This window comes from Gossypium hirsutum, chromosome D10 (assembly GCF_007990345.1).
Source record: "Gossypium hirsutum isolate 1008001.06 chromosome D10, Gossypium_hirsutum_v2.1, whole genome shotgun sequence".
NCBI lineage: Eukaryota > Viridiplantae > Streptophyta > Magnoliopsida > Malvales > Malvaceae > Gossypium > Gossypium hirsutum.
The window spans coordinates 13,387,590-13,448,537 of record NC_053446.1 but is presented as its reverse complement, the minus strand read 5'-3'; the positions used below and the strand labels follow the sequence as shown (position 1 = coordinate 13,448,537).

The 60,948-nt window shown below is 32.4% G+C and overlaps 4 protein-coding genes and 1 pseudogene across 11 annotated transcripts; 3 read left to right on the top strand and 2 right to left on the bottom strand.

Moving 5' to 3' along the window:
• The first annotated feature begins 7,249 nt into the window (after positions 1-7,249).
• LOC107914334 (uncharacterized) lies at positions 7,250-9,945 on the top strand. Its single transcript, XM_016843223.2, has 4 exons — positions 7,250-7,391; positions 7,487-7,601; positions 9,232-9,292; positions 9,372-9,945. Exons 1-4 carry the CDS (start codon positions 7,358-7,360, stop codon positions 9,837-9,839), a joined length of 678 nt encoding a protein of 225 aa, XP_016698712.1. The 5' UTR covers positions 7,250-7,357; the 3' UTR covers positions 9,840-9,945.
• A 1,160-nt stretch (positions 9,946-11,105) lies between these two features.
• On the top strand, positions 11,106-13,890 carry LOC107914332 (serine/arginine-rich splicing factor SR30). Of its 8 annotated transcripts, none has more exons than XR_001688787.2 (10): positions 11,106-11,243; positions 11,365-11,454; positions 11,743-11,808; positions 11,902-11,970; positions 12,056-12,161; positions 12,245-12,291; positions 12,530-12,587; positions 12,810-12,859; positions 12,968-13,041; positions 13,124-13,288. XR_001688787.2 is itself a non-coding variant. In XM_016843215.2 (10 exons), exons 2-10 carry the CDS (start codon positions 11,371-11,373, stop codon positions 13,274-13,276), a joined length of 690 nt encoding a protein of 229 aa, XP_016698704.1. In that variant the 5' UTR covers positions 11,106-11,243; positions 11,365-11,370; the 3' UTR covers positions 13,277-13,890. The 8 variants fall into 8 exon arrangements, 7 of the variants coding, with proteins under 7 accessions (XP_016698704.1, XP_016698707.1, XP_016698708.1 ...); XM_016843215.2 differs by having other exon boundaries at positions 12,985-13,041; positions 13,124-13,890; XM_016843218.2 differs by lacking the exon at positions 11,902-11,970 and having other exon boundaries at positions 12,985-13,041; positions 13,124-13,890.
• Positions 13,891-24,108: 10,218 nt separating this feature from the next.
• LOC121222418 (FRIGIDA-like protein 3) lies at positions 24,109-27,224 on the bottom strand (annotated as a pseudogene).
• A 2,593-nt stretch (positions 27,225-29,817) lies between these two features.
• LOC107915211 (zinc finger protein 7) lies at positions 29,818-31,123 on the bottom strand. The gene has a single exon (XM_016844375.2). The coding sequence runs from the start codon at positions 30,628-30,630 to the stop codon at positions 29,929-29,931; it is 702 nt and encodes a 233-aa protein (XP_016699864.1). The 5' UTR covers positions 30,631-31,123; the 3' UTR covers positions 29,818-29,928.
• A 20,017-nt stretch (positions 31,124-51,140) lies between these two features.
• Positions 51,141-52,022, top strand: LOC121222417 (uncharacterized). Its single transcript, XM_041103148.1, has one exon. The coding sequence runs from the start codon at positions 51,156-51,158 to the stop codon at positions 51,735-51,737; it is 582 nt and encodes a 193-aa protein (XP_040959082.1). The 5' UTR covers positions 51,141-51,155; the 3' UTR covers positions 51,738-52,022.
• The last annotated feature ends 8,926 nt before the right edge of the window (positions 52,023-60,948 follow it).

Below are 60,948 nucleotides of genomic sequence, written 5' to 3'. Positions count from 1 at the left end.
GCAACTGATAATGGTTTATTTTTTGAATTTCACCCCACATATTGTGCTATTAAGGACAACATAACACAGCAAATTCTGCTGATGGGGCATATTCGTAATCGGCTGTATCATTTTTCTCTACCAGAAGCATCTGCTCCAAATACTATAAATCCGTATGCTGCTCAGGTTGGAATTCAGAATAAGACTGATGATAGTGAGATTTTTTTGTTATGGCACAAACGTCTTGGCCATCCGTCCACTTCGGTTGTCAAGATTGTTCTTAATAACTGTCATATCAATTTGAATAAAGTTTCTATTGATAGTATTTGTACTGCTTGTAAAAAAGAAAAGTTTCATAAATTGTCATTTTCTGCTTCAACTACTGAGTATACTGATCCTTTTACTTTGGTTGTTTATGATCTCTAGGGACCTGCGACTATTGCTTGTGCTAACAATTTGTATTATGTGCCATTTATTGATATGTGTACTCGGTTCACTTGGGTTTATCTGATTCGACAAAAATCTCAGGCTGTGGATTATTTTGGCCAATTTTAGAAATTAGTTCAAACTCAGTTTGGTAAAGCTATAAAACAATTTCAGAGCGACTAGGGTGGCGAGTATCGGGCTTTTACTTCGGTTCTCGCTTTTCAAGGTATCATTCATCGCCTGACGTGTCTATATACTTCTGAACAAAATAGAGTCGCTGAGCGTACACATTGACACATTGTGGATATGGGGATTACTCTTCTGGCACAAGCGGGTCTTTCTATGGAGTTCTGGGCATATGCGTTTACTTGTGCAGTTCATCTGATTAATCGTCTTCCCATGCTGGTACTGAACGGATAAACCCCGTATAGAGCTCTTTATGGACATGATCACAAGTATGATCATTTACGTGTTTTTAGGTGTTGTTGTTATCCGTATTTGCGATCGTTTCAGATACATAAGTTAGAGTTTCGGTTTCGGCTCTGCACTTTCTTGGGATATAGTTTTCGTCACAAGGGATATCAGTGCTTCTTACCTGATGGTAAGCTTATAATTTCTCGTCATGTGGAATTTGATGAACAACAATTTCTCTCTCTGTCTTCTGTTATGTAGGGGTCTGGTTGTGTATCGGTCACTTTTCCCACATGTGTTCCTCTGGTCAAGACTGTCCCTTTTCAGTCTGAAGGTTTAGTGTCTGTATCTACTTCTTCAGGTTCATCGAACAGGTCTTCAGTTCCTCAGGATGGAATAGCTACTGCTCTGGCACCTATCAGTTTTAGCTCACCAAACGCTGATACTATTGGTTCGTCTTCTACTACACCAACTACTAATGATCAATTCACTACACCCACTATTACGGTTCCATCTGCTCCTACAGGACCAGAGATTTCACATCCTATTGAGGTTCTGCCTGCTTCTACAAGACCAGAGATTTCTTTGCCTATTACAAATGTTCATCCAATGATTACTCGATCAAAGGTTGGTGTGTTTAAACCAAGAGTCATAACTGTTGAGGCTGTGGAACCTTCTACGATTGAGGAGGCGTTTGCTAGCTCTGAGTGGCATGATGCAGCTCAAGCTGAGTATGATGCGCTTATTCGCAATGCTACATGGGATCTTGTTGCTCTACCACCGAGTTATAAGGTTATAGGGTGTAAATGGTTGTTTAAGGTCAAGCGAAATCCAGATGGGTCTGTTGATCGTCGTAAAGTGCGTTTAGTTGCAAAAGACTGCTCTCAAGTTCCAAGTTGTGATTTCCAGGAAACATTCAGTCCAGTGGTGAAACCTGCAACTATCAGGGTTATCTTGTCTATTGCGGTCTCTAGAGGTTGGTCACTTCGACAAGTTGATGTGAACAATGCTTTCTTAAATGGTGATATTGATAGTGAGGTATTCATGCAGCAACCCCCAGGTTATGTGCAGTTTAGTTCTGATGGGAAACCTCTGGTGTGTCGTCTAAAAAAAGCTTTATATGGTCTTCGTCAAGCTCCACAAGCGTGGTTTGAAAAGTTAAAGGAGTTTCTTGTGACAGTTGGCTTCGTTGGCTCAAAATTGGATGCTTCATTATTTGTTCGTGTACGACTTGATTCTACACTCTACATTCTTGTGTATGCAAATGATATTATCATTACTAGGGATGTGCCTACTTTTATTGACTGGTTTGTGAAGTTATTGAATGATGAGTTCTCGTTAAAAGATATGGGTGACCTTCATTATTTCCTTCGGGTTGAAGTGACTCGATCTTCCTCCGGTTGTCTTCATCTTTGTCAAAAGAAGTATGCCCGTGATATTCTTGAACGAAATTCTATGTCTACTGCTAAAAGTGTTCATACGCCAATGATTAGCTCATCAAATATGTCTAAGGGTGATGGCAATCCTCTGTCAGATCTGACTGAGTATAGGAGTCTTGCTGGAGCATTACAATATGTTGTTCTTACTAGGCCTGGTATTGCATATGCAGTAAACAGGATTTGCAGTTCATGCATAATCCTAACACTGTTCATTTGGTTGCTCTCAAGCGGATCTTGCTATACTTGTCTAGCACACTTGACCATGGGATTGTTTTTTGCCCATCTGGACGGCTGTCTCTAGTTGGGTATGCTGATGCCAACTAGGGATCGGACTTTGATGATTGACGATCCACGTTAAGGTATTGTGTATTTTTTGGGTCAAATCTAGTTTCGTGGTAATCCAAGAAATAGCAGGTGGTCTCTAGATCAACAGCTGAAGCTGAATGCAGAAGTCTTGTTGTGGTCACCAGCGATGTCATGTGGTTATTGTTGTTACTTCAGGAATTAAATGTTAAGTCTGATGATACGCCTAATATTTGGAGTGATAGTTCCAGTGCGATAGCTTTTGCTGCTAATCCTGTTCTACACTCCAAGTTTAAACACGTGGAGTTGGATCTATTTTTTGTTCATGAAAAGGTTGGTGAAGGATCGATTCTGGTTGGTGAAGTTCCTACGTCTGATCAAGTGGTTGATGTGCTTACTAAGCCACTCTTGGTTTCTTATTTCACTCGGTTTTGAAATCTTCTTCGGGTCTTACCCGTGGGGAAGATGGGTGAATGTTAAAGATATAATGAGTCGGTTAGGGAGGTAGTTAGAGTTAGCTAAAATTGTTAGCTAGATGTTAATAAGAGCAGTTATCTCAAAGTCTATATATATACTGTCTTGGTAGAGCATTTGGGAGTTAAGTAGTCTAAATTCATAATTGATAAAAGTGAAGTTTCATTTTTAGTTCCAGATTATTTTCATTCTTAGATTCACAATTTCATCTGTAATTCTTCATACATGTATTTCTTCACTTAGAGAACATCGGAAAGATACCACAAAAGGTTCTCCACCTCTCGTCCTTTGGATGTCATCAGCCGCTCAATCTCATGATCGAGTTAACTCATGTAGGACCATCCGTTGTTGATAGGAACGCTCCTTACATCAAGCCATCCGTTGCTATGGTTAGAATGAGTGCCACCACGTATGTCCCCCACGTCCTGTCTCAAAAACTATTAGGCTCCACCTAAGTATAACCAACCTTGTACTACTTCAAAGAGAATAACAGAATAGATCTCACCACATATGTTCCTCATGCACTCCATGATGGCAACTCCTTGGTAATAGTCTGTCATGTCACCACTACTAGACAAAAGGATATCTCCTATAAATATCCTCGAAGACAAAAGAAAAGGAGTCTTCTTCTCATTGGCATCCTTGAGCACATACTCTCCAGAGGCGATTCTAGGGGGGATTGGCATGGGCCCCGACCCCCCCTAAAATGAAAAATTACCATTTAGGCTTTCTAATTTTTTTTAAAATTTTAAATTAGTAAAGGTAAAATTGTACTTTGGCCCCCTTAAAATTATAAAAATTTGATTTAATCCTTTAAAAGTTATAAAGATATAGACTAAAAAATTAAAATTTTATTTGCCCCCTTAAAAAGTTATTCTAGCTTCGCCCCTAATGCTCTCTGCATTTAGCCTTCTCAACCTTCACAACAACCTTCCACTTCTTCTTGTCCTTCTTTAGTTCTAAATGAATTGTGTAATAGGCCCAATCTGTCGGGCCCGTTAGTGAAATAAACCAAATAAACAAATGAATAAAATAAAACCAAATTTAAAATTAAAAGTCCACAGTCCAGTTACAACCCATTACAATAAGCCCAACCTCTAAATACCAAACCCAATTTTCATAACCCGATTACAGTGGCCCAAAAGACCCAAGTCACCTAACCCTACCCAAGTATCACAAACCCAATACCCAGCCCAAGCACCGAAAACCCTAGCAGTAAAGGATCCCAGCGCCTCAGCAATCTCCCCTTCGCACGTGTGCCACTGCTACGTGACAAGCCTCATGCGCTTGCGCCCCTGCCTCCGTACCTCCACGTCGACCTCTGCCCTCGTACCTGCAAAATACACACGAAAACAAGCAGAGAAAGATAACAGAATAGGGGCAACAGAGGGGATTTGGGGGGAGCATTTTCTTTTATTTTATTTTCATTTCATTTTGAAATTCGGGCCATAGAAAGGCCATTCGAATACTGTAAAAAGGGACACGCATTGAATACACAAAAAAAATTTGAGAATACAAAAAATCAAAAGCAAAGAAAGGTGATTTTCTGAGTTTTTCTTTCTATTTTGTGCTGGTTACTTGAGTCTTCTCTTTATTTTCTTTTCCCATCTTTATGTTTATCAACTATTGTTTCAAAAAGGAATAGTAAGAAGAGGGGGAAGGAAGCGTACCTGGTAGCGCGATCCTGGCTCTCTTCGGCGTCATCGGAGCAGGGGCTAGGATCAATGGCTACTAGGGTACCTCTAACACCCAGAACGGCGCAGAGAACCTTAGTTCTCTTTAGGTTTTTCATGTTAATATATTTCTATGTTTTTTTTATCTTTTTCTTTTCTTTTCTGCTTAGGGTAATGTAGCTTTAACGTTGGTTAAGTGGGAAATCATGAAACGTCACCGTTTGGGCCGGATTCAATGGCCCTGAAACGGTGCCATTTAGGCCACGACCTGATGACCCGACCCAGACGCGGCTAGATCCGCGTGTTCTGGCGTAGGGAGGGATATTTGTGCGGCCAGCACTTCCCATTTTCTGGTGCTTTTGAATCAAGTGTTTTCTTTCTTTTTGATTTGGCCTCGTATTCTGTTTTCATTTCATTTTGGTCTAGCTTGCAACATCGCGTTTTGGAGGGTGGGGAATATTCCCCTTTCGGTCCCCTATGTCGTTCGCGCTTTGCGATTTGGACCCGTTCTTTTATTTGTTTTAGATTTCTCCCCTGCATTACTGCTTTAATGCCAATTTTGTCCTCTGTTTTATTGTTATTGCTAAAATCATTTAATTTATTATCTTTACTATTGTTATTATTATTATCTTAGCATACATAGTTACTTATTTTCACATATATATGCATGTACATTATTTTATTTCATTACATATTGTTATTTTAATTCTTTTTCTATTCTAATATATTAGCCTATATTTTATGTTAATTATTATTTATATATTTTTATAATACATTTTTCTTAAAATGTTTATTCATATATACTTTAGTGCTTAAAAAAATCAATAATGCCCTTATATAATACCATTTTTTACACATATGTATATATAATTTATATCAAATTATGTTTATTTTACACACAAATGTATATTATTGATTTTATTATTGTATTTTCTACTTATTATTAATACATACGTAATTTATTCCATTAAAAAAAACCTCCTTGGTGTATTTCACTTATTTCATTTTTATGTATTATATGTTATTATCCTTTTTTTTACAAATATTATTTATTTAAATTAATAAATATATGTTATTTTCTTTAATTATGATATTTTTTTATTTATTCGGATATTATTATTCCATTTGACAATTGTTTTTTTAACTATAATTGTGATTTATTTCAAATTCTTATATATATTATTTATTTTCAATTTATTTGAATTATAATTTCTTTTTTCATACATCCTAAATTATTTTAAAAATTTGTACATTTTCATGTGCATTCATTTATTTAGTGTTTTGATGGACTTTAGATTCATTAGCTTTTAAATGTTAACATAATATATGATGTGAGATTTGCTCTTAGGTGTATTGTATTGCTTGTTTGTATTTGTTAATTATTCGTAGATCATTAGAATGCATTTTGATTACAAATGACTGCTTAATATTGTAAATTATTCCACCGAATTTCCTTTTTTAAAATTTTGTGTTTAACATGGTTTAAGTTTCGATATCCCTTTTAGATGTTATAATACTCGACATTCATAATTCGCGAGAGAATTGTACCCTAACTTACTAGGCTTCAATTTTTTTTGATGAATTTGGGTAATCGAGCATCTCTTTGGTGATAAAAAAACCTTATGTTTTCAAAATAAAGCTTTTGAGATTTCAAATTGTTGGATCCTAACTTACTGGATGTGACATTTTGTTATCCTGATTTTAAAAGAAAGGCAATGATTGATGTTTAAGAACTCCGAGAAATCAAAACCTAACTTACTGGATTTTGATTTCTCGTTTGACTTAAATGACCGAACAACCTCTTCAAAATTCATTTCGAAATTTGAAAATACTTAATTTTGACGATTGAATTGTTGCACTCTAACTCATTGAGTGTAGCACTTTATTTCTTCAAAATGAGTGCATTCAAATTGGTTTATTCAAATTTTCTTTTCAAGGGATCGTATTTTAAAATCTTTTCAAAAATTCGACACTAAGACATTAAACAATCGATTCGGTACCAATTTTGGGCGTTACGAGGGTGCTAACCCTTCCTCGTGTGTAACCGACTCCCAGACCTATTTTCTCAAATCTCGCAGACCTAAAATTTATTTTTAATGGTGAACCGATCACACCTTAGTAAAAGATCAGTGGCAACTCCTGTTTTCATCTTCAAAGTCGATTCCCTTTTTTTCAAATTCAAAAAAAATGAGTGGTTTCGACAAATTGGTCTCCTTTGCACCACCACTTGCTTCGCCTTACCTTCTCCCATGTTGATACCTCTCATCAATAGTTACCATACAATCATCAATGTTATCAATTTGTTACGTTTTGGATCTAAATCATTAATTATCGATAAGGATATAAAAATAAGCTGATGTGCATAGCAATGTGAGGAATATAACAAACAAAACACTAAGCTAATGGTTTGATAAAGAAAAACATCTTTTATTTACTATTGGTTTTGGTAGGAACAACTTACAAGACAGGAATAAAGTTGTTTAAGATATAAAATATGTAACTTGAAAAGATGATGGATTCCTTGCTTTAACTTTACAAATGAACTAACAACCCTAACTCTCTTTTTTTCCATTCTTTGCATATAAATATATCATTGTTGGATCTTCTTATATTGTCTCAAGTTTCTTTCTTTCTTTCAAGGATCTGTTTAACATGGGCAATTCAATGGGTCATTTCATGGGAAAAGGTATGCTTTTTTTTTCTTTTTAAAAATACCCATTTTCTTAATTCAATCTCAAATAATATCTAGAGCCCTAAGATTGAGTTTTGAATTCATGACAGGGCTGCCATCTACACAGATGTTAAGCTATGTGTTTAAATCTCTTCATGAACAGTTCACCGAATCAGAAATCAACAGCTTCGATGATTTCCATGCCGCCATTCTTGATATCTTGAAGTAAGTAATGTATATATGGGGCTATTTTATCAAAATAGTTAAAAAAATATTATATTTACAAAAATAACCCAAGTTTAAAAAGAATCACCAAAATAACCTGAAATGAACAGTGAAATGGGGTTGTGGCCTGTCAATGGCCGAAACCACCTCGTATTTTGGACCCATGATTGCTTGATAATTGTGTCAGACTTAAAAAAATGATTTTTTTTGTTTTGGCCTCCCAATGGCCGGAAGCTGTGTATTTTTTTTAAATTATATAATACTGGTATATAGAAAAGAAAAAAAACGAAAAAAAAATTTTGGGTGTCGACCCCTGTATACGAAAAAAAAATTTCGGGTATTAGTCTGTCAATTGTCGGCACCAAAATACGAAAAAAACAAAAAAAAAATATTTTTTTAGTGGTGGCTTGTCAATGGCCGGCATCACCTTTATTTAAATTTTTTTTTACTTTTTTCGTGTTAATGGCAGGCACCAGTATACGAAAAAAGTAAAACAAAATTTTTTTTTGGTGGTGGCCTGCCAATGGTCAGCACCACCTTTATGAGAATTTTTTTTTACTTTTTTCGTGTCAATGGCATGCACCAGTATACGAAAAAAGTTAAAAAAAATTTTGGTGGTTCCAAAATTTTTTTTTACTTTGGGTCTGTCAATGGCCGACACCAATATACGAAAAAAGTAAAAAAAAATTCCGTGGTGGCCTGCCAATGGCCGACACCACCTTTTTCACAATTTTTTTTTACTTTTGGTCTGTTAATTGCCGGCACTAGTATACGAAAAAAGTAAAAAAAAAATTTGGTAGTGGCCTGCCAATGGCGGGCACCACCTTTTTCCCAATTTTTTTTTTTTACTTTTGGTCTGTAAATGGTCAGCACCAGTATACGAAAAAAGTAATAAAAAAATTGGTGGTGGCCTGCCAATGGCCGGTAACACCTTTTTCCCCAATTTTTTTTTTTTACTTTTGGTCTGTCAATAGCCGGCACCAGTATACGAAAAAATGGTGCCAGCTATTGACACGAAAAAAGTAAAAAAAATCCCATAAAGGTGGTGCCGGCCATTGGCATGCCACCACCAATTTTTTTTTTTACTTTTTTCGTATACTGGTGCTTGCCATTGACACGAAAAAAGTAAAAAAAAATTCAATAAAGGTGGTGTCGGCCATTGGTAGGCCACCAAAATTATTTTTTTTTACTTTTTTTGTATTCTGGTGCCGGCCATTGACAGACCAATACTTGAAAAAAAAATTCGTATACAGGGGGTGCCGGCCATTGACAGGCCAGCACCCAAATTTTTTTTTTCTTTTTTTCTTTTTTGTATACCAGTATTTTACAATTTAAAAAAAATACACTTTTCGGCCATTGACAGGCCAAAACTAAAAAAATCATTTTTTTTAAGTCTGACACAATTATCAGGCAATCATTGGTCCAAAATACGAGATGGTTTTGACCATTGACAAGCCACAACCCCATTTCACTGTTCATTTCAGGTTATTTTGGTGATTGTTTTTAAACCTGGATTATTTTTGTAAATATAATATTTTTTTGGACTATTTTGGTAAAATAGCCTATATATGGCAATTATGGTTTGCAAATTTATAGTAATGATTTTTATTTTGTTGCGTTGATTGTACAGTGTTATTAGCACAGCATTACCTGGTAAACATTATGATGCCCCATCTCGCCGTGAAGTCGAGGTCAGTCTATTCTATATATATTAATTTTGAAACATTAGATAGAACTTCCCTCTCATCAAAATCAAATCAACAATTTCAGAAATGTTTTAAAGCATGGGAAAACGAAAAAGACCCTGAGAAAAAGAAGAAGATATTTATGAAATTTATCCAGGAAATAAAACTTAGCCAGCTCGATAACACAACCATAATAACGGGAATAGTGACGCCGCCAGCAGCCATGGCAGCGAAGAAAGCGGGAGAATTTTTGCCTCATTTGAGCGTGATAAAGACGATTCCGGATGTAGTTTTCGTACCATCGGTGACAATGGCGACCTTAGTCATTTCCAAGCTTTCTAGAAGGCTTTACGGGCGAAGCGCCACCCCTGTGCCAACAAAATCAGCGTCCTTTAATGTGGATAAGCCTGAAGTACTTGAGCCTGCCGCCGCCAAGGAAATCCCACCGTCACCTGCCATCGCAGTTCCTGCCGCGGTCAACTCAGCAATCACGCCATCACCTGCCGACCCAGTACCTGCCGCCCTCCCACCACAACCCCCATCTCCAAAATAGAAAACATTCAACAAAAACAACCTTATATATATAATGCGTTTTTATGTTTTCTACAAAATTGTAATTGCAATATCAGTTGCCACAACTAATGAGAATATTCAAGACACATCTGGGTAAAAAAAAAATTTTATGCTTGATATATTGAAAATGTATTTTATTTTTATTTTTAAGTAGTTTTAAAAAATTCACATGTATTATTTATAGTATATATTTTTAATATCTTATTATACTTTTTCAAAACACTTGTCAACTTCTGATATTACTTGTGGAATTTAAAAACTTCAGTGGCAGTATACCAAATAATTTTTCTAATATTTATTAAAATTTCAATTTAATGTTTGGGAAATTATTTGGTACAATGTCATGAGTTTTGAGACTCTACAAGTAAAGTTAAAGGGTTCACAAGTTCATGGACGTCAAAACCACTAAATATAAATTCAAACGATAAAATAACACTAAATAGCAATATAGAGTAATAGCGTCGAATCCACAATGATTGGTTGATGTCCACGAAACCAACTAAAAATACGACAAAGGCAAGTGCAGTAGTGCAACTATCAATAAATAGTATAGCTACATTAAGCAAAGATATTGTTCCCACGATGACTAAAAGTACTAGTAATTACCGTCTTTCTATTATTTAACCGACAAATTGAAATGATTGAATTAAACTAAAATTAACTAAATTAATTAACTAAGAACTCGACAAAGAATAAATCAGGAAAATAATTGAATAATAACCAAGAAGCGAAACAATACCCAAGAAAGAATCCGCCTAGACTGCATCTGTCATTATCAATCTAAATTAAACAATTTATTCACTTAATACATTGATCCGCAGAAATCACTAAATTATGTTAATATCTTTCTTTAAGACTAAGAGCAACTGACACTAAGTTGATTAATTGAAATTTCTTTCTAATTAAAACCCCTATTATCGTATTAACTCAATCTATGGATTCCCCTATTAGATTTGACTCTAATCCGGTAGATTTATGTTGTCCTCTTTTTAGAATTGCATGCAACTCCACTCAATTATATTACTCTTAAACAGGATTTATTCCTCCTCTAAATTAAGCACATCAAACATGAATTAATAATCTAAAAATATTAAATTAAGAATTAAATACACATAATTGAAAAAAAAATCAAATTTTTATTGCGTAAAATAAAAAGCAAAAGACAAAATTCATCATAGGGTTCATCTACTCTAAATATTTAAAAAATTAAGGTCCATTTATTTGCAGGAAAACATTTTCTGAAATTTCCAGTGTTTATTTGATTGAAAACATTTTACATTTAAAAAATATTTTCCAAGACACGGGTAAAATGGATGGGTTTTAGGGGAAAATGTCTTAGGAATTTCATTTCTATAAGACATTTTTTAGTTCCTCCTTCATTTAGGTAAGGCTCGTTCTCCTTCTTCCGTTCTTCATTCCTTCTCCTTCTTCCGTTCTTCATCTTCTCTTCTAGGTAAAAGTCCGTCGCATATATTCTCTTCTCAGCGGATTGGGTATTGTTTCAGGGAAAAATGGGTCATTCAAGCCGGACGCTCTATGTGGGCAATTTGCCTGGGGATACTCGTATGAGAGAAGTTGAAGATTTCTTTTACAAGGTTTTCTTTTCCCTTGTTATTCTCAAATCATTACCTATGTTCTTTCTTGTAGTATTTTACTAAATAGTTTCAAAAGTTACTCTACTGTGACCTATTTTTATAGTTTTAACTTTGGGTAGTGGAGATATGGCATAACTAGCTGTGTGAAAAAAAGAAAAAGAAAAAAGAGGAAGAAATAATTTTGTTGGATTAATCAATTTTGGGTTTCCAAATTACTGTTTAACGTATTGCTTTATCTTGTTTTGGAGGTTTACCGCTTGCTTAGAATTTTGTGTTTTTATATTGCAGTATGGACCCATTGTTGATATTGACTTGAAGATCCCACCAAGGCCCCATGGTTATGCATTTGTTGAGGTGAGTTTTAATATTTTGTGATTTGAGGCAAAGAATAATAGGAAATCAGTTTTTAGGTTTCAGTAATCTAACAATTGCATATTGCAATTTGAGGATCCTCGTGATGCTGAAGATGCAATTCGTGGTCGAGATGGTTATAAATTTAATGGGAATCGTCTAAGAGTTTGTAGCTAATCTTGTTTAGTTCATATATATTAGTTTAAAGCTTTCTACCTGCCTGACAATGGTTATGATTCTTTATTTTTAGGTTGAACTTGCTCATGGTGGGCGAAGACCTTCTTCATCTGTGGATCGTTATAGTAGTTACAGTGGTAGCAGTAGTCGTGGGCCTTCCAGGCGCTCTGATTATCGTGGTATGTATTGTTCTCCTAATCATCTTTGTAGTTTGGCAAACTGCTGCTGTGTTCAGTTAACCTCATAATCCCTTTATATGCAGTTTTGGTGACTGGTTTACCTTCTTCTGCTTCATGGCAAAACCTAAAGGTGAGTGTTATAGCAATTGCTTGTTCTTTACTTCAATTCCTTTTCTGTGCTTGTAATTTTTCCTTGATTGTTGCCTTTTCGCATGGCTTTGATCTACATACGTGTATGTATATGGAAAACGATGATAAAATACTAATTATGAAATTAGTTAAAGTTGTAACATGGTCTATGCATCAAGGTTTTTGAAATGCATAAAAGTGTGTTTTCCGTTTTAAATGATTTTTTGTTTTATGACCAGGATCACATACGAAAAGCTGGGGATGTTTGTTTCTCTCAAGTGTTTCGTGATCGTGAAGTTTAGAATTCTTATCATGCTCCTTAATGCATAAGGACTTCATTCCATAACTATAGGATGAAATAGCTTAGATTCCTCTGGGATTTATGTATTGTTTATCAACATGATGCATTGCAAGTTTGCTTCTGCACATGATTTGCTTCTTGTTTACATTCATTTGACAGTTATCTTGAGGAAAAAATTATTTGACTTTTATATTAATGTTATTGCATTTTCTTTACAGGCATGATAGGGATTGTAGATTACACAAACTATGATGATATGAAATATGTTGTAAGCCACTGTTCTTTAACCTTGTGGACTTTCTAAGTTTTAACTTGTTTACATGGAGTTGGTATTTGTGTATACTTTAACTTAAAAGGCTATACTTCCTCTAATTAGCTATCTTAACTTGGAAGATAAGGAAGCTTGATGACTCTGAGTTTCGAAATCCATTTAGCCAGGCTTACATACGGGTATGTTTAGATGCATTTTAAGTCTTAGATCTATGCTTCTGCGACATTACTTGATAGCGTATCTAACTGTCTTTTTTTTCAGGTGGAGTATGATTCAAGATATGATTCTAGGCGCAGCTACTTTAGAAGTCCTAGTCGTAGCCCATATAGTCGAAACCCTAATCTAGAATTGAATCTATCAATCCTTTTTCAACAGTTAATTCTGCCCATTTGCAAACATATTCTATCATTGTAACATGCTTACGCATATCTGCTGGCTGGTTTATTTTATCTCAGCTGTATTTAGATAACTTGATTCCCTTAAATTATAATAGGGTGAAACTATGGAGATGAGTCTTGCGAGACTGGTTCCCTTGACGAAGAAATCGAACTAGTAAAGCAATGCGAGGGAATCGAAAGGGTAGAAGAGTTGGAAAAAGAGAAAGCTGATATTGCAATCAAGAGTCTCCAATGTCTTCCTCAAAGCGGTTTCCAGTTAGGGCTTAAAGATATGGTGATGTTTAATCTAGAAAGGATTGATTAGTTTAACAAATCCAAAATAAGCAGCATGATACATGACAGATAAACATGCCATGAAGTTGAAGCCTGTACTAATATAGAACAACTTTCTTAGGATATTAATTGGTTCCTTGTCTCTGGTTGTATATTCATACAAGGCTTTGAGCTTTGACTTGAGCTCCTAGTTTCAATGTCTTCAAATTGTACATTTGTCTGAGAAAAAATAATTTCTCTGTTAAATTAAATTGATGAACAATAAAATTTTTGTGGTCATCAATATTAAGCTAATAAACTTCCATTATGTATACAAGGAAAACCTATGTTATAGGGGTTTCCCTTTTTCTTCTTAAAGTATTTGTGTTTGATGTTTATCTGAAAAAGTGTGAATAGACTTTGGTTGTTTTCAATTTATGATGTTAATATTCTAGCTTAATAATTGAGTATTATTATATATTTAATTTTATTTATTTATTTATAAATAAATCATTGCAATATATGTAAAAATAATTTAAAATATAAATTTATTAATATATATAAATTTATTAATATATGTAAAACCAGCTTTTTCGAAAAATATTTTCAGAAAATCTGCCAAACAACAGAAAATATTTTACACAGATTCATTCAAACACCAGAAAAGTAAATCATTTCCAGAAAAGTAAATCATTTTCCAGAAATCATTTTTCGGAAAACATTTTACTGCAAACAAACAGAACCTTAATTCATAAGCGCAAATAAAAACATCTCAAAGTTAGTATAACCACAAGAAATAAAGAAGCTTATAAAAACTTCAAAGAAAATAAAAGGAGATATTCAATCTTCATAGAAATCTGCTTCAGAGTCGACTTCAATGGCTTTTTCGGAGTTGTTTTCTTCAATATTCTCTAACGACTCCCTTTCCTCTTCTTATAATTGGTATTTATAAGTCTTAAAGTGCCTGAAAAACATAAAAATTGCATTTTTCCGCATGTCCAAAGTGCGAATCGTGAAATCCACGCAGTCTGACACATGGATGTGTGGCAGCCCGTGTGGCTCACACGGTCATGTGTCCAACCCGTGTAGCTCCTAAAATCTGCTCCAATTCTCTAATTTTCGCTCCGTTTTCGCTCATTTTGTTCCCAAATGCTCTCCTAAGTATAGAAACATGAAATTAAAAGATTAGGAGCATAAAATTCACCATTTTGCATTGATTAATCACCCAAAAACACATTAAGAACGAGATTAAAATATATTACTTTTGACACTTATTATTGGTTATCTAATTTCTCCTTTTCTTGTGACCATAACTATTGTCGCAGCAATAGGCGTGCCCACAACTCGTGACGAACTTGCTGGAAAATAAATAAATAAGGGGAGTTGGAAATGTTTGGAAAGTAAATAAAGTGAAATTGAAACAATAAAAAATTATATAAATAAAAATAAAATAAAATAAGAAAATGAAATTGAATTTAGTAAACAGTAATATAAAATTTTAGCCTTAGACTCGGTGAATTCCAATTCCGAATCGATTCTTGAAAATGAGTTTTCTCTTCCAAACCATTAGTTTGTTATAGCGACTAAGAATGTCACAACCGTCAATTCTTTCTCTCATAGTTGATTTCTGTACGACCTGCAAACCAACCCTTACCGATTGTCTAACCGTGATACACACGTCCACAATTCAAGACCTTGGCAACCTTACGTTTTGAAGAACCCAACTCGGATCAACAGCCTTAACCGCGTGGGTCATTTACATTCAATCACTATCTCCCTTGACGAAAATCCCACTAGTATGACCTTGCTAGGATACGCCAATTTGTTCACAGAAATTCGAATACAGCACGGCCGGCTCGACTTCCCAACTATACGCCAAAACGACTCCAACCCAACGTGTACTTTGTGTTGAAATTGGATTAACTTTAATGGACGAATTTGTACTATCCCATATTCCAGAGAGATGGTGAATACCGTTATAAAATATTTTTAATGCGGATTCATTTTCTCACAATTCTTAACCGGAAAGAATATCGGCCTAAAGTTAAATAGGAGTTTAGCTAAGCATGAAATTGGTCATGTTTAGTTGGTTTTTGGAAGGCGTTGAATGGTAAGGTTGAATGGTGGAAATATAAAGGACTTGAGAAGCAATTAAACCAAAGTAAAAAAATGGAAAAAAAAATAGCAGAATGCCTGCACTAGCTTTGACATGAGAAAGAAAAGAAAGAAAGAAATTGCATTCAATTTCCAGTGTATCCTAGTACATTTTTCAAAGGCCACCACTCATCCTATTTATATACATATCATATGCTAAAATTAGTCTAACTCACCTAACAACCAATTTGACACGTCTCCAAACGGGTTATTTTTCCCTACTCATGGTAGCTCAGTTAGTGGAGTGTTTGCAAGTTTCCAGTTCGCCACTCGAACCTTTTTACACGAAATGAGGTGTCAACCCAAGCACCTTATCTCAGTTACTAAAGTCAGTCACATTCCTGAAATCTTCACTTATAACTTAAGCCATCAACGGAGTAGTTTTTTTTTTTTGCCATTAGCAAATACATTTAAAATCAAATAACTAAGAATTATATACTTACCAAACAAAATTATAAAGAATCAATTTTCATGAAACAATCTAATTACAATATTTCAACTTTATAACACACGTCGATTAAACTAGATAATGAATATTTTAATTCAAGAACCACCCAACTATATAGATTTTCTAAGCATTGGAATTAGAGGCTCAATGTCCAACACCTCCTTACTTAGCCCACATTGCCCTCAATGTGTAATAATAAAATAATAAATATGAAAGAGAAGGGTCAAGTGTACTCCCCGTGTATGTTTAATTTGGAATAGGGTGGTTTGGGCAGTTTGAGTTGGTTCTGGCTGGTTCGGTCTTGGGTGTATGTTTCAACAAATGGCAGCACTGAAATTTCACAAGGCATGCCCATGCAACAAAAGAAATCTTATTCTGATTTATTTGTGGATGAAAAGGGATAGCATCTACCATCGTTCTTGGAAAACAACACATTTAAATATATTGAATAATAATCTTATTATTTTTATTTTCAACATAAATTAAACTTAATTCAAAATTAAATAAATTAAAATAAATAAATATGGCTTGCCTCCCAAAAAGCGCTTTTGTTTAATGTTGTTAGCTCGACGACCTAAGTGTTATTCGTTTGGTTCCTTGAGAATTAATTCTTCGACCATGTGCAATTGGAAGTTCTCGTAAAAAAGTTTCAACCTTCACCGGCCCATTAACCTTGAAATACTTCTCAGATTCCCCCATCATCGGTGGATTGAGACGTCTTTGAGCTTCTCCGTTCGGGTTTGGCTTTTCCTCTATCGGAATCCTTAAATGTTTTGGTAACAATTTGAGTTCCAGCCCTAGAGCCTGCAAAATAGAAGAAAAAAGTTTAGTTTTAGAAGGAGATAATTCAAAGGTTTTACTTGGAATTTTCTGAAATTACGGTGCCTCCATTTAAGCAACCATTTCGTGCATTAACTTTTCGACCGTCATCCATTCCTCTCAGTTTTTCATAGTATCATAATCTAAACTTCTGCAAAGAACAATTTGTAACTCATCTTCTTCATGATATTCAAAATGCAGCTCAGTTAAAGGCTCAATTATATCAACAATAGAAACATTCGTAATCGTGCTAGGATGACCCATGGCCTCATAAAGATGTCTTTATGACTAGAGTTATGCAAATATCTAATAACCAACAACCATTTTGGAAAGAAAAGTTTTTAGCAGGACTTCCTACTTTATTAGGGGAAAAGGTTAGAAATCAAGTTAAAGAAAATTCAGATGTATTATTCCATATGAAAAATTTACATATGGTGAACTAATTAGTTTCACCTAAAAGAATGGATTAAAAATTTGTCAAGATTTAAAATTAAAAAAATAACTTAAAAAGGAAATATATCAATGTAAGAAGGAATTAGGATTATTCTACCACCAATTTGACATTAGAAATGAACTTTCTTCTTCAAAAACATGTTACCCTGTAAAACCAAAGAATAGGAGAAGAAATATTTCAGAATATTATAAAAAGCCCAAGTATAGAAAATATAGAAAAGAAAAGAAACAATAAAAATCAGAAAATAAAATAGATAAAAACAATAAAATGTTATAGCTGTAGAAAACCAGGACAAATATCAAAACATTGCAAGATTAAAAGAAAAATTAATAATTTAAATCTAGATAAAGAAATAGAATAAAAAGTTAATAAAATTCTTTTAGAAACAACTTCTTCTGAAAATGATACATCTACTAAACCAAATAAATTACAAATAGACAAATTACATAAACATCCCAATCCTCTTATGAAAATGAACCTTCAATTAATATGTTAACCAAAGACCAAGAGTTCATGATTGAAGTTATTGATAAAATTCAAGACCTAGAACTTAAAAGAGAATATTTTTTAAATTAAAATCCTCATTAAAAGATAAACTAAAAAAAGAAAAAGAATCATCTCTAGTCAATCACAAATGTACGATATATAAGATATAATATTTAATAAAAATGAAAAAACAAAACCTAGACAAAATTACAAATTCTTAATTACAACTAGAAATAAAACAAATTAAATTGGAGCTTTCTCAGCTTAAAATTTAACAACAAGAAATGAAAAAATAAATGCAGACTTTAAACATGAAATCCCATAAAATAGTTCTTCAAAAATTGAACCCGAGCCTGAAGAAAATACGCAGGAATATATGATGGTTCTCACTGAAGTATCTATCAAAAGATATTTAATAAAAATAAATATTATTATAAATAATGAATTTCAACTAATAGCCCTTTTTTATACAGGAGCAGATCAAAATTGTATTAGAGAAGGGATAATTTCAACAAAATATTATTACAAAACATCAAAATCTCTTAAAGTTGCAAACGGTAAAAACCTCAAAATTACTTACAAAATCCCTAATGCAAAAATCTGTAACAAAAATATAAAATATCAAACATGTTTTCTAATGGTAAAAGATATTACCCAAGATGTCATATTAGGAATCCCATTCATATCCTTACTCAAGTCATATAAAGTAACAAATAATTCAATCTCTACCAAAATTTTAAACGCTAAAGTAGAATTTCCTTTTGTAGAAAAAACCCAAAATAAGAAATTTCAACTTATTAAAATCTTTATTCATCCATAATGGGCAAATCAATAATTTAATTAATTATAAACAGAAACAAATCTCTTTTTTAAAAGAAGAAATATATTTTAAAAATTGACTGAACAATTAGAAAAAAGAGAAGTTCAAAAAAAGATAAATCAAATTAAAGAAGAAATAGAACCAACAATTTGTTCTGACATTTCTAATGCTTTTTAGAATAAGAAAAAACATGAAATAACATTTTCATATGAAAATAATTTTGATGAAAGACAAATACCAACAAAAGTAAGGCCAATACAAATGAACAAAGAAATGGAAGAATTTTGTAAAAAAGAAATACAAGATCTACTTAATAAAAAATTAATCAGGAAAAGCAATTCTCCTTAGAGTTGTTCAGCATTTTATGTAATGAAAAATGTAGAACTCAAAAGAGGAATGCCAAGATTAGTAATTAATTACAAACCTCTTAATCAAGCTTTAAAATGGATTAGGTACCCAATCCCAAATAAAAAAGATTTGTTACAAAAATTTTGCAATGCAAATATTTTCTCAAAATTTGACATGAAATTAGGATTTTGACAAATCCAAATAAAAGAAGAAGAAAGATACAAAATGACATTTATTGTACCATTTGGACAATATAAATGGATTGTGATGCATTTTGTATTAAAAAATGCTCCATCTAAATTTCAAATAATAATGAATTGTATTTTTTTTACCAATATTCCCAATTTACAATAGTATACATTGATTATGTATTAATGTTTTCCGAAAATTTAGAAAAATACTTCAAACATTTATTCATCTTTGTAAAAGTAAAAAAATAGTGGTTTCTTCTAAATCCAAGATAAGTTTGTTTCAAACCAAAGTAAGGTTTCTAGGTCATTGCATTACCCAATGAACCATTACCCCAATAGAAAGATCCATAGAATTTGCCAGCAAATTCTCAAACCAAATCCTTGATAAAGTTTAATTGCAAAGATTCTTAGGAAGCCTCAATTATTTCACGGACTTTTATCCAAGTCTTAGCAAATTATATAAGCCCTTATATAATAAGCTCAAAAAGGATTCACAACCTTGGACAAATGATCACACTAATATTATTACCCAGATTAAAAAAACAAATTACTAAACTTCCTTATTTACATTTAGCTTATCCAAATTCCCCAAGATAGTAGAAACAGATGCTTCTGAAATAGAGTATGGTGGGATCCTAAAACAAGTTAAGAGAGGAAAATAGCAAATAGTCCAGTTTACCTCCAGACACTGGAATCCAACTCAGCAAAATTATAGTATTATTAAAAAAGAAAATTTATCAATTGTTTTATGCATTACAAAATTTCAAAGGGATTTATAAAATCAAAATTTTCTTTTACAAATTGATTGCAAATCAGAAAAAGAAGGTTTACAAAAAGATGTTCAAAATATTACCTCAAAATAGATTTTTGTAAGATGGCAGACAATTTTTAGCATATTTGATTTTGATATTTAATACATCAAATGAGAAACTAATTATTTGTCTATTTTTTCACTAGAGAGTTTCTTCAAAAATGCGACCCAAACTCAAAGACAAAGGAAAAGGAAAAATAGGGGAATCATCCACAAAAACCAAAATTTTCTCAAAACCAATTAAGTCATTGTATGAAATTTGCCTTTAAAAAAGAAAATGAGAGATCGTCATCCTCATCAAAATCCTCCAAAAATGCATCCTTTCAGGATGCACATGATCCAAATGAAATTGGTTCACAAATCAAAAAATGGATTGAGTCCCTCTCTCAACCCCCAAAAGTAGCATTAGCCTTTTCTCAATTAAAAGAGGAAATTCCTCTCAAACAAATTGCTGGTGAAACAACAAAGATTTCAAAAAAAATAAAGAGATTGTTTTACACAAACTAAAATCTCTCAAAAATATTTTAAAAGAAACATCTCTCCAGGATGTTTTCTCAAAAGAAGTAGCAGTGTATTCACAGACTACTACCTGAAAATCCTCACAATATTTTCCAAACAAGTGTTTTGAAAAAATTCTTATTATGGAGAAAGAATTTTTAGAAAAACTTCAACATATACTTGTAAAAAAACTTTTTAATGAATGGCATTTTAAGCTATCAGATTCTCAAAAACCTCAGCAGTATTATGAATATATACTGGTTCAAACTGGATCAGTATTGTTCAAACACTATACAGACCCCAAAAATCCAAAATTTATCACCCATTCAACATCTCAAATAGTTAAAATTCTTCGACCAAGAGATTGGGATGAAAATCCATATTCTCCAAAGAAATTTCTAGCCAAATTCACCACCAAAATAAACCACCAACCATATTTTCACATATTGGAATTACCAAATGGCCTGGTACAATACCTTCCTAATGAACAATTAACATATGAGACATTCCTGGCTCATATATTTCAAATATGGTACCCAATTCAAATTCCCAAATTGGTTTTAGGAATGGTGGAATTGGTATGGACCATCATCTTTCAAAATCCTACCAAAAAAATTCAAAAGTTATGGCCCAAATTCTTTGACAAATTCCAACCTGGACCAAACCAAAAGCACATCTACTGAACAATTTATTTTTTCTCAAAATTGTGCATTTCCTGGATTATTTCCTGGAATTATTCTTATGAACATGATCCATGTGTTGAAATTCCACTATTAGTTCAAAATTTCATAACGAAATGGTGGGATAAATTTAATGTTAAAAAATATGATTCCAAGTATTTGGATAATTTCTTCAATAAAAATCCAAGATTATGTAAGTCCACGGTCCCGGATCAAACTACAAAAAAATTCCTTCAAGCAAAATCGACTGTTAGTCAAGATCAAGAAGGAACATAAAAAGCTCATCGCTGAAATGCTCAGTTCAATGGATTTTGGATCAGAAGATGAGAAATCTTCAACGTCTTTAATCAAAATAGTGGATCTTGCTGACAACCACCTCAGTAACTATCACCAAAACCAAGAAAAATTGATGATAATTTTACTAAGACAAGAGATGAATGAAGGCAAAAAAAAATGAACATGGGAGATTCCCTGCAAAGCAAAGACAAAAATAAACAAGAGTGATTTCCTGCCAAAAGCAATCAATAATGAATAGTGAAATTCCCTATAGAGCAAAGACATAAATGAACATAAGTGATTCTCTACCAAAAGCAACCAAGAATGAACAGTGAAATTTCCTGCCAAGCAAAGATAAAAATAAACAGTGAGATTCCCTATAAAAATGTTGTAATCAAAGAATATATTATTTGCAAATTATAATAATGATCTAAAAAGTAGCTATTATGTAATCTTTGTAATAATGCAAGGGATTGAATTCCCTAGAAAAAAATGTTGTAAAGAGGCACGAACTCTTTATAAAAGGCTCTCAGTTTTGTAATAAAAGACATGACTTCAAACACTCAATATAAAGATCAAAATTTTGTTTCTCCAAACTTTCTAGTTTCAAAATTTAAAATTTTCAAACTATTTTGTTTTTTTAAAATTTAATTTTAAAACAAATCAAATTTAATTTTCAATTTAAGTTTTCAAATTTTATTTTTCAAATTACGACTTCCATCTATCCATTTATCCAAGTTGGTTGTCATGGAACATTTAAGATTTTCAGATTTTATTTATTTTTAAATAATAATTATTAAAAATATAAGAACTCATATAAATTTATTTAAATTATTAATAATTATAAAAACTTATTAAAAATTAATAAAATTTCTAAAACTTGAAAAAAATGATTTTAAAGCTTTAAATCACTCACCTCCCTTAACAAAGCAATTTTAGATTTAGGTAGAAAGGGTTTAAAGGGTTTTTCTTAAGATTTGTACCAAAAACCATTATATTAATATTTATAGAGAATACCTAAATCTACTAATATTACAAAAATATTTAAAATATATTTAAAATTTATAGAAAACTATTGAATAATTTTTTATAATTTTAAATAATTTTTATGTTTTTCTAATAATTATTTAGAAAAACATCATTTAAATGAATTTGGACAATTAATTGTTCGGATTCAAATATACTTGGATAGCCCATTTTGTCCAAGTTCATTCATTACTTCCATACTTTATTTATTTCTAAATTATTTTATTTATTTTATTTTAAAAACATTTTTGAAAATTGTCATGTTAGCATCATATACATGTGACATGCCATGTGTTATTATTTACTTCCTCCGTTAGCTAATTCAGCAACCGTCATACTTGGTCAATGTTATGGAGAGGTTTAATTGATTAGTGCTTCAGGATTAAAGGCTCAATTGGATGATTTTTTTTACGAGGAACTAATTGGTTTTTTTTTTTGTACCTTAAGGAATATTTCAAATGGAGGGATTTTTTTTCAATCTTCTCAAAATGATATAAAAATAGGTTAAAGTATTTGGAAGGTCCCTAGTTTATAAGGATTAGATCAAATTAGTCGCTCTATTATTAAATAAATCAATTTAGTCTTTATACTACTAGAAATAATCAAATTAGTCCAAAGTGTAACAAAGTTAACATTTAATGTATAAAAAATATCTTGAATTTTTTTCAATTATAGTTCAATTCCAAACAAAATATTTTATTACAAAACTATAACAAAAATGTAAAAATATTAACTTTATTAAACAATAAATGTTATTTTCTAAACAGTAAATGTTAACTATTTTCCAATTTGACTTGATTTAATTCTTTTTAATAATACAAGAACTAATTTAATTAGGTCCTATAATAAAATGGTCTCTCAATCAATCAGATACATTCATCTATAAAAATATATTAGTTGCGTGAATCTAATGAAATATTTGTATACTCGTGTCATTCGTGTCTATTATTACTAGGTTTATCATAAATAAGATAGAGAAATAATAACGAATGAAATTGTATGATAAGATGGAGAAATAACAACGAATGAAATTATTATTATTATTATTATTATTACACCTAAGTTCATTAAACTATTAGTAAATTTATATTTTAATTATTCAACTTCAAAAAATTATAAGAATATTATTGAACTATTCGAAAATTTTCATTTAAATCACTAAACTGTTCGAAAATTTTTATTTAAATCACTAGGTCGTTAAGTTTTCTTTTTTTATAAAAAACTCGGCTAGCAGCTCCAAACAACAATTCGATAATTGGCACAATGACTCGATACCCATTGACAAATGGAATAACAAACGTTAGATCCACAATCAATATCTTAAATCGAATAAAAAAACTATTTCGATTCTAATCCACAAATTTGTGACATTTAAAGTAGTTTTATGAAAAAACAAAACTGTAACAGAAAAAATGGATAAGAATTACTTTCGATTGATGCAAACATAGTACAACAACAATTTTAACAACCTCATGACTAAAATAAAAACATTAAAATAGTCATTATAATTAACTGAGAAGGGTTTGACCTAATCATAAAATTTGCCCTATATTATTAGCCGAATAGATTAAGGTTTAAGAGCATATTAGGAACTAACAAAAGAAACTAATAAAAAGAAGATTGAACATGGTTTTGAAGGCAAAGCCTCAAGAAAAATCTGTTAAATTATGGATTAAAAAAAAGGGGGTTGGGGGGCAATATTGCAAGTTAGCACCACAGTGGGCAAAAAATCTAATGATAAACTGAACATGCATCTATGATAAACTTATAATATTAAAAAGAACTACAGAAATGGCTGCTGTGAATGCGATGGTTGCAATCCGCTGCCACTGTAGCTACCATAGTTAGAAGTAGCTGCTGCATTATATGACGACGTTGCAACTTTGTCATCTTGAGAATAGTAGTATAATCTTTGATCATTCGCTTGAGGGACATATGCAGGTTGATTCGGTATTTGATAATTGTAGGGATTCGGACCTGCATGAGTATACCTTTCCGGCATTCCTGTAAATGCAGCCCTCTGGTTGTAAACCAGTGGAGCTTGCCTACCTGGAGGTCCCCGATATCCTCGAAATCCACCATTGGGCCTTGATTTCTTCCGCGGGTGATGTTTACCAGAATCCCCCCTCTTTTCTTATTGTCTGCTTTTGCTTTTTCGAGTTGAGCCAACCTTTTCTGGAGTGGATCAAGGGAGTAGTCAGCTTCTAGGCCATAGTCTTGAACACATCTTATTACAGCTTTCAAGGCCGCGAGCTCTCGTGCATTTATGTCATCCTGTATACGAAGAGGAAACTGCCTGTCGGTATTTTTCTATAGAGAAAATTCATAGAATCAGGTCTTCATTTGGTATAAGCATACGTTACCTGTGAACCAGCAGCACCACGAGAATTCCCGCCCTTCCCTTGTGAGTTTCTCCGCAAATCTTTCAAGTACATCTTTAAGAGGGGCACAGGAGGAAACTTTTCAGTAAGCTGGAAGGTATGAATAAATCGTACCGCATCGACTTGTCTCCCGCTGTTAATCAATAACTCAACAAGGCCTGCCATGGTAAGACTCAGTTTAGCAAATGGATACCGAACAGTGGTATAGTCATAAGCAAGTTAGAGATACATTAGCATTATCAACTTGAGACACATCGTATGGAAACAATGGTCCTGCCTCCATACCAACCTGGCATTTTCGGTGTTAATCCAATGGAACAACAAAGCTCAGGTGCCTGCCGGCGGTGAGCAACTACAAAAACAAGCTTGCAGAGTTGTTCTTCGTCAAACTCCGAAGCGATCCTAAAAGTAGCAAGGAGCTGCAAAAAGGCTTCAGCTTCCAATGAATTGTCAATGGCAGCACCACTGCCTGCATTAGACAACTTAGGTTTCCACTCATCAGCAATTGCCTTGGCTAGCTGCTTGATTTCAGGGTTCAGAAGGTGAGTATCACCAGGGTCGATTCTGGCCAAAAAACTAGCCATGGCTTCTAATAAGACGACACAGGATTTGCGCATGCCCTGCAGGGCAGCATCTGTCTTATCCACCGTTTGACTTGTTTCGTCCGGAGGGTAAAACCCCTCCAGTGAATTCAGTACCAAACGGGCTGGTTCGCTTGCACTTTCAAGTGCAAGGGGAAGTTCCCGACAAATGTCATTCAGAATTTTCTGATTCTCCATTAAAAAGTTCAGAAGTCCTTTTGCATCCATTTGCTCACAAAAGTGGGTAAGCTCTGGACGCGACTTAACATCAGCCGCCATGTTTTCAGTAATTTCACTTGTTTTACGAGGAAACTCCTCATCGGGAGATTTTTTATCACCAACAGAACTGCTTACCTTGGTGTCTCCATTTTCTGCAGCATCAAGAGATTCTGCAGTTGTTGGTCGGAAATTTGCACATGCCTCAGCAATTGCAGCAACAGCAGCATCTTTTAGCTCCTGCACTCGGTCTAAGTAATCTTGTTCCTTAGTAGCAACAATTGCCTCCTTCTCAACAATCAACGCAAGGGTTTCAGCTTCTTTCACCTCATATTCCTTCTCCTTAGCTACAAGCTCTTCAGATTTCTTCTTTAATGTCACCTCAAGATTGCGGAAATATTGTTCAATTTCTGTCCAATGAACCTTGTTCTCAGAAGCATCCTTGAAAGCTTCCAGTTCATGAAACGCCTCATAAAGTTGCTCTATCAGAGAAGAAGCAGAATCATTTGCCTCACATTGCTCAATACCAGCCATAGTTGCGCAAAGTCACTGCTACAAGAAACAATTGCAAATTCTTAAATAAACAAACAAACGAATTAGCAATATCAGCATAAAGAAAGTTTTCATCCATGATCGCAGCCAACAAGGACGACACTAGGCAGGAGTAAAAACACACTATATTGGTGAAAACTTTCAATGTAGAAGTGAAGTGAACAAAACACACTGGACCCAGGTTTCGAGATAAGCCTAGCAGTCCATACCGTACCTTATCAAGAAACCAGAATATCCATGAGCTTGACTGCCTAACAGCAGTCAAATGTCATATTTCTTTAGATGTTTTAAGCAATCAAATAGAAGATAATCCCCAAATTCATATTCTTACTTCTTCGTAACAGGGCTCAATTTAACCATTCAAGTCTCTAAAGCACCCTAATGTCCTAAGAACTAATAAATAAATGTCGGATTATCACAAATCAAAACCATAAGAAAACCCATCATCATGTTCAAAGAAGATGAACAAATAACTCATGAAAATTAAGTTTTATTTATCAATTATTTAAAGCATAAAATTATCCTATCTTAATTTGCCTTGGATTTTTCATGAAATCCCAAACTGAATTCCTTGCTTTCTCGACACCTCTGAAAAAAATTCCTGATTTTATCCTCTCTTTTTTTAACATTCCGTTCTACATTATGAAAGCAAAAAACATCAAAAAGAAATTCAAGAAAAACAAAGATAGTGAAATTCAAAAAATCCAAAAATCCAACAAAATACATACATAATACAAAAAAAGGGGGAGAAATATAAGAGAAAATACCATGGATTAAAAACAATAATACCTCGGCTGCCTATAAGAAAAAAATTGCACACAAAATCCACGAAGGTGGGGCTTTGGGTGCAGAGAAAAGGGAAATGAATAAAAACCCTTTGCTCGTTGCTTGTCATGCGAAGGCTCCTTTATTGGTGTTTTTTTTTTTCTTTCTTTCTTTCTAATTTTTCTTGTTTTTCTTCATTTCCTTTTCCTCCGGATATTTCAGAATATTAAAAAGAAAATTTTCAGGGTTTTGGTCCATTTGTTTCATAAATTGGGTTCAATCTAAAAAATTCCAGGGCTTGGGTTTCCATCATTTTCTAAATTTGTGATTGAACCAAAAGCAACAAGAAGTTTTTGAATTTGGAGCAAAGCCCAAATCTAAAAGCTTGCTCAAAGTACAATGCCAGAATCTGTTCTTAAACTAACCAATGAGTTGGTCCTAAGCCCACACCAAAAAAGGAAAACCAATACTAAATACCACACAAAAATTCATTAAATTTTTGTTTAAAATAAGAAAAAAAAAAAGAGTTACAATCTAAATTCTTTGAATATCTCAAATTCTATATATAAAACTAAAGTTTGAATAACCTTGAGATTTCTATACTTCTTTTAATTTTAAATTTTAATTCTGCCACATTGAATACTTTTACTTTTTTTTATTTAAAATTTTTGATCCATTAAAGTTATTTATGTAATAATTGAAAAAGGTAAAATAACGTTTTTTAGCCCTAAACATTTATAGTTTTTGTTAATGTAATCTTTATTCTTTAAAATTACATAAAATTTTAAAAAAATAATAAAAATTAATTTTTCTCATTTTTAAATAAAAGCATAAAAATTTAAAAAAATTATTTTTTAAAATTAAAAAATTATGAAAAAAACTCTTTAAATCCAAAAAATAAAAATATTTTTTAAAAAAATTTAAATTTATTTAATATATAAAATGGTAATAAGAGATGTTCACAACCTTGGATTGGCCCGACTTGCCCATTTTATGTTTAAAATGATAAAAAAAAATAAAAACTTACATTAATATTAATTTTTATAATTAAAATTAAATATAAAATATTTTGTTATTATTTTTAAATAGGAAATGGTCCATTCGAGCGAAATCAACTCAGAGAAATTTTTTAAATTGGACTTTGACTTGGCCTTGCCCCATTCACATCTATAATGGTAATAAGTTATTTCGAGCTATTTATTTAGTCCAGATCATATTTAAATAGATATTTTTTTATTTAATTCAAATCATTCACATATATAATATATAATGTATTAATTAATTTTTAAATAATAATAATTTTGATTTGAATTAAAATTTAATATACCATGTAAATTTAGTGTTCAAAATACACTATAAAAATTTCAAAACTTAATTTATCACTTTCGTATTTTGCCAAAATAGGTCCATTTTTATACAGAAGTCTTTTAGTATAGAGTATTTTGAAATATACATATATTAAATTTAATCTGAACCAACTCAAAATTTGTATTATTATTTAAAATTATTTTATACTAAAATTTACATAAAAATAATTTTGATATATAATTAATCTGATTTAAAATATAAAAATTTTATCCAAAATTTGGAGAAAACTTATTAAATAACCCATTTTAAAAAAGATATATTTTTCATTTTTTAAATAATTTGAAATGAAATTTTCATGGACTAAATGAATTTTAAATTTTTAATTTGAAATATTTTTATATTTTTTATTGAAAATAGGGAAAAAAATTGTTTTATACTTGTTTATGTGGTTTGAAAGAGTGAGAACTGAATTAACAAAAAATTGTGAATATTAAGAGTTAAACTCAATTTATAAGAGTCACATCAACAATTTTAAAAATTTTAAAAAGTAGAAGAGCTTTAAACTAAAATAGTTTTCTTTTGGGTCTGAAATGGATTTGGTGCATTCTCTGAATTTCTTTTCTCATGGCAAGAATTTTATATTATCAAGCTATCTCTCTCTCGGTCCGTGGTGTCTCCTTCTTCAATGTGAATTTGGGATTTGGACCTAGGATGGCATGGTATTAAGAATCAGATTAATATCGGTTTTTTTTTAATATATTGTATTTAGATTTTTTATTTTTTTTTGTTAAACAACTTTTACTTTTTCTTTAATTTATATTGTTATAGAGAATTTTTTTATTAAAAAGTTTATGGTTTAAAATTAAATTTGTTACTAATGTTATTAATATCGTAAAATTAATCATGTGTAAGTTATTTGTGAAATGTGGTAAATATTAAATTAATATATTCTGTCATTATATATTATATTATCATTAAAATTTAATTTTATAGTTTTAATAATTATTAATTTTATATAATTATAATATTAAAAGTATTTTAAATTAAATTAATATTTTTAAAAATTTGTTTCACTTTATAATTTAACATAATTATTATTAATTTCTTTTCCTATTAATAATATTTTAATATAAATATGTCATGCTTATAAATATATTTTCATAATATAAAGAACAATTACTTATTTTAAATATCATAAATGTATATTAGTTGTTTAGTTATAAAGTCGGACTTTTTTAGGTTTTGGGACAGATTTGTTTTGGTCTCGAACTTGAAGTTGTTACGGGCTCAAGTTTTCTTGGACTCAAATTTTTTTAGGCTCGAATTTTTTTGGGTTCAAATCTATTATGAGCTCGAATTTTCTTAAATTCGAATCGACATGGACGAAGTTTTCTGACTCGGGTTTATTTTGCCAACTATATCATCTAGTTTTGATTATTAATGATTGACAAGAATTTTTAGAGAAAAGATGAGCATATATGAAACATATACTAAACAAAGATAACAAAGCCTTTATATTTTAAGGGAAAAAAGGGTCAATGTTCAATAAGTGAGATAAAACAGTTACATGTAACAACTAGATATAATCTCAGACTAAAACATCTATAACCTCAGATTTAAGTCAAGCTTTTGGGAATCTGCATCAAGTTGAGGTTTTTGATTTTGCAAATTTTCAAGTCGGAAGCTTCCAGGCCAAATCGAAGCCATTGGTTTTTCACCCAAAAAGGGTGTCCCACCAGCAACTCCAAACCAAGGCCTGCTGGAATCAGTACTAAACCTTGCTACCATTGAAGACCCTTCTGATCTTACATCCTTGTGAACTACAGAATGAGGCTGCAGTACCCTAAGTGATCGAAACCCCATTGGATTGACTGGAAACCCCGTTTTGTGAGGTTGGGACCTTTTGCCTGCCCCTCTTTCCCTCTTGTGTGCGTTTTGGTGGCCTCCCAATGCTTGAGAACTATAAAACTTTCTCATACAGAAGTTGCATGAAAACACTTTGTTGCTTGCATTTGCAGGCTTTGATTCTTTATCACACTCTCCGCTCGTTGCGGCCTCCCGTCTGTTGAGCCCCAAACTCAATAAAACCCCCAAGTTATCATCTGCCCCGCCTGTTTCCATGTTTTCACCTCCGCTTGGATATAGATATAGAGTTGGGATCTCAACATCTGCATCGTTTATTTCTTCGTCCCTCGGGAAAGTCATAGGCCAAAGATTCTCAATGATCAGAAAGGGTTTATGTACAAGAAGTTTCTGATAGAGAGATGTGGTTATATAGGAGTTAGCAAAAGACGTGGCCGACATCTAATGGAATGGAATTAAAATTCGAATATCATTTTTTTTCCTGAGTTTCCCCTCTGGTGATGCTTGAACAATGGTTATGTCAACTATATATAATATTAGTGCTGACCATTTAAAAAAAAAAACAAAACTTAGGATTTCATGATTATCGTTTTCAACTTTTTCTAACACCCATTATGGTTGCATCAACTACATGATTCTCCTCTTGTATGAATTAATTTGAGGAAACCAAACCTTACCCTTGTTTTCCGTGGAGGAGATAAAGGAAGATTAACTAACAGAAAAAAAAGGGAAAATGGCATTAAATAGTCAAATCATTGAGAGTTAAATTCATGTTCTGTCTCCTTCAATCATTGTCTGAAACACATATTTGCATCCGTATGCAATTGTCGATTGTGTACCATAAAAGACAGCACTAGTTCTTTCAACCCACAACATTAACCCTGTTGGAATAAGTGGACTCCAATTGGGAATTACTATCATATATGAAGTGATAGTGAAATGAAACTCTTCCATTTAAACATAAAGTAAGTTAGAATCCTATCTTGAACACACAACGTATGGACAAGCTTTTCTTTTGGTTATCCAAACACTAAACATGACAAAATTAGGGTAAAAAGCTATATAGCATACAAAGAAAACTGGAAGCAACAAAAGCCGATTGCAAGATGATAGAATTCAATCCCACTGTTTAAAAATTGTGGGTCACAAATGTTGCTAAGCATCATATGCTCTGTTACCGATGCCATACTTGTCAAATTTTATAGAAAGGCTTGGCAAATTATGGACCACACCTTGCATCATGTATAATATTGCAGACGGAATGTGGTATTAATATTTTCTAGTTGTGTCGTATTTAGGGATACAAGAAAACTCGCCATTTTAGGAGTGAAAAGGGGATGGGCAATGGCATTCAATGATTCACCATAACTGTCTAGTTCCCATCCTTTTTGGTTCAGTTTTGTCGGTTTTGAACAAGCACAATCAATCTGTATATCATAGAAATTAAAAATATTAAGTTGATCTAGCTACTTATGTAGACTTTCAAAGTTTGACTGCCAATTATAAATTTTATGTTTGTTCCATTAATTACAGTTTTATCAACTTTGAGTTCAATTCTTCTCCAAATTTAATAATAATAAAACTTGATTGATAAACGAAGATGATCACTGCTTCTTTTGTCATGCAAAATAAGCCCTTGGGAGTCAATTTTCAGTCTGATGATGAAAATAATAATACAAATAAAGGACTTGACCGTAAAGGTTAATATATGAAACGAATCCATTAAATAACAAGTCAATTTGAAAATTGTTACAACATTTTATTTTTATAAAATAATAAATATTAATGTGATAAAATACCTTCTATATTTTTTATGTTTTAAATAGAATAATACTATGATAAAATTTCAACTTTTAACACATTATTTTTAAACTTTTAATTTAATTATCTCACATAACATTTTACTTGATTTTGAAATAAAACTTTTATAAATATTTTTTTATATTTCATATTCTAATATATATTTAAGAATCGGGAAACTCATGATCAAAAAAAGTCTGCTGCCCTAGCACGTATTGTCTGCCGCCTCTGGCCTAAGTTATTAGGTTTTTTGTTGTTTTCGTTCTGGTTCTTTATTATTTTCAATTCTTGTGCTCGTCGGTTTCAGGATATTCCCTTTCTGTTATCTTGAAGGCGGGTGAGTTTCCATCTCTTTTCAAATCCTGCAAGTATGGAGACTGAATTAGCAAATCTATCGATCAATGAAGAAGAAGAAGAAGAAATCCTGTTAGTCCAGGCAGATCCAACTATGCAAAGAGAAGTAGGCAGATTATTAGCTTGTGGGTTGCTTCTTAACAGCAAGTATAATAAATTTTCCGGCCATGAAGAGCACTCTGGCAAATTTATGGCATCCTGTCTGTGGGGTGCAAATCAGAAATCTAGGGAAGAAAAGGTACCTCTTCAAGTTTTTTCATTATATGGATATGGAGAGAGTTTTAAAGGGTCTACCATGGACTTTTAATAATCATTTACTAATTTTGTGCAAATTAAAGAGGGGCGAAGATCCATTGAAAATACCTCTAGTTTTTGTTCCCTTTTGGGTACAAATCCATGATGTTCCAGTTGGTTTATTCTCTGAGAATTTAGCGATACAATTGGGTAATTTTACTGGAGTTTTCCTAGAGTATGATGCTTCAAATCTAGGAAAGGAAAATCGTAACTACATGAGGATTAGGGTGCAAATTGATGTTAGGAAACCATTGAGAAGGAAAAAGCAGGTTATGAGCTGTGGGATATGTTCGTATGTTAAGTTTAAATATGAACGCTTATCGTTGTTTTATTTTTTCTGTGGTCGTTTGGGGCATAATGATTTTTATTTGCGAGGCAAGAATGATGATGGGGGCGGACATCATTGAGATGGGTTGGGATTTATCTTTGCGAGCTCCATCTCGTAGAGCTCTAGCAATGAATAGTATTTGGTTACGATAAGAGGGAGAAAGTAAAAGTGAAGGGAGTTGGATAAGGAACAGAACGGTAGGGCTTAGTTCAAGGGATGGGGATTTGAAAGGGAGTAAGAAGATATCCATTGATTTAATATTGGGGTTTAGTTAAAAAGGGGAAGGACCATCTGTTGGTCAATGGAAGGATAAATTAGGATCCTTTCAAGAAAAAGTAGCTATGGAGTATGACGTGGAAGATGAAACTTTAATAGGGGAGGAGGGGAAAAAGCAAAATAGGGTTGAGATGGAAGATACTATCCTTTTTATCATCAGCGGCTGCCAAGAGGTTAGCCGACCGGGAGCAATGAAAATTTTAAGTTGAAACGTCTGTGGTTTGGGGAGACAACAAACGGTTAGAAGACTTCGATATTTACTGAAGAAAAATAATCCCCAAATAGTCTTTTTCATGGAGACAAAACTTAGTAAAAAACAAATGGAAATTATTCATAGAAGATGTGGTTTCCTAAACGGGATTGAAGTTGAAGCTGACGGCACGAGAGGAAGATTATGCTTAGCATGGAAAACCGACATGGATATAATGCTTCGTTGTTTTTCTAAAAGACATATTGACGTGCTAGTTGAAGATAAAGAAAAAAGAGTTAAATGGAGATTTACAGGCTTTTATGGTTCCCCATATGTTCAGGACAGAAACAATTCATGGGAAGTTTTGAAGAGATTAGTTGTTGGTGAGGTAATTCCATGGTTGGTGTGTGGCGATTTTAATGAAATCATGTACGGATTTGAGAAGAAAGGAGGGCTACCTAGAGATGAAAAAAGTTTGGAGTTATTTCGAAAAACGCTAGAAGATTGTCATCTATATAATGTGGGATTTGAAGGCAGCTGGTTCACTTGGGAGAGAGGTAATTTACCGGAGACATATTCAAGAACGACTTGATAGAGGAGTAGCTAACATAGAGTGGATTGTGCTGTTTCCAAAGGTGAAAGTCCAACATCTTACTCATACGTTTTCAGATCACTGCCCTCTTCTTCTGGATACCAGGAAATATAAAGATCAAGTTTGGAACAGTAATTTTAGATTTGAAGCTTGGTGGTTAATGGAGGAGTCATTTATTAATGTGGTTAAGTTTTTGTGGGAGAATTCTTCAGGGGAATTGCTACAGAGACTGGAGAATTTAAAAGAAAGTCTGAAGGAATGGGCTAGGAGAATTCAATTTAACAGGAAAAAATCTAAACGATTTCTGACAAAAAAGCTTGAAGAGTTGGTTGTAGCTGAAAGGGATGATAAGACTTTAGCTGAATTGATCGATACAAAAATAAGTTTAAACTTTGAGATTGAAAAAGACGAACGCTCTTGGGAACAAAGGGCCAAAACAAATTGGTTGAAGTTTAGAGATAAAAATACAAAATTCTTTCACAATCAAGTTTCACAATGAAAGAAGAGGAATTTTATTCACAAATTAAAGAACGAAGAAGGGGGAGAGATGGTGCTTTTGAATGATATTGAGGTTACGGCACAAGCTTATTTTCAAAACCTGTTTTCGACAGGTAGAAGGGGAAATTATGATCATATATTATCAGGGGTTGAGCGGTGTATTCATGAGGAAGACAATCAAAGACTTACAGCTCCATATTCCAAGGAAGAAATTACAGAAGTTATCTTTGACATGGGTCCAACGAAGGGCCAAGGGAAGATGGCTTTCCAGTAGCGTGTTATCAGAAATGTTGGCAGATTGCGGGAGAAGATGTCATATCTTATTGTCTCCGAATGTTGAATGGTGAAATAGAAGTTAGTCAAATTAATTTTACAAATATAGTGCTTATACCCAAAGTAGAAAGCCCTTTAAATATGTCGCAGTTTAGGCCGATCAGTCTTTGCAATGTTCTTTATAAAATTATAGCAAAGGTAATAGCTAATAGGCTCCAGAATATTATTGGGAAGTGTATTGATGAAGCCCAAAGTGATTTTGTACCAGGACGATTGATATCAGACAATGTATTACTAGCATATGAGGTGCTACACAAGTTAAAACTGAAGAAACTGGAGAAAAAAAGTTTTATGACCGTTAAACTAGATATGAGCAAAGCTTACGATAGGGTTGAATGGAATTTTATTGAAGAAATTATGGTAAAGATATGGTTTGACCTTAACTGGGTGAAGGCCATTATGAAATGTGTATCTATTGTTTCTTATTCAGTGATCATTAATGGGTTTAGAGAGGTTAATTTTTCGCCCACCAGAGGTTTGAGACAAGGCGACCCACTAAGTCCGTTATTATTCCTTTTGTGCGGTGAGGGCATATCGGCAATGAAGAGAGGTATTTCGAAAGGAGTAAAGATTAGTAGGAATGGACCATAGGTATCCCATCTTTTATTTGCTGATAATTGCATATTATTTGGGGAGGCAACAAAGAAGGGTGCTAATATCTTCAAGGACATACTAGAAGAATATAAAACTTGCGCAATGCGTAAACTTTGAAAAATCAACAGTATTTTTTGGCAAAAACACGCTGAAAGAGGACAGAAGTCAAGTTGTCAACTTGTTGAGGGTTCGTAGGTCCAATGATCTAAAGAGATACTTGGGGTTGCCGAATATGGTGGGCCGAAGGAAGAAAGAAGCTTTTCAAAATCTAAAGAATCTTTTCAAGAAGTGTATCGATAATTGGAGTATCAGGTTTTTATCTCAAGGAGGCAAAGAAGTTTTTATAAAGGTCATACTTCAGGCTATTCCTACCTATTCGATGGCATGTTTCTTACTACCCAGAATTTTATGTAAAGAATTGGAGAGCATTGTTGCTAAATTCTGGTGGCAGAAAGGAAAGGGTAATAAAGGAATTCATTGCTGCACGTGGGAAAATCTTTGTTCTTTAAAAGAATGTGGAGGTTTAGGTTTTCGAGATTTTAGCCAATTCAATAACACGTTACTAGCTAAACAAGGATGGCGTCTCATTAATTTTCCAGATTAATTATTAGCCAGAGTTTTTAAAGCAAAATATTTCTCGTTTTCTAGTTTCTTATCTGCAGAGTTGGGAAATTTACCTTCTTTTACCTGGAAGAGTATATAGGCAGCAAAAGGTCTTCTCCAAAAAGGGATGAGCTGGAGGGTGGGTAGAGGGGATAGCATCTCCATTTAGGAAGATAACTGGATTCAGGGGGTCGATAAAATTGGCGCACAAATTAGAACAAACAGAGGTGAATTACAGTTAGTTTCGGATCTTATCGATTTATCAAGTAGAAAATGGAGAATGGATGTGATTAATAGTACCTTTTAAGAGAAAATTGCTAGGAAAATACTGCAGATTCCCCTAGAAGAGTTTGAGCATAAGGATATTCAGGTGTGGAAAGGAGAACTATCTGGTGAGTTTTCGGTCCGCGGTGCCTATAAATTATTACAAGAGGCTAATCGGGTTCCTAATGATTATTTAATACAGTCCGAATTAAAAGAAATTTACAAGAAACTTTGGAGCCTACAATTGCCCTCAAAAATTACATTTACAGTCTGCCGGATATCATGGGACTTTATACCAAATTTTGCTAATCTTAGGTACAGGAGGGTCATTTCTAATGATAGATGTCCCCGATGTTGTTTGGAGGTTGAAGAAAGTGTCCATGTCTTCCGTGAATGGCCTATGACAATTGAAGTTTGGCAACAGTTAAATCTTTCATGGGTTATGAATAACATGAGTCAAAATATATGGGAGTGGCTTACATGGGTTTTCAAGAGAAGCAACAATGGTCAGTGTCTGCTCTTCTGTTACACTTTATGGCAGTTAAGGTACTCCAGAAATCAATTGGTACACGAGAGAAAAAACACAACAGGAAGGGATTTAGCACAAAATATTCAAAGACATTTAGCAGAATATGAAGGTTTAAAAAACTTGAAAAAGAATGAAAGTATAAACAAAAGTCATAAAACACAAGAGGTTAAACCGAGAACGAGAATCTACTTTGGTACAGCGTTTGACAGTAGAACCTTCAGATCAGCGACAGGTTTAGTAAGGTGGGATCTGAGGGGAAACTTAATGGTGTTAAAGACGGTTATCCATAGAAATGTCCCCTCACCTTTCGCAGCAGAGGCATATGCATGCCTAGAAGGTACAAAATTAGGGAGTTCACTTAGAATCAAATCAGTCAGACTTATGGGGGATTCAAAAACAGTTATAAAAAAATGTCAAGCAACTTCAACAGACAAGTCAGTAATCGGAGCCATTATCAGAGATATTCAGAAAAAGAAAGTTGATTTTCAAGAACTTATTTTTCAATATATTCACATATCTGAAAACTCATATGCTCATAGATTAGCAAAGATCGCGCTTGAGAAAGAAGAAGATACTTATCTGAGGGGAAAAAACTGGAAGGTCATGCTTTCGCCTCGGTAGGAACTTGGCCTAGGGAACCCGATTGAAGGAGAGATGAGCAAAAAAGTAATGAAAGCAGATAGCAAAAGAAAGTAAAAAGATCTTGGGGAAAGCTATCGACAGAACATTCTGGAGCATTGGAAATGACTAGTCATAAGAATTTATGGCATCCAATCGTTTCTTGATTTGACTGGGATGGATTTTAAAACATTTTATTTTATTTTGTGTTTGATGCTTTTCATTTCTGGTCAGTAAGTAACTGGAAAGTTTTATTTTGCTTTATTTAGGCTATTTCTTTGCGGAACCATTTTGTTTTGGCCATTTGTTTGGGTCCGGTTGTTTGTTTTGTTTTTATCTATATTCAATAAAATAAAATCCCAGTCTTTTATTTCAAAAAAAAAAAAAGAATCAGGTAAACTCACGTGATTAAAAATTTAAAATCATGTTGAGGTAGGTTTGAATTGTAAATAAATATATGATTAACCCTAAATATAAGATTTTATTATTTAAAATCTGAATCATCTGTATTTAACTGGATCATAGAGAGACAAACTTGTCGCAAGTAATTTAAATAAATATTTTATATATTTTTTTAAGTTTATTGTTTTTAAAAAAAATTGAAAAGGTTTTTGTTTTTGTTAATTTAATTTAATTTCAAAAGAAGATAGACCTAACATGCAAATAGATCAAAAGTTTAAAAGTATTTAATTGGTGTGTGCCAATCCAATTTAAAAGGGTAATTGTTTCATCAGGTCACTTAACGTTTTATATAATTATACTTCAGTCTGGTGCCACCGATAGTAACGGCAACACCCAAATTTTTTTTTTAAAATTAGAGGTGGTGGTGTCACCAAAATTTACTATTTAAAATGAGTCATTTACGTACATAATTTTTAAAGTGAGTCACTTTCATAAATAATAAAAAAATTTGAGTATTTTTATAAAAAAAAAAGGCATTAAAAGGCAAGATCACTTACATGTTTCAATTGGTTGCTTTGAATAAAACAAAAGTAGGGGTTTTTACATTAATAATATCTAAAAGGAATTATGAAAATGAGGTTGAAAATAGATTATTTATGAAAATATATCGTTTTGAACAGTAAAAGTTGGTTTCATTAATATGTTAAGTGATATTAGCTATAAAAAATAATATTTTAATCTAATAAATAAAATTTTAATTACAAATGGGTATTGCCAACCACGGAGGTGGCACCTCTCTTTCCTCGGTCAAATTTTACTCTCTTTTTTTAATATTTATATTTGTTACCATAATAACATATTTGTTCTTTCAACTTTCTAAAACAAAAATAGTCCTCCATTTAATTTTTCTATCTTTTTTTACTTTTTTTAACTTATATTTTTTTTATTAAATCATCTCAAAATAGATGAAAAAATTAATATTTTTTAACTTTATTACCGTGACATACACGTGGATTACTATGTGGTTGACATAGAAATTTTAATTTTTTTTTAAATTTTAAAATGTTAATTAAATATAGACATGTCATCCATGTGCATGTCACATAATCAAAGTTAAAAAAAATGTGAGTTTTTTTTATTTATTTTAGAGTGATTTGATAAAAAATATAAATTTTAAAACTAAAAAAAATAAAAAAAAAATTAAATAAATAGCTAAAATAAAAAAAAATTATAACGTTCAAGAGTCAAATATTTCATTATGCCTTTAAAAATTATAACATAAAAGAAATAAAAATTTAAGAGGAAAAAATGGATGCGCCCCTTGATTGGCAACACCCTTTATAATCAAAATATATATTCTTTTTATAAATAATGTTACTTGACACATTGATAATACCAATTTTTTGTGTTCAAGATGAACTATACTTATTCTATTTTTATAATTAATTGTATTATTAATGTAAAAAAATAAAAAAAAAATAGTAGTAATAAATTATTTGGTTCAAAATAACATCAAATCAAATTTAAAAAATAAAAATGCTAGGTTTCGTGCACATAGGGGTGTAAAGAAGCAACTTAGATCATGGAGCTTCTTTGAGATATAAATTAAATGAATAATTGTTTGTGGTGTTGGAATCTTGAGTCAGAAATTTGAGCACTACACTCATCTAATCAAATTAGATTTTCATCTCTTTACGGTAATTTTATTATTTTCCCACTTAACCTTTTACTTTACAACATTATTTATAAAATGGGTTTAAATTTGTTAAAGATCCCTATACTCTTTTAAAATTTAAAAGTTAATCCTCATATTTTAATCTTGAGAAATTGAGATCCTGTATTTTTTTTAAAAATCTCGGTTCCTTCATCTAATTTTATTATTAGTGGCTATTATAAAAAAAGGTAAAATATTTTTTTTTAGTTCTCAATATTTATAGTTTTATGTCAAATTGATTCTTACCCTATAAAAGTAAATAAAATATTTAAAATATTTTTTTCATATTTTAAATAAAAGCATAAACATTTAAAAATATTTTTAAAATATATAATTATGAAGAAAATAAAAATTTTTTAAAATTCAAAAATATAATTTTAAATGTATAGAAAATTTTAAATTTTAATGTTGTCTAAGTCAGGCAGGACTATCCAGTCAAACTAGTTGAACTAGGAATCAACTAGGGTATCTATATGATGAGAGGTAAAAAAAATCAATTGACTTGCGAACCAGCACAGATTGGTCGAATTGGGCTAAAAATTTGTTTGAATCAGTAGTGGAATCGATTTTTATAAATTTTTAATATTTTTATTTATTTTGAACCGGTTGGACTGTTTGAACTGGAAACCAATTAGTCAGACCAATTTGAGCACCAATGTGGTTCCAAAATCATTGCCAAAATTTAAAAACAAAATTGTAATTTACTCATTGAATGGGAATAAGAGGTATTCATGCCTTCATGGGTTATGTAACCCAACCAACTCGATCGACCTGACTCATTTTAGAATGTGCTTAGGCTTATCTTTTTCAATCTTGAGTTGTCTTAAGTCTATTCTAAAATGAGTTGAGTTAACCAGGCTAATTGGGTTACACGACCCATGAACAATTCTTATTATCATTCAATGAGTAAATAACATTCGTTTTTTGAGAATTTTGACAATGTTTTTGAAACCATACCAATGCTCAAACTAATTAGTTAATGTCCAACTTAGAGCAATGGCATCGATGAACTTGAGACACTCATATGACATGGTTGAAAGGATTGATAGTACTTTTCTAGTGCTATGAGTCTAGATTGCTAGTACTTTTCTAGTGCTATGAGTCTTTATTTGTAAAATGTAATGTGATGTTATGATTTGTTGTTTGTAAAATGCAATGTCATCCAATTCAAATGTAATGTAACTATTTTTTTTAATTTGTTAATATTTGTAGATCCATATGATATCTAAAAAAATCAAGTTAATTGATTTGAAAAAATGAATAACTAAAAATAAACATCAAGTTTGTCTAATTAAACAAATAAAAATGTAAAATTTTATCCATCATCCATAGCATCGAGGCAAATGCATTCCTCAGCCCGACTGTCTACAATTATAAGGTGGAGTTTATTGCAATGGGTGTTCCACTGAATCATCATCCATTACCTCGATCTTCAAACACCAGTGGAAAAGATTTTAAACGCACCATGACCATCCGAAGGGCTTTTACATGAATAATGATATGATAGATGAAGAGCAAGTTTAGCATTAATTCTCAAAAGTAATTTTAGGATAAAAAATACTGACTAATTTACCTATAAAGGCTCATTTCCAAGTATATTTACGAAAATGGGTCAATTTATGTTTTATTTACTGGAAATGGTCGATTTTGGCAAAACGCATCCACGTAGGAGCATTTTAAGGTGAAATTTCAGTAAAACGCGACCCCAGGGGAGCGATTTTGCCATGTCGGCACAAAACGCACTGACGTGAACGCACTTTGCTGACGTGGCAAAATTGCTCCCCCAGGGCGCGCTTTACTCCGTGTTTTTTTTCCCAACGGCTATTTTATTTTTTGACCATTGGGGGGTCCAACTGTCAAAAAAACGTATGAAAACCCTCCTCCTATTATTTCACACAATATTTCTTCAAATTTTGGCAAAAAAACTCTCAATTTTATCCCTAAATTTCTCAAAGCTCTCAAATTTCTCCTTAAATTTCTCAAAGCTCTCTTTAATTAATTATTTCCTTTTAATTTTTTTTTCTAAATTAGTATTATTTTTTTTATAATTTCAAAAATATTTGATCGTATTAGCAATGGCCGGGGAATTAATTCATCTCGATCATAAACATATCTCCGTCGAACAAATGAAAATGGTAAAGGTTAATTTTAATTTTTGAATATTATTTAATATTTTTTCATTTATGTAATTTTAATTAATTTGTATCCTATAATTTTTTATAACAGTCTGTAGATCGGGTGTTACAATGTTATATTCATAATATGTCTGGTCCTCCATCACCGTTGATAGAAAATTACTTGAGGGAAGCAGGTTTTTGACACGTGGCCACTATAGGCCAGGGGTGCAAGTTGGACTCGAAACTCATCACCGCGTAAATAGAGAGGTGGTGACTCGAGACACACACATTCTATCTTCCATGCGGAGAGTGTACTATCACTTTAGAGGACGTGTAGTTACAATTAGGATTGTCAGTGGATAGGTTCGCATTCACGGGGTCCGTTCAATCTGCTGATTGGGGAGCCATATGCTACAATCTTTTGGGTGCGATTCCGGATAATATTTAAGGAGGTCAGATTGAGATGGGCTGGTTATGAGATACATTCCTAGAGTCGATGAATGATTCGATTGAAGTAGAAAGAATATGATATGCTCAAGCATACATCCTTGAGATGATTAGAGCTTATGTGATGCCGGACTTGTTACGAAACCTCATACATCTGAGGTGGCTGCTAAAACTCGTTGATTTTAGAGCAGCTGGCGAATTTAGTTGGGGGTCTACCGTGTTGGCAACATTATACCGGGAGCTGTGCGAGACGACGCCACCAAATAAAGCCAAAATTAGAGGTTGTCTATCACTACTACAATCATGGGCTCGGTTTCACTTTTTATTTTTACGTCCTCGAGTGAACCACCCATATACATTCTCACTCATAACGAGGTAAAATTTTTATTTCATTTTACAATTATTACATAGATTTAAAATAAAATTGTATGCTAAAAATTTATTTAATTAAGTGGAACCATCCGGCGAGTTATGTTGGAATACCTATCGCTTTTGAAGATGTACAGCTTCTATTAGGCCAACGGTCGGAAGCGCAAGTAAGTACTAAATAGAACATATATACATAAAATAGTCGTTTCATATTTAGTATTTAGTTTATGCATATAACTAATATTCTTATCACGTTCATATAGTTTCAATGGATACTATACGAGGATCCGATAATTCGGGCAGTAATTCCAGATGAATTCTTTCAAATCTGAACATTTGGCATGTTAAGGTCTCATTGGTTAACTATGCTACTGTCGAGATACACTATATGGATAGAGTGTTGCGGTAATTTGGATTTCGAAAATCGATTTTCGGGGCACCTAAGGTGTTCGATAAAGAGTACAAAATTAACTTACGAAAAACGAATACGAATTGGCCGATATTCTTCTCAGAATATATCGAAATTTGAGAAAATCAGTATGATCATATACCTACTCGCAAACCGATCATCGTTCCAAAGTTAGCGTGTACGTCGAATTACATGCTATGGTTTAGGATCCATGGCAAGTCATATTTGTTGTCGGAAGAGCAAAGATGGCGGTAAATTCATGTTGAAAGGGAACGACGGGACTTTTTAAATCTAAAGAGAAGAGATGACGGCACGAGTCCATCAACAATGCACACACAATTACCAGACCCAACGCCTCAACTGATGACACCCACACTGCAGCCCCTTCAGATTATGCCAGATGTGTATCTTAGCCCTTATATGTATCATAACAATTATATGTTTCCTTTTCACAGTCCTATGTCAGATTGGAATGCATGGCCTGGTACATCTCCTTTCTCGATGACTTCGACTCAACTAACGATATATATGTCATCGTCACCGGAGGGATTGCACGAGACACCGTCGGGGAGCTCATCTCATTACCAATCCCTATCGCCTTTTAGGATTTAAACACCTCCATCGTAGGTGATGCAAATACCTCCACATTTTTTTATTCTATTAAGGTAGGTCATCCTCCCAACATCAACAACCGGAGCAATCACAACCCAACCGGGGCAACCACAACCCCCGCTGAAAGCTGAACCAATGAGGAATTCAGCGCGTAATCGTCGACTACCTCTATGTGGCACTGATTCCGACCATCACACACATTGATTTTTTAATATATTTGTACAAACTATTTTTACATTATTTTATTTAATAAAATAAATTTTTTAAATATTTTAATAGTTAATTATTTTTATATTTTTTTTAAAAATAGAAGTTCTTTTGAATAAGACCATAGAAATAATGAAACATAGTTTCATTACAGCAATTATCAACTATTTCGGTTTGGACATGATCGAATTGTATGACCTGAGTTCCTACACCATCCACACAACTTCTGTTGGTTCGTTCTTTCCCAGATATCCATATTATTATGTATTCTACTTGAGCAAGGTCGACCCTTTGGTTTGCGAAATAATTTTCTATCCGGTAACAACTTAAACGGAGCAAGTGATACAGACGACCACTTACGTTCATCTGGGATCAGTGGGAATACGTGTCTCCACACATTGTACATGTATTCTATTTTGTACACTTCGTCGACATATCTCATAGGATCCAAACGGAGATTTTGACAAGCTGTAATTGCATGAGCGCATGGATAACGAAGTGTGTCAAACGTCCCACAGTCACAAGTCTTATTTCTCAAGTGTACATGATATTACCCACTGGTAATACATTAGTTCGGTCTATCAAACTCTGTCACACAAAACAATATATTGTCGCGATCATGACACATTGTGTGCATGGTGTTAGCACGTGCATTTGCCTTGTTAATTTCTTGCAATACCTTTCGGAACCATACATAGCCCCCTACATTTGGCATTTATAACTCGCTGCTTGCTTTGGAAATAGTTCCGCCAAACAAAAATATGTCTCTCGTACAACCAAGATTATTTCTAAATGACGTGTTCCTTTTAGAACAGAATTTATGCATTCAGCCAGGTTTGTGGTCATATGACCATATCGTAGGCTGCCGTCGTATGCTTGTGTCCATTGTTCGAAAGGCATGTTACAAAGGTAGTCTGCGCCTTGATCGTTAACTGAACGCAAAATCCCCAACATCTCATGAAAACGATCCTTATTGATCTCGTACCCTACCAGTATAAGTTGATAGCGAAAATTATATACCACTATTCCATTCGCAATAAATTGAATATTACAAACAAAATTATATTAATAGAGATTAAATACCCATGTTAATCACTTACCATCGTTTAGTGGTAGACCGATAGTACCCATAGTAGTTGGACGCAACGTGCCTTAGACAATACGCAATACGCAGAGACCGTTTCAAGGTTTGTTATGTAACTTGGGACGTACCTCTCCAGCACCTGACACCACTACTACACCTCATTATATGAAGCGTCCCACCCACTATATATCTTTTCCAATGCCTTCTTCTTAGCTATCCAAGCCTTGCGGTAAGAGGGCGTGTACCTTAATTGGCTACAAATATTGGCAATTAAGACCGACACAGAAGTCCTAGGATCTGCCTTCAACATTGGTAGTATTAAGCTAGCTATCATACCTGAATCCATCTTGGGATGATCTTGTGAAACTCCTGTCAACAAAGTACGTTAAATAATGCAACATTAAATAATAACATTATTATTCAAAAACCCGAAACACCCAGTGATATTGTACCGGTAACACAGGTACGTGGACCTTTGTACTTTTTTATCTCTCACAATCCTGTCTTTTTCCTAAAAGAAGCCATGATTTTCCATGAACATGTATCGTCTTGCATTGTACATTTCGCCTCGAACTTTTTAGATTTAGATTTAACCATGTTGTGATTGATGTTATGTTGTTTCTATGCACTAAGAAAACTATCCTTATTAAAAAACTCCTTACCAACTTCTAATTCACCCGATCCAATGACGAATTTATACTATCACACTTTCTGTGTGGTAGATCTGGAAACTTCAACGCATCATTTTCCGATATATCGACATTATGCATGTAGCTTGGAGGTGAGTACACCTTGAATCGCGAATTTTTGTCTTCTTCATCTGAACTCCCTTTAACGTCCACAGGTTCGAATGAAACAGGCTCTGATTCAAAAAATAATGCAACTTCTGCACCATCAGGGTCGGGCTCTCGAGGTGGATCAACATCAGACTCATCATCCAACCCACCATCATCTACAACGTACGAGCTCCCCTCGCCAGTGGACGTCATAGGGAGCGCATCATCCCTTCTTGTAGAGGTTTCGTAATGTCCCCAATCAGATGTGGATTGCCAGCCAGTAGAAGTTGATGTCATTCCCCAATATGTATTTCCAGCATCGAACAACGACCCACCGATGTGCATGTCCCATCCACTAACCAAGTGACATGCAAAAGTTGTGTATTCCATACTGCCACTAAACACGGGCGCTTCGGTGTTTTGCCTCCCACTAACGAAGTGTCGGGCGGGGGTCCTGTATTTCTCTCGAATAGCAGTAGGTGTTGAAGTCGCAAATGTTTCATTTGGCGATAAAAATTATACATATAACTCAAGATAGGGTGATCCACTAGTGAGATGAGTCTACACCATCGCCTCAAAGCTACGACCACCTTTGATATCAAATGAGTCATATGTCACGGGATCAATCGAAGTACAAAATTGATACTTAATAGAAGAAACCATTATTGGCGTCGTTCCAAAGATTTTGCGCCTAATTCTTTTACGAAATTCTGTCAAATCTATATTCTGGTTAAAAACCAGTCACGTTGTGTTCTCTGATAAAAAGAAGTAACGCCGTTCTTGGTGTCACGGACCTCACCATCATAGTAAATAACAGCACTAATACGTTCACTCGTCTTCAATTTCTATTCTGCTTAGCCTCTCTAATTTTTCTTACTGTATCTTATGCAACCTGAGAATGAAATTTGGTTCATTTATAGCCTAAGGCCAAACATGAACTACTGTAGAAAAAGAGTGTCGACGTGGGAGCTTTTTTCATCAATTTTTCTAACAGTGCATCCTGCTTGAAGCGTTTTTCACACTATTTGTTTAGAAACGTCTTCTCAAATTTATTTTTTTAGGAACTACTGTAGAAAAAGAGCGTCCACGTGGAAGTTTTTTTCAATAATTTTGCTGATAGTGCATCCTACTTGAAGCATTTTTCACACTATTTGTTCAGAACCGTATTCTCAAAATTATTTTTTCAAGAACTACTGTAGAAAAAAACAAAATCCTTATTGTTAATATAATTTTCCCTAAACCCTAAACATAAACACGATATTATTTTAAAAAAACTAAACTCTAATTTAATTAATTTTCTTAAAAACACTAAACCTTAATTTAATTTATTTATTTAAAATCCTAAACCCTAATTTAATTAATTTTTAAAAAAGAACACTAAATTCTGATTTGTTTTTTTAAATTCCTAAAACCTAGAACCCTAAATTATTTTAACAAAACCCTAACTCTAAAAACCCTAAACCAAAAAACCCTAGGAATAAATATGAAAAAAGCCCTAACCTAAAAAAAACACAGAGTAAAACACGCCCCTGGGGGAACGATTTTGCCACATCAGCAAAACACGATCACGTCAGCTCGTTTTGTGCTGACATGGCAAAATTGCTCCGCTAGGGGCACGTTTCGCTGAAATTTCACCATTAAACGCTCCTTCATGGACGCATTTTGCCAAAATCAGCCATTTCCAGTAAATAATGCAGAAATTGGTCCATTTCCATAAGTATACTTGGAAATAGGCCTTTATAGGTAAATTAGCCAAAAATACTTTTGAGATAAAAGTATTGTTAAACAAGAAGCTTTTGAATTTTTCAAAAGTGTTTTTGAGACAAAAAAATGTTTTGCAAAAGTATTTTTTTGGTTATAAATAGAAATAGAAAATTTTAACTTTTGCTCAGAAGTATTTTTTGATAAAAAAATGCTTCTGAAAATCAATATTAAACTGAATCAAACAAGATAAGGTGTAAATGAACTCATCATCAAGGTGAATAAATAATCTGATGTCTACATAAATTCTAGCCTAATAATTGATATATCCATTGTAGGTATCATAATCAGAGAAGGAAGGCTAGAAGGACAGCTCCTCTACCAAATTCATATTAGGCCGCATTCGGATCGGATGGTACCAAGTTTGGCAGGTAGAGCACTCACTCGTTGATGTCCACATCAACAAAGCGTTTATATGTGTTTACCCTTAAATTATAAATGTTGTCTATAGGGATGGCAAAAAAAAAAAAATCAAAACCGACAATCCCAACTCATTCCGTTAGGGTCGGAATTTTGTTTTTTAAAATTGAAGTTGGAAAAATAGTTAGGATGGAAGTCAGATTTTGCTTAGACTCGGTCATCCTGAGGTTTTTACGAAATTACCTTTATATATATATATATTAAGTTTTACCCTAAAACCTAAATAGCTAAGACTAAGCTCCTAAATTTTTAGCCACCTCGGCCATCCTTCTCTCGTTACTTTTTTATTTCTCATCATTTCTCCCACAGTCTCAGTCATCTTGCTCTTGCCGACTTTATATACTGCCCGTGATTTGTGTTTGCGACCTTGCATCTCTTATTTGTGATTTGAATGCACTGCTATCCCTTATGTTTCTAGCTTTTAGACTCAATTGGTTGAGGCAATTTGTTATGTTAAAATGCTTTAGTATAAAATTGCTCCAGTTAGGTTTGCTACCAAATTAATGGTAGTGTGTCTCTTATTTTTTAACCAAAAAAATGGTAAGCTTTTCCTCTAGAATTGAGTTTAAAAGTTTTGTTCTTAAGAAGGAAAAATCAAATAAAATAAGATAAAATTCGGGTTGGGTCAGTTTTTTATTAAATTTTAAGGTTGGGTTTGAGGTGGTTTTTTTAAAAGGGACGGGTCAGGTCGGGGCAATTTATATTATATAAAACTTTATAAAAGTTCAATTTTTTTATAAAATTTTATGGTTTTAAAATAATTTCTAACCATTTTTATAAATGATATATTTTCTAATTTTTTATGGGTTGTAATAAATTATTTTTATAAAATTTTATGGTTTTTAATTAATTTTTTATAATTATTATAAAATTTAATGATTTTTAAAATAATTTTATAAGTTTTTTATGTTTTTTTATAATTCTAGAATGAATCTAGACAAACAAGTGTCCAACTTCAAATGAACTTAGACAAACATTTATCTAGATTCATTGTGTATTAATTAAAAATGATTTTTTTCTTGTGTGGCAGTGATGATGTGGCACTACCACATCACCCTTTGGTGATGAAATGGTATTGCCACATCAACAATTAGTGATGATGTGGCATTATCACATCGAGAAATGGTACTTATATGACAATTCGTTAATGGCCACATCAGTGTTGCCACTAATTACTAACGATCAATGTTTGTCAAAGGGCCTGTTTGACCAATTTTGTTAGTTTAAATGCTCAATTGAGTGTAAAAAATTCACAAAAACGTAAATGATTTTTTTGAAAAAATTTGAAAACCAAAAATACCATTAAGCCTAATCTCAATGTGAATGTTAAATAATAAAAAAATCAAAAGAAAACCCAATTTTGAATCCTTAAAACCTATTTCCAAATTTGGGAACAACCCTAGAAATTTCTTTCCATCAACTAAAAATTGTCTATCATTCATTTGTGTCTCAAAATCTTCAATCAACTTTGTGTTTTTATATAAGAAAAATCATGCAAATTGAATCAATGCTAATATTTAGCCTCTTTTTTTTATTCCATATTTGTAAGTAAGGTTTATAAAATTAACACTCAAACTATGTTTTGTTTTAATTTTTTATAAGAAAAATCAATGCTAATATTTTTTTTATAAAATATATTTTTAGGGTTGATTATGAACTTTGAGATTTAGTGTTAGCTCTTAAACACTCATATTTTCTTTTCATTTATTACAATTTTTTCAATTTTTTAAATATTTTTTCATGTCTTCTTTCTAGAGTGTGTATTTTAAACTAAAACGAGCTATTTGAAAAATCATTCTTTAAGCAGATTTGAAAATATTAAACCCATATTTAAACGATTTAAAATGTTTGACTTTTATTTAAGCAACACTAAAAAGTAAAATGTTAACTTGAACATTTAGCCAATATTCTAACCACTTGTTTGGGTTTAGCACGGAAAATGCAAACTATAGAATGGACCAAAGATATTGTAGCACAATAAGGTCGAAGGCAATGTTAAAATAACTAAGGTCATGTTTGATAAACCATTGAAATTGAAAATAAAAATAAACAATATTATTATTTTTTAATTATGTTTGATAATCATTTTAAATTTTTATTTAATATATAATAGTAAGTAAGTAAATAGCTACTTATTAATTAATGTTGAAAATATTGAAATAAAATATTTCTTTATTTTATTAAAAATTAAAAATTATATTTAACTTTTATTCAAAGGTATTCAAAATAAAATAAATAATACCAAGATTAAAATTTCAAACAAAAAAATTATATTTATTAAATAGGTTTGTTAGTATTTGATTAAGGAATGAAAGAAAAAACAAGTATTTTTATCCTTTGGAATCATGTGGCACTTACATTTGACTAACTAACTAGTCAAACCTTTTTTCCCCCACGAAACAGCGTCAGTGGTAACACCTGTAATTAAGACCTTAAGGCCTTCTAAAATTCGGCTTTCTTCCTATTTCATAAAATGTTTTTTAAGCTAAATCAATTTTTCAAAATCAAATCAGTTTTCTAAATTTATTTTTTAGGTTAAATTTAAAAATTAGAACTTTTCAAAAGCTTTAAATAATCCTCATTTATATTATTTATAATAAATAAATATGATTTATATTCAAATTAAAATTTACAAATTTTTATATTTAATTAAAAGAAACTGTGACTTTTTATGAATAAAATATTAAACTGATTTAATACAAATAACGAAAACCTTAGGTTTAAATTTATATTTCTATTTTTTTTATATAAAACAATCCTTAAAATAATATAATTAATTATTTTACAAGATAGCATATTTTTTGAGAATAATTTATATTAAAATTATCTTAAAATATATAGTTTTTAGGCACTAATAAAATAGTACCACATTATCAACTTTTAAAGGTGTACAAATATGATCATACATTCATCCATATATGATATCTTTTCTAACTTCATTTAACTTCAAAAATTGATGATGTGGTGCCTAAAAATTGTATATGTTAAAAACGATGAAGTTATTTTCAACTGAATTTAATAAAATAGAAAGTGAATATTATTGTTGGCTGCCAATAGGAAAAAAATAGTTTGGGAGGCGACTAAGGAGGTCGTGAGGCGGCCATGGAAATTCTAATAATCAAACACAATGTGGCTCTGATTTTCCTTCATTAGCCTATGACTTCAACTTCCATCTTAGACTCGCAATCTCCCTTTTCCTTTTCTATTTCTTCCATCACATTCCCAGAAACTTCCCCTGTTGTTTCCTCCGCTAACTACACGTTTTCTTTTGAATATCCGACCATTATTTGAATACCAATCTTAGTCAAATTTTCCCTCACTATAAATACTACTCATTTCCCATGCAACTTCAACTTCGCATTTGCTTCTGATACGATGAACGCAGTCAAATGTTTTTTAAGCTTTTCTTCTTTTGTTTTAGCGTTGAGCTCTATTGTGGTTGTGACTGAAGCCAGGGATCCTCTCAATGTCTTGATGTCTCGGAAGTTTGGTGGTGGAAAGCTTCCTGATTTATTTGATATTGGTTTATATCTTGGAGCTATCAAAGGGTCGGGTCCAAGTGCTCCTGGTGAAGGACACAGGTTCGTTAATGGTCGCACCCTTGGAGGCATTAAGACCTCTGGCCCAAGCCCTGGTGTGGGACATAAGTTAATTGACAGCTTGGGTCTTGGAGGTATTAAAGACTCTGGCCCCAGTGGTGGTGGTGAGGGACACAAATTCACTGATACTCGAACCCTCGGCGGTATTAAGAACTCTGGTCCCAGCCCCGGTGAGGGACACAGCTCCACTCTTGGAGGTATAAAGGTCTCGGGTTCCAATGGAAACAGGCTAACTATTAGCATCAATCTAGGAGGCATAAAGGATTCCGGTCCAAGCCCTGGTGTGGGAAACAAGTTTACTGATAGTCGAACCCAAGCCATCAAGGACTCCGGTCCAAGCCCTGGTGTGGGAAATTGAGGACTCTGGTCTGGGCCATGGGTACCCCTAATTCATTGAGGCTCAATCACTTGAAGATAGCAATATTTCAAACAAAGTAGAGTTTTAGGTAGCCATATATATAGGAACGACAAGATTTGTTTTATATTACAGATTCGTTTATTTTTAAGTTCCTCATGATTCAATTTGTTGTTTGAGTTAACTCACACTGGTTTTCATCTCTTCCATAGTTCAAAGTAAGAGATTCTTTGTTAAAATGGTTCTCCTTTCAATGTAATCTATATATTATTTGTAATTTGCATCTCTCTCACACATGTACATACATATTATGATTATGGTTTTTTAAATAATTTCATTATAAATTTTGATTAGATCAGCTCTCATAAATAAAAAGATATTGGGTTTCAGCAATACCCATGCCAATTAAACTAAGACTCAATTAACAATCTTAAAATTTAAATATATATTTTTATTTGTTTATATCTTTTAAAATTTGCTTTGTCAATAATTTAATTAATAGGTTGGTATTTAAATAATAACAATTTTATAAAATACACAAAGAAGGGATAAAAAAACTAGTTATATTATATCATAAGATACATGCTTACATGAATAGTTTTATTTAATGATACGTGATATTAAGTAAAGTTAAATTAACAGTCTTACTATCATTACTTTTATTTTTTTTTGTTTGGAACTAAAATTTTTTAAAAATCATTTATTATACTTTTTAAAAGAATTATCGTTTCAGTTAAATAATTTAAGTAATGTTATTTAAAATCATTTTAAAAATAATTATTACATACTTATATTTTCTTAAATAATATTATCCAAAGAATAAAATTGAATATATTAAAAAATTATGGTTTATGAATGGTTATTACAAATATTTTTTATCCAATATTTAAATATTTAAAATGATTAATTTAAATATTTCAAATTTCAAATTATCTACCTTTTTTATCTAATAATTAAGTAATTAAAAATATATTAAAATTTATTTTAAATTAAAATTATCCCATTAAATAATTTTGTAATATTAAATAATTTAAAATAGATATATATATATATATGTTTAATAATATTGATTTTTTTATTAATATAATAATATTTAGCTTATGCAACTTATTTTTTTTTATATAAAAATAGAGTTACTCGTTATGAATTCTTTTTCAATGAATGACTTATGCTTTTTAGTAGGGAAATAATTTTTTAACAAAAAATGGCTTATTTTCCTTTGGTCGGTAAGTCATCAGATTATTTTCAAAAAATAAAAATGCAAAATAAAAAAGGAATTTGTAAATAACATTTCGTGAAACAATTGCTCATGTTTCAGAATTCTAGGTTTTTTTCCTTTAAATTAAGGCTTAATTGAACAATAAACTAATTTACCTAAACTTTTTGGGTAAGCTATCAAAATAGTCACTTTTGTTTGACTCAGGTTACATTTTAATCACTGAGTGTTAATTGTTGTTAACAGTGTAACGGTAAGCTGACATAACACGTTAAATCATTATTTTAAACGAAAATTTTAGGTTAAATTATACCGTTGGTCTCAATATTTTTTTCGTTTTGAACAATTTAATTTTGTTTCTTTTGTGTTTTTTGAACTTTCCTTTTTTTCTTTTTTTTTCATCTCCTTCTCCCTCTATTTTCTTTTCTTTTCCATTTCTTTTAACGCAATTTTTTTATATTTTATATTTGTTAAAACTAGTCCCTATACTTTTATTTTTTTGAACAATTTAATTTTTTATTTCTTTATTTTCCTTTTTTTCTTCCCCTTTATTTTTCTCTGTTCTCATATTCTTCATTGCACAAATATAATATTTGCCCACGAAATACGTCAAATCCTTGTTTCTTTCACATGATTCCTAAATTAAATTTCACTCAAAACTAAATATCAATCATTCTTAATCAAATCTCTATTTGAATATAACCTAATTTTGAAACTAAATTTGGATCTAACTAATCAATATAAAAAACCATATCCTTAATCAAATCTAAACATAAATTGAATTCTTTATATTCAAAATATTTTTTTCTGTTTCCAAACTTTTACAAAATCGTGTAGATTATTCTTTTCCTTTTCTTTTATTTTCTGGAAAATAAAATTAAGCAAACAATAAAATTGATCTAAACTTTTTTGCATATTCCCAAGCAAGCTTGATTGGAAGCCAAGCATGGATGAACCGAAGAGAGAAAGGGAGCATGAAACCAAACTGGTTTTTGGTAAAGTTGAGGGTAAGTTTCATATGCTGGTTGTTTTAGTCATCGAAAGTGTACAGCTCATTTGACGAATTCGTAAAACATTGTAGCTTCGAGAGGGCGAGAATGTTGATGGTATGATAGATAAGATGGTCGTGGAGGTTGGTTAGGAGGTTAAGGGAACGAGCTCGGGAAACTTTGTTGAGGGTGGATTGCCATAAGTCATGACTGGCAAGATTTTCGAGTGAGGCGAGCTTGTGGACTAGGTTATTGAGAGATCCAAATTTGTTCGTTAAAGCGATGATGGACGATGAGGGTTTGTAATTGTGGGGTGAGAATTAGACCTGATCATGGGTCTGGACACCCGGCCCGGCCTAAAGGCCCACCCGAAATGTGGGAGGGTTTGGACAAAAATATAGGCCCGAAAAATGGGCTTGGACAAAAAGATAATGCCCATTTAAAAAATAGGTCGAGCCTCAGGTAAGGCATTTTTGGCTCGGAACCGACCCAAATTCATTAAAGGACAAAAAAAAATATGCTCTTTTTTTTGTTTTTGAATGTTATTTTCTTGTTGTTTTCTCCCTATTTTGCTATTATTTTACTATTATATTGCTACTATTTTATTGTTATTGTTTGGATATTGTATAAAACTTATTTTATTGTTAATTTTGTTATTATTTTAAAGCCATTTGTTAATTTTGTTATTATTTTAGAGGCATTTGCTTGTTAAGTTACATTTATCTTAGTGTTATTTAAGTTTACATATTTTTTTAAATTTATTTTCAACTTGTTGGGAAATGTTTATTTTGATGTTTTTAGTATTTTTGATGTATTATATATATTTAAAAATTATATAAAAATAATATAAAAATTAATACAGGCGGGCCAGGTCGGGCCTGAGTTTTATCATTTTTATTCGGGTTAGGCTTGAGCAAAATTTTAAACCTATTTTTTGGGCTAGGCCAGGCTCGTGCCTAGTAAATGGGCCTAAATTTTTAGTTGAGCCCGGCCCGGCCCACGAGCACCTCTAGTGAGAATATCCAAAACAAGTTTTATTTTGGTTTCAGGTTTCGCCTTTTCATTTTTCATAAACATAAAAAAGTTTTAACAAATGGAAAACATAGAAAAACTACGTTAAAAAAGATGGAGAATGAAGTAAAATAGAAGGAGTAGAAGAGAATGGAAAAAAGAAAAAAAGAAGTTAAAAGAACATAAAAAAAATTGCTCAAAACGAAAAAAAATATGGGGACCAATTGTATAATTTAACCTAAAATTTTTGTTTGAAATAATGATTTAACGTGCCACATCAGCTTACCGTTACATCGTTAATGACAATTAACGGCTCAGTGACTAAAATGTTACAACACGTTAATGTAAGTGACTAAAACGTAACAGTTCAAACATAAGCATGTAAAAAGCCCTCAAACTGTTTCAAAAGTGTCTATTTTAATAGTTTGCCCAAACTTTTTTTTGGTTAAACTACATTGCTAAATGGCTTAAGGGTATAAAAAGCTCTCAAAGTGTTCAAAAAAAAAACAAAAAACAAATAAACACTTCTTTTTTTTTTTTGCACTCAATTAAGAACTTGAACTTTCAAAATACATAAAAAAAAGGCCCTCAAACTTCTTCAAAAGAAGCAATTAAGCCCCTATTTTTTTCACTCAATTGGGTATTTGAACTTTCAAAATGCATAAAAAAAATACCCTCAAAAATTTTCAAAAAAGCAATTAAGTCCATGCACTTATTAAAAATTAGAAAAAAAATTTATAAAAAATTAAAAAATTTATAAAAATTGTAAAATTTTATAAAAATCATAAAAAAATTAACGACCCCTAGTTTTTTTAATTAAAGTCATCACGTGTCGCAACACAGCGTGACATGTGGCGAAAAATGATAAAAAAAATAATAATCAATAAATTTAATAAAAAAAAATTATAAAATGCTTCTTTTGGTAAGATAATTTTTTATAAAAAATTTACGAAATTTTACGATAAATTTCTTACGACTTCATAAAATTTTATAATTTTTTTTATATTTCTATATATTTTATAATTTTTTACTATTTTTATAAAATTTTACAATTTTTTTTATTTTTTTACTATTTTTATATTTTTTTCTAATTTTTAATATTTGAATTTTTTTATTAAAATATAATAATATTTATAACTTTTATTGATTTTATTTTTTTATAATTTTTAATAAAAGCAGGGGCTTAATTGCTTTTTTTGAAAAAAAATTTGAGGGTCTTTTTTATGCATTTTAAAAGTTCAAATACCCAAATGAGTGAAAAAAAAGCAGAGACTTAACTGCATTTTTTGAAAAAATTTAAGGGCTTTTTACACCCTTAAGTCTATCTAAATTATAATTTCGTAACCATTATGGCCCAACCATTATTTCTCTTTAAAAAAACCACTTCAATCAATAAGAGTTAACCCATAATTAAACATTTATTTTCCCTTAATTTAGCTAGAAAATTGAAAAAAGACCTCATATTTTTCTCTCTCCTTCCATCTATATCTTCCTAAAATTGACCATTGGAGAAGTTTGGCCAACCGAGTTGCAAACTGAGATTGACGGAATTATACAATTCAAATCAAACCCAAAATTTTAACTCCAAAATAACAAATTTGAAACTCGCGCCACTAACCTAAATCAAACTCCTCCTCTCTTTCCTATCGAGGGTTTGGACAAAAAATCGACATTATTAACCCTTTTAAATAATGTTAAATTTTGTGCTATGAAATGTGCATTAGTTTTCCTTGCAAAAGGCATTCGGTTTTTTTTTTTGAATAATGGTTCATTTTGTTTTATTAATCAAAATAGGCTGGGTACAAAACACAAAGCTAGACCCAAACAAAGCTACAAAAACCCAAAAATAAAAGAAACAACAAAACATTAAAACAAACAAATACTTGGTTACAACAAAAAATAAAACAAACATCAAATTGAAACAAAAACTTAAAACAGAAACACCTAGCCACAACCTTTCAAAACCACTAAAACGACCGTAATCCTCCCTACAGAGAGAAGCATCCAAAGCAGGAAGGGAGATTGAGGTGACCAAATACCCAAATAAACTTAAAAACCCCAATCTCAGACGAACCCAAAAAAATCCCAAGTCACAGAGGGTTGATACATCTACGATCTGTCGCAACGATTTCACATACCTCCAGCGAAGCATCTTCTACTCAGAATCGATCGCACAAACCATCCTGACTGCTGGATGCCATTGCATGAGGAGCAATGTTGCTCTCTCTAGGCGTGAATTGAAGAGACAAGTCTCAAATCTTCTCGAAACAGCTTTTACATCCCAAGTAAGAGGCTGAATGGCTGAATAATCCTCTACTTCTCCTTGTAACTTCAGTATTACAGTGTACGAATCACTTTTCAGGACGATTCGCCTAAAACCCAAATCGTGTGCAAAAAGGAGACCATGCAAAACAGCCACTACCTCAGCCATGACCACCGTGCTAACCCAGGTATGAAATCGATAACTCGAACCCAATATATGTCCTTGCTCATCTCTAGCAATAAAACCTGATATTGCCTTATTTCTTTGGCTGGAGTACCTTGAATCCATATTTATTTTGACCCAAGATGATGGTGGATGGGTCCAATAGATTACAACAACTGGAGAGGGGTGCTTTAAAATCGTACTCATAATGGCATTGGCCTCTTCATCACAGAAAATGGATTTAATTAATTCGCTATTCCAGCAATTAGAATCATGAAAAATTAAATCACAAACCTTGTCAACCGTAGACACCTGCTCTGAAATTACCTTTACCATCTTTTTACCAAGTAGCCAATAGCCTTTCCAAATAGAAATCGAGAGCCCAACGCCTATCCTCCATTTAAGACTAGATTTTAGTAAACATTTTGCACTCCAGATACTCATCCATGTTAAAGAGGGATTTGTACCTAAAGTGGATTCTAAAAAATTAGAGTTAGGATAGTACATTTCTCTAATTAGACACGCCTATAGTGAGCTAGGGTTTTCAAGCAATCGCCAGCGCCAGCTTTGTTTTGCCAACAAGGTAATATTAAACTTTGCCAAATCCTTAAATCCCATGCCCCCATACTCCTTCAAATTACAGAGTTTCTATCATGAGCACCAATGTATTCCCTTTTTATCACCCAGTTTTTGCTACAAAAAACGGGCCATCATAGCTTCAAGCTCCTTACAAAACGAGCTAGGAAGAAACACGACATGGAAAACATTGAGATTACTTGAAAAACTGTCTTTATCAGTATCTCTCGACCTTTTATAGGTAAGAATCTAGAGCCCCAGTTATGGAATCTGCCCAAACACTTCTCTTTCAGAACCCGAAAAGCCATCTTTTTATTTCTGCCAACAATCGAAGGAAGACCTAGGTATTTTTTAGAATTTTCAATAGAATGAACACCAAGAGCTTGACATACCTCTATTTTGACTTCTCGGTTCACATTTGTACTAAAAAAATTTAGAATTTATCATAGTTAACCAATTACCCCGAATCAATAGCATATTTATCCAGAATATTCTTTAATTCGTAAGCACCCGCAACCGAAGATGATATTGTCATCTATAAAAAGTATATGGGTAACAATCGGTGTGTACCTATTTATACGAATCCCCTTCAGCCTTCCATTGAGCACCGCCATTCTAACAAAACTGAGAGGCCCTCGCTACATATCAGAAATAAATATGAGCTGAGAGGGTCGCCTTGTCGTAAGCCACGAGATGAGCAAAATTATTCACCTGCTTCTCCATTAATTACCACAGAGTACGATACAGATTCCACACATCTCATTAACATCTGAACCCATGAATTAGAGAAACTCATTTGTTTAAGCATCAACCGTAGGAACGACCACTCAATTTTGTCGTATGCTTTGCTCATATCCAATTTGAACACTAACAATCCCAATTTTCCCAACCTCTTGTGCTTCAGGAAATTTAATATCTCATACACAGCTAGGATATTATTCGAAATAAGCCTTCTAGGCACAAAAGTACTCTTTGTGCCTCGCTAATACAAAATTGGATCACAACCTGTAGTCTATTCACTAGTATTTTGGAAATAATTTTGTATAAAATGTTGCACAAGCTAATTAGCCTGAATTGATTCATATTCTGAGGGTTGTTGACTTTAGGAATTAAAACAATTCAAGTACCATTTATCTCGACAATGTCATGCCTTCCATCTAAAATTTGAATGTAATATTCGGTCACCTCCTCACCCAGTATATGCTAGAACCTCTGATAAAATATAACACCAATCCCGTCTTCCCCCGACGCCTTTAATGGGCTCATTGGCTTAACTGCATCACACACCTCTTCAATTGTAAAATTGTGCATCAAGTTCTCATTCATCTCCGAAGTAATGCAAGGCGTAATTCCCATTAGAATATCTTTGACAGCCTATGAGTTATTTGAAGAAAAAATAGTGCGAAAATACTATTTTGTAATATGCAAAAGGTTCAAATTACCCTCATACAACACACCAGTCTCATATCTAAAGTTTACTACTCTATTTTTTCGCCTTCTTTGTGACACAAAATTGTGAAAAAACGAGGTATTTCTATCCCTATTCCTTAGCCAGTTCACCCTTACACGTTGCTCCCAATAGATCTCTTCTTTATCGGCCTCTATATTCAAAGCAATCTTCACCTTTATGGCCTCTCTCAATATCTCATCTGTTGGGTAAGAATCATTTAATGATTGTCGCCTTTTCACAAACCATTTTTTGTCAAAGATCATTTTTTCCTTAATGATTCGAACCAGCTTTCTAACCCAACACCCATAATTCTTAGACAGTGAAGGACCAAGCCAGTAGAAGAATCCTATAACCTTTTTACCTCATTTTCACACGATTCCTCCATAATCCAAGCCACCTCAAATCTAAAATATGAAACTTTGTGACTACTTCCATCTTTATCAGTGTTTACCAACAATCGGTAGTGATCATAAAAAGAATGGGTCAAATGATCTGAACTGTAATTCGAAAAGCAAAATCTCCAATCATCATTTGCCACGCCTCTATCTAACCTTTCTCTAATATTATTTTCTTCAAAATATCCTTTCTCCCACGTGTACCACTGACTGCTATATCCCAAGTCAGACAAACAACAATCAGCCAACATCGACCAGAACCCTCGCATCAGACGTTCTCTTCACAGTAATCTACCTTTCTTCTTAGTAAATTATTGTTAAAGAATAACAAGAAAAAAACTCATGTTTATTCAACAATTAATCAAGCCTTTATATAGGCTGAAGTACAACTGAAAATCATAAGAAAATAGCAACTAAGTTTATACTAAATCCCTAGAAAATACGAACTAACCAGAGACTCCTAAATAACATTTGACTATACTCAAATTATTCAAAATAACATCTAACATGCCCTCCATTAAACTGATATTGCTGCCAATCAGTTTAAACAAGACAAAAGGTGAAAACACTAAGCTGAGGCATCCATCGAACAAACACCAAGGAGTTTCCTAAACTTCTGAAATGTTGCAATTTTGAGGGGCTTAGTGAATAAGTCAGCAACTTGATCTTCACTTCTGTAGAAAATAAGATCAATCACACCATCTTTAGAAAGATCCCTCAAAAAATGATATTTCACATCTATATGCTTGCTCTTCCCATGTAAAACTAGATTTTTTAATAATTTAATGGCTGAATTATTGTCACAAAAGATTGTTGTTGCCTCTTGTTGTACGAACTGAATTTGTCCAAGAATCTTTCTCAACCAAACAACTTGACAAGCACTTGATGTGGCTGCTACAAATTCGGCTTCTGATGTTGAAAGAGTGCCTATGGGTTACTCCTTTGAAGACTATGAAATAGTTGTTGATCCAAGCATAAATACATAGCCTGAAGTACTTTTTCTATCCTCAATATCCCTTGCATAATCGCTATCTGTGAAACCAAACAAATCTGAATTTTCTCTTTTCTTGTAAAGCAGTCCAAAAGATGCAGTCCCTTTTAAATAGCGCAGAATACGCTTAGCAGCCTAAAGATGTTTTTCAGTGGGACTCT

Coding starts and splice junctions, on each gene's coding strand:
- LOC107914334 (XM_016843223.2), top strand. CDS start 7,358: ATGGGCAATTCAATGGGTCATTTCATGGGAAAAG. Junction 7,602..9,231: donor GCCATTCTTGATATCTTGAA/GTAAGTAATGTA, acceptor TTGATTGTACAG/TGTTATTAGCACAGCATTAC. Junction 9,293..9,371: donor CATCTCGCCGTGAAGTCGAG/GTCAGTCTATTC, acceptor CAACAATTTCAG/AAATGTTTTAAAGCATGGGA.
- LOC107914332 (XM_016843215.2), top strand. CDS start 11,371: ATGGGTCATTCAAGCCGGACGCTCTATGTGGGCAATTTGCCTGGGGAT. Junction 11,455..11,742: donor TTGAAGATTTCTTTTACAAG/GTTTTCTTTTCC, acceptor TTTATATTGCAG/TATGGACCCATTGTTGATAT. Junction 12,162..12,244: donor CAGGCGCTCTGATTATCGTG/GTATGTATTGTT, acceptor CTTTATATGCAG/TTTTGGTGACTGGTTTACCT.
- LOC107915211 (XM_016844375.2), bottom strand. CDS start 30,630: ATGTCGGCCACGTCTTTTGCTAACTCCTATATAACCACATCTCTCTAT.
- LOC121222417 (XM_041103148.1), top strand. CDS start 51,156: ATGAACGCAGTCAAATGTTTTTTAAGCTTTTCTTCTTTTGTTTTAGCG.